Below are 68,954 nucleotides of genomic sequence, written 5' to 3'. Positions count from 1 at the left end.
ACCTTAGCCAGCCTCAGTGGCCCACTTTTGGTTTGGTTTGTTTTACTTTTTCCAGAAATCATGTCCTTTTATCTTTCGTGCCCTATGGGCAGTTTGAATGTAACTGATCTATCTGAGGCTGCAGCCTACTCTTAAATCTTCAAGAGGAAACCTTTCTTTCCTTTTATATTAATTTTTTTTTCTTGGTCTGGCTTTAAACACTTCAGCAAGACATGGCATTTAGATTTTGCATCAGATTCCTGGCCATCAGACCCCAGTCAATAGTCCCTCGTGTGACTTACGTCTACGCTTCGAAAGAGCGTGAAAGTACCCTTTGATTAAACTCATTGGGTCGCATTCCCCGTGGAAACTTGCTGCAGCCAGTCGAGTAGCGGCAGGGAAAACCTGGCCCACTCTGCCTGGAGTGAAGAATTCTGGCATCGGGTTTTGGAGGCTGAATAACGGCCTGGAGAAAGAGTCAGGGCTGTTGCAAGCACAAGTCTTGGAGAGTTGGATTCTGTAGTCAGCACTCTTCATGGCAACGCACAGGGGATTCAGGGAAGAGTATCTATCTACAGCACCAGAAAACTTGCCCCAGGATCTTTCACCAAAAGAAAGCCAGGATTATTCAAGGGTTTTCCTACAAATGCTGTTGCCTGGGGAAAAAAAGTCTTTTTTTTTTTTTTATCAGGACAAATTTTGAAATATCAGTAGCTCCTGCAAAACGCTACAGCTAAGTTTTGGTCAATTTTGATGAAAATGTAGCAGGATAAATGTGTCTTCCCTGACGTAGCTGTTCCTTATGGTTTCTTAGTCACCAAAAATGTGACTTAGAAAGGCTGCCGTGAAAGTGAGTATTAATCTATTATCCCCTTCCAAGGAGGAGTAAGCTTTCCATCAGAATTAAGTTCTCGGATCACCTTTGGTTCTTGATTTCACTTAGTTTGAAGAAAAACTCCAGGCAGAGGTAAATCTGGAAAAACTAAACAGTTCTAGCACGGACATGGATGGGTTTATGGCCTTCAAACGCGGGGTCTGTCTGCCCCAGGAACGCGAGGTCAGAGCGGGGGTGGGGATGGGTCCTGCTGGGGGACCCTGCGCGTGTGCCTGCCCTGCCCCTTGTCCCCAGGTCCACGGCGCGGCCACCGCCCGGGGGACAGGGCGCTCAGGTGGCGGAGGGGCAGATCTCTAAAACCACATCTGGCCAGCAGGTTGACGTTAAATACTTTGGATCGGTTTTGAACGCAATCAGATTTTTAGCCCATACCATCTGTTTCCAACTGAGAAACAATGGGTTGGCAAAGCACCAGCCCCTTATGGCAGGGATCAAGGGATAAATCCGAAAACCCGAACCAGATGCATTTGGTTGTAACAGGAAGCCGTTGCATCACTTTGGGCCTCCGATAAAATGTATTTTCAAAGGGCTGACTATGGCCTCAGGCAACGAGCCTCTCGGCACTAAACGCTAATCGCAGACCCTACAGAGAGCCCGCAGCTTGCTCACGCAGCCCGCTCCCGGCCGGCAGAAAGCGGAGGGTGCAACATCTGTGCAGGAACACCAGCCCCTCACGCGCAGTACCAGATTTTCAGTCGTCTTGTTGTTTTGGCTGCTTTTAGCAAAAGTCCGCACGAGACAGCTGCAAATGGCTTTTCCTGGGGCTTCTGCCCGAACCCCAGAAGCCTCCAGCTCTGCCGCTCCTTCGGTGTCCCGAGCCGCCCCGCTCCGAGGGCCACCCCGTGACTTTCTGACCACGGTGGTCCCAGGTCACCTGTAGGTCCCCGCGGGGGGGGTATGGGAAGCCACCAGGGGCTGGTCTGCCTTTCACCCTCATCTCCACCCTGCTGGAAGATCTCACCAGTGTCCTCTCACCTCCCCCTGCCCTTCGCCACAGGTTTAGGGTTGTGCTTGGTGTTTGCTCATCGATGCCTTCTCCCGTAAGCCAACGCGGCAATGCTTCTGCTTCCCTTTACACGGCTGAAACACTGATTAATTTAAGCCTTTCCCCTGCCTCATAGCTCACACCCATGTTTGCACGCAAAGATAATCCTGAGTATGCATGCAGAGGCCAGCCATCCCCGAATGGGTGAAAGGCGACCGGTACCTGCAGGAAAACGAGGAAGAAGAGAGGTGCTGTGTATGGTTATCACGGGAAGACTGGTGGGACAGCGGTGGAAAAGGAGGGCACGGCCGGCCCCAGCCCCTCCGTCCTGAGCCGGGGGGCTGCATTTGGCCACAGCGGAGTTTTTGGAGGCTGCCAAGGGCATGCGCCTGCCAGGCTTCGGTGCCCGGGTCTGAGCACGGCTGGCAGGGACCCGCTGCAGCGCTCAGCCGTCGGCTCTGCCTGCGCTCACCTTAACGAGCCTTTCAGGGCATGATACAACCTTTACGCAGGTAATCGCAGCAAAGCCAGCCCCATTGCACAGCACTGAAGATCGCTGGTGAGTTTATGGGTAGCATCAACAGGGTCCAGCTTGCACCATATTTCATCAGATGTTATTATTTCATGCAACTCACCCTCCAATTCTGGCTCAAGCATAATGGCGTGCAGTTGCTGCTCTTACACTTTTCATAAGAAACAACCCTGGGACCGCACAACCGTTCACAGCAGTTCCAGGGCTCCAGGTAACTTCCAGAAGGATTTCGGCTTTCTCATTTTTAACTGCAATTTTTATTGTCAGCTGAGCAAATGTCAGTAATAGTGATGAAAGGATTTTTTTTTTATGATTTACTGCATAAAACAGAATTTGCAACCTGCCAAGGCCTGCTCCAGAGACAGGTTCCTCATTTTGCACTAACTTTACAGGAGTGCTGTTACACCGTGTGCCTCCAAGGATGAACACGATCCCAGTGTTTCCTTTGTTCTGTTTGTTTTAATGCAGAAAGGAGTTCGTTTCCTTCAAGTGGCTTAGAATAAAATAGAAATTTTTATTATTATTTCATACAGCTCATAAATCTTTCCCTGGTAATGTCAGCAAGTGCACAAGCCACATCTGAAAGCGGTGGTGAAACGTCACTGAAATTACACCGCTCGCTGGTAGGAGCCGAGCTGGGAGCAGCTGGGAGCAGAGGAACAACGAAACGACCTGGTGCAGCGGCTGCCACCACCACAGTGCGTGTCCGATGGTTTGCAGCCGTGTGGGGCTTCAGATCCACCTCCCAATGCCACACGAGGCTACAGAAATGCTCCCAGCACCCGCTGCGGGGTGGGTGCTGCTGGGTGCCACTGGCCCTGCTCAGGACATCTGGGCGCTACTATTTTCCTATGAATTCAAAACAAATGGAAAAAGGAAGCCGGAGCCGTGATTGCTGCATCAAAGGCACGGTGGTCCAAGCGGTTCAAACGCTTGTGCATGCCCCAGCAGCCGCCCCTGGCCAGGCAGGGTGCTCATGGTGCCCTGGGTGCTCACGGTGCCCTGGGTGCTCACCATGCCCTGGGTGCTCACAGTGCCCTGGGTGCTCACCGTGCCCTGGGTGCTCACCGTGCCCTGGGTGCTCACAGCGCCTGGGTGCTCACAGCGCCTGGGTGCTCACCGTGCCCTGGGTGCTCACAGCGCCTGGGTGCTCACCGTGCCCTGGGTGCTCACCGTGCCCTGGGTGCTCACAGCGCCTGGGTGCTCACAGTACCCTGGGTGCTCACGGTACCCTGGGTGCTCATGGTGCCTTGGGTGCTCACCGTGCTCTGGGTGCTCACCGTGCCCTGGGTGCTCACAGTGCTCTGGGTGCTCCTGGCCCCCACCAGCCCCTGCAGCATCCCCCCCTGGGAGCCAGGTCGCCGAAGGGGTCTGCGTCCCTGCGCCAGCACTGCCGCCAGGTTGTTCAGCTGGGAAAAAGCCAGCGGAGAACTGGAAAGGAAGGGAACGAGCAGAAAACCCCTGTAAGAATAAAACGCTGACAGTAATCTACATATCCTGGCACTGCATTTAACTGCAGTTGGATGCAAAATTCCAGTTACTTTTGAAGTATCAAATATAAAGTGATGTGTGTGAGCCCAAATCACAGCTCTCTGTGAGAGATCCTGATTCTGGGAAAACAAATTTCAGACCGTTAAGAAAAAAATGCGGTTGAAACACTTCAATTAACTGCAGCTATCATGCTTTCTCAAATTTGTCTTGGAGTCTCCCTAGATTTTCCTCTTTAATCCCAAAATGAAATTCAATTTATTTCATATGTTCTTAGTGCCTGAACCAATTAATGTATTTTCTCGTCCTTAAAGACTTACTCCTTTATGATAGCAAGCCCTGTAACTAATTCGTAGTTATTTTGAACCCAAGAACTACACAAACTAAAGAGTCAAAAACATTTGCTTGTCTGGGAAAGCAAGGAGCTCCACAGACCATCACACAACATTTTTTGAGCTGCTGTCCAATTACTAATTACTTTTCTATTGCAAGGGCAGCCCTGAAGGAACAAAAATAGCAGAGAGCAAAAGATGATACAATCGCTTCTCTGCGAGGCTGTGCTTTGACAATGATAAGGCTGTACAAGCTCCCAGCTACAGCTCAGGCAAATAAACATGTCATCTGTCTGGGGAAACGGAGTAACGTGGCAGGAGTGGAAAAAAAAAGGAAAAAAAAAAAGGCCCGATAATGCTGCATTTCAGTGGGTTACAGAATGTCTCTAATGAGAGTTTTCCTTGCACAATATTAGAAATTTGGTCCTCCTGTTGCTTTCCTCTGATTTAGCAGGCGTGGTGAGGGAGCCTTGTGATCTCGGTGCCTCTGTAGAGGATGCCTCTGCCCTCCCAGCCAAGCGGAGCCGGCCGGACCAGCCGGCCTCAGATCACCAGCGCTCCCCAGGAGCTGCAAGCCTACACCTCATATTTTGTTACAAGAGCTTGAACTCCACTGCAGCGGGGCTCTGCGTATTTGTTTCCTAAATAGAGACCCGTGTTCAGCACCCTGCTCGAATCCGGGGCAGGGAAACCATTGAGCAGTCTTCTGCGGCGGATAAGCCACGGGTGCTGCTCTCCCCTGCCTGCGCCCGCTGACCGCGCGAGGGGACGCTGAGGTTCTTTAGCATCTCCTTAGAAATAAGACAGCCCAGGTGAGCACGGTACCCTCCGTGGAGCCCGGCTTATTCTGGAGGAGGCTCCCTTGCTGAGGAGCTGCCCTGACCCGTGCGCTGCTGTGCTGCTCTGCGCTTTGCCTTGCTTCGAGCAGCGACCCAGCCAGCCCCGGCCCCGGCCCCGGCCCCCGCCCCGGCGCGCGTTTCCCCGCAGAGGTGCCTCTGCAGGGTTTCCTGTGCTGACCCTTGCATCCACTTGTAAGGGCTTTTTTCCTTCCCTTCCCGCGTGGGAGAGGTATTTCCTTGTTTTTCATACAGCAGGGCGAGCATGGCTAGCTGATGTCTTCACCATCTGGGCTATTCCGTGTCAAAAATAGATGCAAGAAGGCAAGGGGACTCCAAGACCCATGGAGTTACCACAGGGATTACCACAATTCTTGCCGCTGCTTCACGACTATTGCCTCAAATATGGATTTTGTTATGTTTTTCCGCTGTCTACGTTCTCATTATAAATAGTCAGAGCAGCTTACACTGGAAAATGTGGTTTATCTTCTTTGTTGTCTCCCTGGAGGGGTCTCCTGTTCGTACTCTGGTGGCAGGGACGTGGAGGGGCGCCTGGAGCAGCACCCCCCCACCGGCACCGGCCGCAGCTCCCGCATCCCTACCCAAAAGCCGACCCTGCCCCCATGGTGGCCCTGCTCCCTTCCCCCAGGACGCCCGCCCCGATTCATCACCCACAAGGTACATCATGGCCGTGCAACACAGGGTTTGCTGCGGCGCGCGTGAAGGAGCATCCATGAGGGACGGGCACTGTGCGACCGTGGCCCCGGCTGCCCTGTCCCAGCCGGTGGCAATGCACATCCCAAACTAAACAGTCCTCAGCCATTTTATCACCAGAAATACCAGCAGCACAAGCTGGCAAAACCACTTCTTGTAATAAAATGACTCAGATGATTAATTCTTAAATGCAGCAAAATAAATTGCTTTATCTCTTAGGAGTCATTAATATGCAAGTTTTGTTTTGTTTGGGTTTATGCAATCGGGAAATATCCCTAACCCAGAAATATCCCACTTCATCTGATTTTTCAAAATTAATCTTCTTTTTATTTCTAATTAGCTCTTGGCACAGGATTTTTTTATAGTGGGGTTTCAGCCAAAAGGAGATTTATGGAGTCGGGCTGTGAATTCCTGACATGGCAAGAAGAAAGTTCCGGAGTAAGGAAATAAAGCCAGTTGTCCCAAGGCGTCCCAGGGAAATAAAGCCAGTTGTCCCAAGGCGTCCCAGGGAAATAAAGCCAGTTGTCCCATACCACCCCAGCCGTGCCATGCCCGGCGCGGTGTCGGCTCTGCCGAGCGGTAGAGCTGGGAGCATCGGCACGGAGGAACAGCCCCGCTGCCTGCAAACAGGCAACACAGGACCTTGGTAGCAGTTTCTTAGCCTGTCCCAGTGGGATAACGCCTCATTGCCTGGGGTGAATAACTGACACTGAAGAGGCTGGTCTCGCTGTCACACGTTGGTGAGGACCGGGGTTCTCCTTCCAGCCAGCCGCAGCGGCCGGGCAAGAACAACCAGCTGCTGAGCGGTCACCGGCTACGATGCTCAGTGAGTGGGACAGTGGAAGAAAGTGGGTGATCTCCTGACGAGGCTGGAAACGGTCTGATGTTGTATGTGCAGCTTACTCAGTAAACAGCAGAGTTCAGGATTTAGAACAGAAACCTTCATGTAAGCTGTGAAACTGGTTTGTTGTTATTCCAAGGGCAAAATATGTCTGGCTTGTACCGGAGGAAATAGCACCTCTAATTTGCTGCAGAGCTGCCACCAATTTACTTGGTCCCATCACCAGTAAATATTACTGCCAGATCGGCCGCAGGGCGGGCAGGGAGAGGAAAACCGACGTGGAAAAAACCCGGCTCGCTGCAGCCCGCAGGGCTGGGGCCGACCCTCCATCGCCGGGCGCTGCTGCGGGCCAGCCGAGCTGCCGGCCCTGCCACGAGCAGCAGCACTTACGTGGCACCCACGTCTCCATGCATGCTCTGTTACACGCCGCATCTGATGGCGATACGTGTCAGAGGGGGCTCAGAGGGTGGCTTGGGGGTAGGTTTTCATTTAAACATGCCCAGGTGCCCGGGCAGGATTCAGCACGCTCGCCAGGTGCCAGCAGCAGAGCCCCAGTGCATCCCAGTCTCGCGCTGTGAAGGAAGGTTTAAAGCTCCCTTCAAATGCAGACCCCATGGCTGCTCGGGATGCGATTCAGGCTGGCGGCCCTGCCGTCCCCAGGTCCCTGCTGGGAGGGGACGCTTGGCCCCGTGCCCCCCGTCCCCCCCGGCTCAGCGGCTCCTCGTTCTGTGGCGCAGGGGCTCGCTGGGGCGATAGCTGTTTGAATCGACTGCTTGGTGGGTGATGTCACCGGAATCGCAGAGAGGAAAAGGCCAAATAAGGCAGCATTTTAGTGAAAATATGTCCTAAAATGGGAGTTTGACTGATGATTAGCAAGCACAAAACACAGATATGATATTACCATGTTGAGAGCGCGGAGCCCTGCGCAGTCTCAGACACTGGAAAAAAAACCCTCCAGGACCCGGAAAGATGAGAGAAAAAACCAGCCTAATTCAGAGCAGTTTTCTCCACAAAAGCAGGCTGTGTCAGGAGGTCAGTATGTGAAGAATTTTGGTGCTAAGCTAGATGGACAGATCAATGCAGTGAGAATTTTCTTCCTGGGAAGATATTGTTTTTTGAAGAGTTTCTTCAGTATGCTTTTCGTTTTTCAACATAAAGCAATGAACCTGCTGTAGCAGATAGAAGAAATGTTATTTTAAAGGTGCTAGAAGCAAAAACACACGGAGGAAGATAAACTGAGTTGAAGAAGTGGGGAAGGGGGGCACACAGCTCCTTCCCCCCCAGCTGCCGGCAGCTCCTGGGGCTGGAGCAGGCACTGGTGGCCCTGGGGCCGCAGGGACCTGGGTGGGCCAGGGGAGCTGGCGGGAAGCTGGTAGGCTTCGGTGCAAGACTTCATTCCTCCTGGCATGGAGGAGGTGTTTGGGTTATCCCGGTGTGCTTGGGGCCCTGGAGCTGCGGAGAGGGGCTGGAGGGAGGGCGTCCGCGGGGGGACCCCAGCCAAACCCACCGGGAATCCACCCGCCTCCTGTCCTCTGCACTGCTGCGCTCCTCTCTCGCCAAGAACAGAAGAGCATGAGCTGAAAGCATGGCCTCTGCGACCAATTTATCGTATTTATTGGATGCAATTGCATTTAGGGGCTGTTGCGTCAAAAGATTGAACTTGTTTTTCAAACCCTGAAAGATTCGGGGGGCAGGGGGGCGGTGGGAAACTTTGGACTCGCCCGGCAGAGTTCGCTCCCTTCGTCGCAGATGGGTCCCCCCCAAGAGGTTACTCAGACACGTGCTGCAGCGACTGAAATAAGTCAGTTTAAGCAACCTGCAGTGGTGCTCGGGCTGCGTCCCTGGCGTTCGTTCCCCCGGGCAGCTGCGCAGGCACAGGGGTGGTGTGCTGGGGAGCAGGCCGGATGGATTCCTGGGCAGCAAGTCCATAAAGAGGGGATGGTCAAGCCCCCGAACATCCCTGGTTGTGGTGCTGGGGAACATGAGGGGAAGAGATGGCAGAAAATGGCCATGGTCAGGCGCTGTCCCCAAACAGCATCTCTGACAGGCCGGGGTGCCTCTGCTCTCACCCAGCAGGCCCCACAAAGCTTCTTTAAAACACAGGATAAGGATTTCAGCATCACGTTTCTTTCCTCGTTCCCATGCAGCATTAATAATAAACACAGTAGTGCAGTTATTAATAACAGTAATGACCACTTCTGCTAGTGAAGACATGGAGCACAGGCTGGCAGGCGGAGCGGGAGCGCAGAGCTCTGCTTCCCTTCGCCCCGGCAGAGGCAAGCCATCACCCGGGAATTTTACAGTTTCCTGTGAAAGAGGTCCTGCTCATTCATCAGGCATTGAAAAGCGTGCTCAAGCCAAGAATGTATTTATTTTTGATCTCAATATAGTTGAAGTGCTATTAAAAAGAAATGCCAGGAATGGCGGGGCTCCCACCCCAAGGCCGTCACGGGGGGGCGGCACCCGGCGTTGGGTGTCAGCCCCTCGTTCCCACGTGCGCCTTCCTGCAGGGATGCTCGCCCCGCCCGGGCTGGGGCACGGTTTAGCGCGGGGACAGAAGCCCCGCGCCTGGGGGTGACGGCCCCACTTGCCTCCCACGGCCCCACTGCTCCCGCTGCCCCCCCGTGCCCAGGTAAGACGTCGGTGGCCGCAGCCTTTCCCCGAGCCCAGGAACACGGGGGCATTTAGCAGAAAGCAGCGAGCGAAAGGCCCGAGAGCACTCCTGCGGCCCCGGCGGGACCGGGGCGGCGCGGGGCAGGGCGGGAGCGGGGACGCTGCAGAGGGAGGGTGCCCGACCGGCCGCCCCTCTGCCCGGCGGGAGCAGGGTGCTGTTTGTTAAGAGACCGCTGCTTGGCCCTTTCCAGCCTGGCAGCAGCAGCAGAGAGGATGAAGTTTATCTCGTGCTTCAAGAATGACTCGGTGAGAGCGACGTGGGGGTTGTATTTGTTTCTGACCAACCACTAGCAACTGCTCAGTCCAGAGGGAATCTGGCCTGAAGATTATTTAGGCTATTTGGATTGCTTCTAAAGCTTATCCAAACTGTCTGACCCCTCTCTGTTGGTGGCTCAGAAGAAAAACACCCTCCTTGCTTTCCTCCTTGCCGTGATGGTGGTGTGTGGTCTTCTCAAACGGCAAGGTACCCTCCAACAGCCCCGGGCCCAGCCCTCCGCAGAGGACGGGACCCTGCCCGGGGGTGGCTGCCGGTTGCATTTCACCACTAGCCCGGTCAGCGTGGGGCAGGCCGGCTCCCCCGGGGAGCCAGCCCGGCTGCTGCCGGTCCCGGCCCCAGCCCCTCTGCCCCGCAGCATCCCGGGGCTGAGCACCCCTGCAGCCCTTGTCTCCCTTCTCCCCTGCCAGCCCTAACTGCCTGACACACGGGAGCCATTTCCAGCTCTTTACGTGCTCTCTTTCGTTGTTGCTCTTCTCAGCTTTACCTTCTGTGCGCACCAAGCCGTACCCATTTCTATGCTGCTGTGCGGCAGGGTTGGTCTCCCCACGGGCTTTGCTGCCCAGCTGCAAGCTGGATGGGCTCCGGGGGTGCAGGAGCGTGATGGGAGGAGGGGGCTGCAGCTCAGCTCTCCCAGGTTGAACCCTTCAACCAAGACCAAACCAAGCCTTGGTGTGGCTGCAGACACGGCAACGAAGCTCCTGCGTGTGAGCGGCGTGAGATCTGCATGGCCGTGGCCGATGGTTCCGCGGGTCCTGCAGCTCTTTCCAGGGGACCCCAGCACCAACGCCCTGCGCTGCGCAGGCCAGCCGGTACGATGAGCCCAGGGTCAGCTCCTCAGGTCATCTGTCAGCCTTACGCAGGTTAGGGACTTGTCTAACCCGAGTAAAGCCAGACTAAAACTGCATTAGATGCATCTGCCGAAAAAAATCTGTCACTGCCAGGCAGGCAGCCTGCTTGATTTATGTGCCGCACTGGCCTGCACCGCTGCGCCTGGCTATAGAAAGTGCATATATATCTATATGTAAGTACACACACTCACACTCTTATATGTATATGCATATGCGTATATGGGAAGGAACAACTTTGCCTGTGCATCCTGCATTGCTGTCTAGGGAAACCTGCTCTTACCTCCTTTGTGCTCTGGAGTCTCAAAGCTCTGAAGTGAAGGGTTTGCCAAAAAAACAAGTGACAGCCTGACAATTTTTAAAGATGGAACAAACTTTTGTTAGGAACAGTCTGGGTGGTGTTCTGGGGCACACCTATATGGGCACGCGTAGGGTAAAGAACCAGCCCAGAATTAGCCATCAAAAAAACCCTTTAAAATATGTGTTTCAATAAGAAGGCCGTTAGTGCTGTGTTCCCTTTTGCTGCAGAGCGCTCGGCGGCAGCGGCCCCTCGGAGCCGTACCAACCCGAGAGAGCAGCTGCGGGGGTGCTGCGCCTGCCGCCCTTCCCTGCGGCTCCTTTCCGCGGGCCCAGAGGCGCTCAGCACCCTGCCCAAAGGGAGGCCTGGGGGCACGCCTGCATGGTGCTCCTGCTTGCAAAATCCTCCAGTAAAACCGGGTCGGTGATGGGCTGAAACCAGCTCTAACCTGACACCCCCAGCACAGCCACCCCGCGGGCCGCTCGGTGCCGGGGCCGATGCCGGAGAGCACCGCTCCGTGCCGGGGCCGACACGGGGAGCATCGCTCTGTGCCAGGACCCCAGCTGCTGGCTGTGCCTCGCCCCCCACAGCAAAATCAGGACAGCTCCTCTCTCCCTCGCTCCCTCTCATCTTCTCTGCTTACACGTTAACAGAAACGGCATGGTTGTTTTCATTTTAGAAATAGCATTAGAAAAGACTTCTTTTACAAAGAAATTTTCAACTCACTTGTTTAAAATCTGTTGGCTGCTAAATGTCTTTCCCCAGTTGTTTTTTCCTTACTCTCACCCCTCACAATCCCCGTTCAAGCTGACGTATGGGGCTTTATCTTTTAAAAATTTCCCAGCCCCTCGAGCTGTGTTTTGCTGCGCTAACCTGCAAAGGCAGCTGGCACTCCAACGACAGGCAAGAGCGCCAGGCTGCGGGCGAGCACATCCCCCTGGGTGCGGCAGTCCGTCGGGGGCTGCCGGTACCACCCGTGCAAAACCCCTCCGTTAGCCCCAAACAGCACGAGAACTATGTAGAAAATCAGGGGGGAGGAGAGGAGGGTTGTGTGGTTCGTTTTTAAATATGAGTGTTGGTGTCTTTCTGTTTGCTTGCACATTTCTGAACTTTCTAGGGTCGGTTTGCTTCATCTTGTCGAGCCCTACACTGCAAACACAAGTGTTTGCACTTAAATTAAATTAGCCTTAAACCCAAAGTGAGCTGAGGTGCTCCTGCGAGCTTTTCTGAGATAAACATTGCAAGATTGGTGATAAAAAAGAAAAAGCAAAGGAGGAGCCGTGGAGAACTGCCTCCCGCAGGCACTTGAGCCAATACCCCTTGTCTGGATGAGGCCCAGGAGCGGGTGCTGTCCCAGGGGCAGAGCTCACCCCCCCAGCCCGCAGGCACAGGGCTGACCCCACGTCCTCCCCCCAACCTCCTGCTTGCCCCAGCCCTGCAGCCGCCAAGGGCATCGCACGCAGCACGTACCACAAGAGCCTTTTCTTCTTAGACAATAATTTTCATATTGGTACAACCACCCCTCAGATGATGTTACTGGGTATTTTAAAATGAAATCCTTTAAAGTTAGATTTGCTAATTGGATGGATTTTGAAATATATCATTATAGATTATGTAGCAGCTCAGGAAAACTGACAAATAAAACAGGGAAAGAAAGGCACCAGTCATACACTGCGTAGCTGGGCTGAAAACGTCCCTGTCAATATGCATCACTAACGAGGCAGCCTTGCCCCAGGAAAGGAAAACATCCACGGGGGAAATTTTTACCCAAAGGCCGGGTCCTGCGCCCAGCGGGAGGCCTGGAGCTGGCCCCGACTCCGAGACACGAGTGGTTTGGGGGGGGTGTCATGGTTTTCTTCCCCTTCTCGCAGACGCGAGCACGCCGGGTGCGGTGGGAAAGGCCCTGGCGCAGCCCCGAGCCCGCGGGCGCAGGGGGTTGCTGCCGTAGCTGTGCTTTTCTCCCAGCACTGAGCCTCAGACGAGGGTGCAGCCGCAGCAGCACCTCTCGGGGTAGTCCAGCGCATACACCTTGTTTTCCAGCCCATAGACGTAGTAGAGGTAAGGCTTCCCTGAATACTGGTAGTGAACTTCCGTGATGGGGATTAGCTCAATTGTTTGACGCTGGGAAAGGAAAGGAAAAGCTCAAATTAAAAAAGCAGTTCGGAGCAGACGCTGTATCTCGCTTTAGACCAATGCATGTAGAGAGGAAAAAAGCCCCAATTTTTAGCCATAAGCCTCACAGGTCTGAGAGAGCTGCTGCTTTGTGCAGGAGAAAAGAAAATCTGATGGAGACCCACCAGCCCATCACTGCAGCCATCAAAAATTCCCCTAGCTGCAGCCAGCTCAGAGCTAGTTTTGGCCCTTGCATGCTAGACTGCTTTTACTGCATTTATAGCTATTTAAGCTAGCTCCTTAAATCCTTTAAGCCCTTGTTTCCAGTCCTCGCTGTGTTAGCATATGCCCCCGACTCATGCGTGGTTGCGGTCCCTGTCCTTGCCCTGAGCCGCGGGAGCCCGTACGCGCACCTGCAAACGCTGGCGTTGGTGGTGAATCGCCACCGTTGTGGACACCCCTCGCCTCTGTCCCTTGGAAGCGGTGATGGGCCGCTTCTGTGTTACTGCAGCAGAAACTGCTGCAGGTTTAACCCCCGCTGCTCTGCTCCTTCCCTGTCCGGAGGAAGCTGCTTTCAGCTCCGCTTGTCTGGCGTTCCTATTCCCGGCTGAGTTACAGGGGCTAGGCTGGTACCCCTGCTGCGGTGGCACCTTGTCCCCCCATGGAGGCCCTGCTTTGCGCCTTCCTTTTCTTTGCAGAACAAGTTTAGCAATTCCTGCCTTTCCCCAATGCCAGCTAAACCCAAGTTTTGGTGCATTTTTCACCTGGGATCAGCCAGGACTGCCGCCAGCTCAAACCCAGCGACACACACCAGCTCCCAGGGCTGCTCGGTGGGACGAGGGAGGGAGGGGAGCCGAGCGGTGCCCGGCAGCCGGTCAGGTCTCCTGAGCAGCCGGTGCAACCCCCGCGGAGCCGAGGGGCAGGCGCCCACCCCGGCTCTCCCCTCCTCTTGCAATTACCTGGGCAAAGTCTCAGTTTTAAATAAAGCTCAGTGAGCCCAGCAAAGTCTGCCGGGCTCCAGCCCCTCTAACCCCAGAGGGTATCTGTGCCCTGGTATTTACTTCCAACACACGGCCAACGTCGTAAGAAGGTAGAACAGCGTCAGCCGAGCAAAGAAGAAGAGATTCCCCCCCCAGCCTTCTCCAAAAGGTGCTGATTATCAAGCGGAAGAACTTCAGCCAACGACAAGCTGAGGGGATGAAAAATTCAATGGTGGGGAAAGCGCCGGCAGAAGGCAGCCCGGATCGGCACAAATACCACGTGGTGCCGGGGTTTGGCAGCGCGGGAGGTTTTCAGCACCTGCTTTCCCATACAGCTAGAGGATGCTTTGGCTGGTGTGCAGCAATCGAGTGAACAAACTGCCTTTGATGCTGAGAAGTGGAAATTATAGGCTGGAATTAAGTTGGAAGACAGAAATTTGCCAAAGAGCTGGTTTTGACAGACCACATGGAAAATCAAACCATCCCCCTTTAAGTTTATTTTGGTCTTTCAGTTTACTTGCATTTTTAATGTGAAACCTTCTGTTTCCTGTGGGTGAAAAGACAGTATGTTCTAGCTAAACTTTTGCATTTGCAATCCCATTTATAATAGCAGCAACAGAGATTACAACACTCTAGCGAGAATCAGATGGAGTGGAATCCTAATGTTTATTCAAAATTAGCTTCTGAGATAAAAATAGTGGCAATAAATAATGTTTGCCAGGGCTTTGAAAAGGTAAAAGGAACAATAAAAACCACAGTTGCCTACATCTTTCAATACATTTCTAAAAAATTATTTCCCTGGTATTTCACTTGATAATTAGGATTTCTTTGATAATTAGGATTCCTTTTTCATTTGCTAAAGATCACCTCTAAATAAAAAATGAAATCGGTTACCATTCTCAACATCTTATTGTGTCTAACCAAGCTCACTAATCCACCATCACTAGCGGACCCCCGGGCACAGGGGTGCTCAGCGGGGGGGGATGCGCAGGCGGCTCCGTGCCAGGCTCCCCCCTTACCTGCCGGAGGATGCGGGAGGACGTGGCAAAGGCCGCGCTGTGCTCTGCGATGGCTCGCTGCGAGGCCAGGGAGATCTCGGGTTCAGGGAAGTCAATGATGGGGTACACCTGCAAGAAATAAAGCCAACCGTGCAAAAGAGACACCCTATTTGTCTGGCACAAACACACTCGTTTCACCTGTTACTGGCACAGGCAAGGAAAGACGTGGGCATATAATGGAAATAAACAGGGTAAATGCTAAGCTCAAAGTCCCGAAGGCATGTCCATCCCGCCCCAGCAAAGCGTAGAAGTGTCCACCATAGGGACCATGTCTCTCTAGAGACACGGGGAGAAGCTGCTGTTCCCAGGCTGGCAGGTTTGGTTAAAAACTGGCACTGGGTGACTCTGTGCCCCAACGGTTTTCACTGTCACCTTCTTCCAGCAGCGCAGCACTGTTAAATTTGAAAGGTTTTTTAAAGCTTCTTTGCTTTCCCCCAGCATGTGGACAATTTACAGAAGAAATACTGGGCTTGTGGGCAAAGCAGAACTAGTTGTGAATGCAGGTACTTCTTGCACAGCCAGGAGTGACAGCCATTTACGTGAGAGGCCCACTGATTTGAGTGCTCGCAGGACTTCAGATCTAAAGCATTCGATGGAGAGAGACTCAGATGCTAAAGCATCATTCAAATCCCAAAGGGATTCTGCCACACCGGATGCAAAGTCTTCTCTGCAGTTGCATGACACTGAGTAATAGCTCTCTGGGGGAGAGCTGGTCCGTGCTTGGATGGTGCCTATCTCCCCGTCTTGGTACATGACTAAAGTTTCTGCAGGTTACTGCAAAACAACTAATAAATAATAAAAAGGCACAGTTAAATCCTCACTCATTTGCATTTGCATTTAAAAAAAATCAAGCTGAGGACTGAGCAGTACAGAAATGGCATTGGCTGTAGGAGAGCACTCTGCTTCAGCCATTTTCGGACTGTTTTGCCCTAGACTTTCGCAGATACGGAGGCAGATTCCCTCTGGGAGCCCTGTACCCCAGGAGCTGGAGGAGAAGAGGTGTCCAGCATTGACAAACACCTTGTTTAAAGGCCCTGCATCTGCAGGTCCCCACGGCAGCCCAGCGAGCCACCCCGGGCAGCAGCAGCACCTCTGCGCTGGATCCTGGCTCCAAAGCTGGCAGGATCAGCTCCTGTCTGCGGGATGAGCTCCCGGCAGCTCTGCAGGCAGGTGGGTTTGCTGCCTGATGGCGATGCCACACAGGCGCTCCGGCAAGGGCAAGAGCTGCCATCCCATGCCCTCTCCCTGCAAAGCTTGCAGCCGACACGGCTGATGCTGTGCAGGCAGTGGAAAATGTGCAAGGGGCAATATAAAAAGCCCCAGGGATGGATGTGCTGCTGGATGTCTCCTGCTATTGCTGGAGAGCTGTGGAGAACAACCCTGGGGTGGGATTTCTGCTAGTCTGGCAATGGCCACCAAAGTAACCTGGGGCGGTTGCTGCAGCACGGGTCGGTCGCATTTTGTCAGGCAGAAAACTTAACAACTCTCAGTTCCTCTGAGGAAGCTAAGGATGCTCTGCACTACGGTGAGGCAATGGCCCGAAGCCACCTCGTTGCTTTGGTCCTGGACCTGTCGGAATGCACAGGTCACCTGCAGGTAACCCCGCTCCTGCCAAAGCCTTTCTGTTCCAGCCTGAGAGCTCCCTGGCCCCGGTGCCCCCGCAGGGAGGGGCAAAGTCGCCATCTCCCAGTGGCTGCTGATGGAAAAAGACCCACTTTTGCTGGATTTTATAACCCCATTGCTCCCTACGTTTCTCCTGACTGTAGAAATGGGAAAAGCTGTGTCCCGCGAACAGGAACCGTGCAGCTCCGCTGCAGGAGAGGGCACTGGTTATCGCCGTGTCCAGAGCAGCCGCTGGCCACCGCAGCAGAAACACACGGCTGGAAGCCATTTCACATCCCCCCTCGTTCACAGCCGCTCAGGGAGGGATCCCCTCCGGCCCCACGAGTCGCACTCACCACCACATTTTCATCTTTAAATATATTCTCTCCACTGACTTTGCTGAGCAGCTCTCCTGGGAAGTTCAGATGATGCTCAGAAACAAACTCAAAGACATTGTTCTTCCTGCAAGAGAGAGGGGAAACAACCGAACAATGCGAGGCTGGTTGTAGGGCGCTGAGCTATCTCCAGGCTCTTTCCAAATGCCTGAGCAATGCTTGAATGCTCCCTGATTTCCAGGGACAATAGTCACGCCTGCCTAACCTTTGTGCACTCCCACAGTAGTTTCTTAATAACCTTGTATATGCAACAACCATGGATGACTCTTGCATAAATAATCCTGAAATCAGACCTTCACGGTGATCACCTTGCCTTACGGCTTTCAGAGCCTCCTACACCTATTAACAACTTGCGGCAGGAGAGGTCTTATCTTCCCTTTCCAAAGCCATGGGTTCTATTACAGTGAACCACTTTGCTCTGTTACTTGTAGGACACGGGCATGGTTAGTGGCTGATGGTGGCCTCCAGAGGAGCTGAAGGTCTCACCTGGCAGAGCTGTGCTTGTCTGGGGCCCCCGTGCCCCCCAGCAGTCCCACCAGTGTGACGGGCATGGCTGGGGCAATTTCCCATCTCTCAGGATGGATGGAGACGGTGTTTTGAAAAATGAAGGTCTTCACACAGGGTAATTGAAGGCATTTTGTACAAAACAGGAAAGCGCCTAGGAAGCACCCAGCAGGGCAGGTAATGGCTTTCAGCTAAACTTCACAAGCTGAGAACTTTTTCAGCCCCATCTGTTATCTCTGGCACTAGAGCTCCCAAATGGGAAAAGCCAGAGCAACACCACAGCCAGCAGCCTTGGGCCATCACTAGAACCCCAGAAAAAGGAGCTCGGCCACTGCCCCACATTGCTCCTCGCTGCCGGGGGCTTTGGGTCTGGGCTGTGCAAGCTCGTACCCGGCAGAGGCTCGCCACTCCGCCTCCATTTCTGACTTTTCGTGTGACCTTGGACAATCCTTTGCCTCTGTGAACCCCCTTCAGCTCCCCCCACGCCCCATGGACAAGACTGCCTTCATTAAGGACTAAAGCTGCCCCTCTAAGCCCCCGTTTCTGCTGACCAAAGGCAATAAATACTGTCTGAGCTCCCCCTTAGGGAGCACAGCTGAGCTCCCAAGCCTGGCAGTAAAATAAGGAATAAAAGCAACAGCTCTGGACTTCTGCCCATGCTGCTTACCAGGTTATCACCAGCTGCTGGAAATGTTGGAGCTTTTTCTCTCCCTGACAGGTTGCACAGGTCTTGCTGCCCCGGCCGGAACAGGTATTGCACCTTTGGATGCAACAGTAAGGATTTTAAAGAGGACTTCAAGCGCTGCCCACTTTCAGAGGCCTGCGGACCTGCAGGTGATTTATGTCCGCCGGACCGTGTGGCTCAGCGGGGTCAGCAGCCCGGGAGTCAAGGACAGCACATGCACCGCACATGCATCTTCCCCGGCCTGTGACTCAAGGGAGGTAGCATATTTGCTGGGAAAAACAAATGACTAATGCCAGCTTCAAATCTATTTGTCAATGTGGAATTAGTCAACGAATGTATTTGTACTTCTAATTAAGGATAATCACAATTTCCCCACACAATGGTAGGAAGGCGAGTGTCACTTTGAAGACGCCGCTGCTCGTGCTTCTAACAGATGCAGGAGGCATATGCCTATGCATGGAGCATTTGGATTGCATCAATGCAACACAGATTAGCAGCAGTTAACAACTGATTCATTAAGGCTCTTCAAGCCATCATTAGCCCCAGAGGATTCATGCTTTAAAATGACTGCCATGATTATGCACGATACCATCTCTGTTATTTTAAACTTAATGGAGCCACATAAACAAAACAGTTTTAGAACAGTGCCGCCTTTTTTTGTCACTTAAAGATCATTTTTAGGCCTGTTAAGTTTCATGTTTGGAAAAACCAGAGAGTGGTAATAATTCTCCAGGCTGCGCTGGCCGTGAAACCTGCCAAACCCCAACCAGGCGCTGCGGGAACCGGCCCCAAGAGCAGCTCTGACGTTTGCTGCCGCCAAACCGGGCCGGCTCCTTCCAGCCCCATCCCACCACCCGCTCCCCGTGCCCTGAGCCCAGCTGAGCCCACCGAGACCTGGGACGGGAGGTACAGCATGGAGCTGGGGAGACTCGAAGCCTCTTTTCTGCCTCAACTCCTGACGGTCTGAGAAACTCCGCTTTCATTGGAAAACCCAAAGTGTTCTCCAATTTCCCAGAGATGCTGGGAAATGCAACAGTCTTGTAACAGAAAGGTAAAAAATCTGGAAGAAAGGAGAGCCAAAAAATTGCTATTTTCCAAATGCTTAAGTGCTTATCTCATGAGTTTGGGATACCAGCCTTGTTTCTGAATGCTGTGGGCCACACAGAGTGAATAATATGTGTTAAAATGAAAGTTCCTTTAAAAATCAGAGGCGGAAAAGGCTATTTCCTGGAGAATAAAGCTACTGCTGTACTGCTTTATCTGTTAGGTGATCTTCACGGTAGAAAATAAAAAAGCACACAGGCGTGTAGAGCATGTCCCGGCTCTGCACTGTAACCTCTGCCAGCAGCAGGCAAGTGGAGCCGTTTTGGCTCAAACGTGCTGGATCAAGGACTTTTTTTCCCCTACCAGCCTTCCAGCATTTTCCTCCTACCGGCAGATCCTCAGCTGATAACCGCCACCAAGCCAGCGGGACTGGGATGACTGGTTTCCACTAACCATACCGTTGCCTGAGCCCAAGGGAAGCAATACGGTCCGAGCAGAGCCACACTAACTGATGCGCAGAGGAGCCCATCGTACCTTTTGCGACCTGTACCTGAACAAAGCTGGCATCTCTTCTGCTGCTTTAGCCTCCGTCGGGATCCCTTGCACGTTACACACCTCGTCTACAAATACACCGAAAAGTTAGAATAAGTGGTGACTGCCAGAATAAAAACATGTCAGGTTTCTAAATCAAAAGCTTTTATGTATGTTATCAGAATAATTGCTAACTCAGGCTTGCAGAGAAAGGTATATGCCAAGTACATACATGGCAAATGAAAAGAATGTACAAAATAGCTCATAAATTGTGTCTCTGGGTTAATTAGGTGCTCCAGTCAAGCTCACCAGCGATGCAAACTGGACACACAATCTAGGTTGGAATGTCTTTTTTCTTACACACGTGTTTTTCCACTGCTATTCATTAACGTAGTTAGTAGTAGACTTTTGTTTAAGTATTTGTGTTTAATCAGATTAACTTTAATTAAGTGGCAATCTTAGTGCGATAACAATACATCTTTGGGAATATCTGTGCAAAAGAACAAATAAAGACAGGAGGCCAGCTTTGCAGCTGCACTCACACCCCCGGGTTAAGCCTCCTCTTCCCTGCGGAAACCCCGAATACAGAACTGAGTGTATCTGAAAGGCAGCAACCAGCGTGCTGTATTTCACGCCTAAGATCTGACCTCATTTCAACAGTGCAGAAGCAAATTCTCCTTTCCCTCTCACCATTATAACACGTAGGCTATCGACTGAGGAGGGGGTAAGACATTTTTGCTACCTGGGCAGGATTTTGACAACCCCATTCAGCATCTCTGCAGAGACCCCGGGAACATCAGCTGGACACTGGACTGAACACGAGTGGGTTTGGGATATAGGGTGGCAAAGGGGGAATAAAACAGAACTTCCCCTCAGACTTCCAACCCTCAGAGTAAGTAGAGTCACAAGATAGCACGTGATGTAGTTTCACAAATGAAGCCCAAACTCAAAGGAACAGGAAGGGCAGGCTGCCTGGTGGAAGGTTTCCCAGCTCCTTACCCGACCTGCCCCGTGGCACACCCCGCACTTGGACCGGCCGTGACCATGGCATCTGTGACAGTCCTGAAATCAGAAGATTATTCATGCACAGAGCTGCCCGGGGATTTCAGATATCTCATATTATGCACATGCACTCTTCCTGCATCAAAATTCAGTGATAAAATCCTGGTTCTAATGGGACAGAATCCAACACCATAAAATTGTGCTGTACAACCATTGAAGGAGTCATAAATAATAATTATTTAACAAAGCAAATGTCTACGTAGTGCTAGCAAAAGAAAGTAATTTTTTTCTTTATTCATCATATCACTTAAAAAGTAAAATAAATTGACCTGCTATAGAGCTTGTCAAAAGCTAAATGGGAACTGTCATGCAAACAAATGTTCTGCAAATGTTGAAAAAAAAATTAACAAAAGAGGGAAGATTATCCAGTGCTGTTTCTTGAAAAGGCTGCAGCAAGATTTGTCCTCAAACATCTAGAGGAAGAAAACACCAGGAAGAAGGGATCTCTGACTATTTTCCCTGGTGTTTAATGAGGAAAAACCCAAGAAAAGGAGAACCGTCCCGAAGAGCTGAGGGTGCCAGGGAAGGGACCCCCGGCTGGGGGCAGCTCCCCAAGCCCCGACGAGCCCATTGGCAGGGGAAGGGGCTCCCGCGAGCAGCCGACAGCGAGCAAGGACTTACCCTGACCAGTGCCGAACGGGGCACCCGGCAGCGCCGCGTCTGGCCCTGGAAGAGCGGGGGGGCCCCGACCTCCAGGTCCCAGGGGTCCAGGGGGGCATCCCCGGAGGGTCTGGCCACTCCGGGCTCTGGCAGGAGGGGACGGCGTCTTATCCACCTTGCTGGAGGTGGTGCTCGGATGCTGTCCGGCTCCTGGTGCTGCTGGGGACCGGGCAACATCGCTCCCCATCCCCATGTGGGGGTGGCACCGGGGACGGACCCTACATGGTCCATGCCATGGGCACCCCGAGGTGCTGAGAATCCTCCTGCCACCACGGCACAGCCTTTGTCTCCCCCCAGCCCTCCCAGCAGACTCCCTGGGCCAGTGCGGGCACCTGGGATCAGCTGTCACCCAAAAACCAGGGGCAGGGGACCCCCACAGTCCTCAGCAGGCTGGTAAAGAGCTCCACTGCATGCAGGTGCCCATCCCAAATCAAGCTTTGAGGATACATGGCACTTGATAGGAAATTACTGTTGTGGAGGCAGGGAAATAATGGCCTCTGCTCCCACGCTGCAAAACGTCCCCCAATGCGAGGAAAGCAAACTAAGCCTGCAGGGGAAAGCATTTTGCCCCAGCTTCACGGGCCCTGCAGAGTGCCACAAAGGATCAGATAAACCTGATGCACATTCAGCCGGGCTCAAGTCATCTCCAGGAGCCACGCGAGCCCTGGTCGGTGGGCACTGCCGCAGACCCCAGCCAGTGTGTGGGGCACGTCCCACGAGAGCCATTCCAGAGGGATACGGGGCTATCACTTACTGGTGAAGGGCTCGAACGCCCACTCGCTTAACCTCGACTCACTGAACGTCTCCAGTCGATACTAGAAGAGAAGAATCAGGCACTCACCACAAAGACAACTTGCACAAAGCAGACATTTAAATTTGAACTGTGACTTGCTAACAACGGGTCTCGGCAGCATTCCCAGACCCTTCCATCTCTGAGTACAACTTGCATAAGAAAAACAGGTTGGCATTTTCACATCAAAAGTGAGTTTTGCCATTACTTGGAGAATCCTGTGGCTTATTTTCTAGGGACGGCCCAGATAATATTTGTGCATAATCTGAATAATCTCAGAAGTGGAACAAACGCCAGTGTAAAGGAGTATCTGCCCCACAGTGCCTATCAAAGGGCACTCCCAGCACCCTGCACCTCAATGCTCACTCATTATTCCCTCCGAGAAGCCCCAGAAGAGGGAGCAGGGGTGGGCACAGCAGCCCTCCCCTGGGCGGCTGCCCAGGCAGCCCCGGCACCAAACCCTGGCACAGAACCCACCATTTCGGTTTGCTGGGCATCGATTCCCCAAACCAGGACTGACTTAAGATCCAGAGACTAACCGCAGCAAGCACTAAATCCACAATAACTATTTTCAGCGAGAGGAACTACAATAGGGAACCAAGCCCACCTGTTTTCTGTGGAATTAAACATTACCAGAATAAATTCACAGCTGGGGGGATGCGCGGCATTACAGGTCACTCTGTGCTTGCCTGAGCCCAAAATACCAAGCTGCAGAGCAGGTTCCTGCGGTTTAGCTAAGGAAAGGACTCTTTTGCCAAAGCTAGGCTGTAAGAGAAGGCTTCCAGGGGCTTTGCCAAGGTGCTGCTTTATTGTAGAGGAGGATGGACCTTTCAGCTATAAAAGCCTGTAGTCAGCTCTTAGGTAGACTTTCCTTGGAAAGCACTCGTATGTCTGCATTTAAAGTAGGATGAAAGCCATTTAATTTAATGAATGGATGGTTCTTCGTGGCCCAGTGTCACTATGTAATTGGAAATTATCCCAGCCGCTCAGCAGAGGTGCCCAAGACGCCAGGTCTGGAGGTACTCACTCGGTACGTCCCCAGCGGCCGCAGCCGCCGGATAGCCAGCTCTCCTGCAGCTCTGCTCCCGTAGCAGCATCGGGAGGCCACGAAGCGCAGGAGGGCTCTCCTGGCCACCGCCTCTGTCATCGGGGGCACACTGGGAGGCAACGGGAACAAAACAGGTTTATACTCTTAACTTCTAAAGGATTAGCTGGAAACATTCAGTGTATTTAACATACTGCAAAAAAGTGAACTAGAGCCCATTTGGGAGCACCCACCTCTTTTACACAGTTGCTGCCAGCATCCTTCTTATTACAAAAGAAAAAGAGATTTGCATTCTAAAAAATATCTTCATGCAATATGCATAAGGTCAGTATTAAAGAGTGGTCTAAAATAAATACGTGTGTGCGCAAACCCTTGCCTTCAGCAGGCTGGGTACAGGAGAGCTGGTTCGAAACATCGCTGTGTCTTTGCAAGCTGCAAATTGACAGCTTCCCTGTCAGCTCACAGGATTAGAAATGGCATTCTTTAGTTTTCCAGACCCAGGCCCCCTGTTACTCTGAGCTGTTTTCTATTTTCAGTTAATAGAAACAACAGCAGAAAGACTAACTTGTGCATGAAGCGCATCCCATGCCCCCCTTGGCACCCTGCAGCAGCTCTGCCCACGCGTGGCGGGGGTGGCAAGTCCCTGGAGGTGTCGCGGGCAGTGCGGGGCACTCCTCCTTCCCCTGCAACAGGGCTAGAGAAAAATGATGAGAATAGGAAAAAATGAGCCTAAAAGTTCTTAGGGGGGGTCATCAAAAATCCTCAACAGTCTCTTTGTAAGTAAGAGGGAAAAACCTACGGCGACTGCCTGAGCCCAAGACGGGTCCATCTGTCCTCACTGTGACATCTGACTGTCCATTACATATTTTTTCATCTCTCTGATTTAACGCTTTTGGAAAGCATATTAAAACACCATGAAGTAAATGGTAACAGAGGATATAATGTCAGCATTTGCTCTGTGGGACTATTCAGCAATGAATCCTTTCCTCAGAGCCCATGACAGCTCCAGCCTCGGTGGCCGAGCGAGCTGGCGAGCGTTTTGTTATGACCCCAGACAACATTCATTAAGAACCCTCCCTGTCCATACGGCGACAGCTGAGATTAAGAAAACCCTCTTCAATAAAGAGCGAGAGCTGATCTCACAGCTCGTACAGCCATCTCGCCTGGCAGGGACGCTAGCGGGGGGAAGGAGGGGCGTTTGGCCGGGCAGCAGCCAGCGCTCCCCCGCTCCATCACTGGCACGGCCGCTGCTGGCTGGGGCTCGGCTGTTGGCCCCGAGCTCACCGCCTCCCAAAGGAAACCTGACACACATCTCTTAACGAGTATCCCCGCGCCTTCACATTCCCTTTTTCTTTTTTTTTTTTTTTAACCAGATGCTTGTTTCTCTAGGTGTTCACCAGACATTGATCAAATTCAAAGCTCCCATGTTTATTTATTCACTTTCCTGTCCTTTCAAGACTGTGTTTATGAGATGTTTAGGTAGATCACTCTGTCCTGCAGTCATCTTTTCCCCTCTCATTGAGACCGAGAAATGCAATGCCACCAGATATCCAGTCTGAACCTTTGTGTAGATGAAGAAAACGAGCAGGAGCAGACTCCCACCATCCTGTACTACCTTGGATCAAATGTTGCCTTTCGAACTGTGCTTCTTTTTTCTTTTTCTCCACGTGCAAAGGAAAAAGGGTGTGTGTCTGTGTCTGTGTTTGTTTTTAGTTTGTTTAGGTTTTTAAATTCATGACGAAAATCAGGAGAGAAGAAAAGACAATAAGAAATAAAAACATAAAAGACAAAATAACCAACCCCTGGAAGAAGGGCTAGCATAAAACCTCTGCGACACTTACATTCTAAAGAAAACCTCAAGAGTTTGGGCCCCACCTCCGAGGAGCTGCTCCGGTCACAGCCGGACAGAGGATATGGTATCAGCCTTGCCGCTGGGCACGCTGGGCTGTGGGGAATGCAGCCCCGCACCTGTAAATTCATTTTTTGCCCCTGCCCCGAGGCTCTCCCACATGCACGTCAGCGCTGCTGCTTCCCTGCACTGCTGGGTCGTAAGACACCCGTCCACCTTCGCCCCACCTTCGCTGCCCAGCGCAGAGGGACGGGACGCAGGGTGCCCCGCGTGGGGACGGCAGCTGTTGGCACCAACCTGAGGGCTGGCCACCACGGCAGGAGGCGGCACAAGGACGATGCCAGCGCTGTCAGTGCCACGGGGTCCATGTCTGCCCCCGGGACCAGCCCTGGGCACGCCGCAGGTTGCCAATGCCTGAGGTGGGGGCAGCCCTTCTGCCGTCTCCGGGGCCGTGGGACCCCAGCCAGCAAGGGCTCACCTCCCGCCCCGGGGCTGCACTGAGCTGCTTTCAAGAGAAGTGCATAAAACACGCTCTCCCCAAAGCTGCTTACCTGTGCTGCACGAAGGGGGGCCTGCTCCTCTGCTCCCCAGGCTTGCCTGGTGGGTCCAAAGGTGGTGGCAGAGGCTTTGCTCCTACAGGAAAGGGCAACTGAGGAATTCAAGCCCAATTTAAACCCACAGCGGATTTGGCTCACAACTGCAGGAAGGTTCAGCAGCTAAAGCCGCTCCCAGATCAGCAGTTTGCTTCACACCAAATGCCCCCCACATCCCAGCCAGAAGTTGCTGCTGGTCCAGCTCATCCCAGTGGTGTTCCAGCAAAGCACTGGGGTGGCTCCCAGGTGAGTCGGGCAGCCATGCCCATGCCTGTGCCCACAGCACTGACCCCGCTGCTGTGCTCAGGGCAGTACAGCGGTCCCAGCTCCCCACTCAGCAGAGTTCCTGATGACTTTCCAAGTAGGGAGAAGCACAGCCAGATGTCAAAGCCAATTGCTCTCCAAAACGGTTGGACACAATTGACGGTTGGACACGATGATCTTAGAGGTCTTTTCCAACCTCTATGATTCTATGAAAACATATCTGTCTGCAAAAGAAGCAGGCCAGGAACAGCGGCTCAGGAGGTAAAAAGGAGTCTGCGAGCGGGACAGGCACATGCCCATTGCAGTAGCTGTAGCGTACAAGAGGGAGGGTTTCATGGGACTGCCCACCTTGCATGGCACCTCCTTGGGTTAGGCAGCTGCTGTTGTTTCCTCACTGTCAGAAGAATAAAGTTACAGGAGTGCAAACTGTCAGTGCCATGCACGTACCTCTGCCCCGGACGATCCACTCGCAGTCACCCAGCCGTCCCGGGGGTGCAGAAGGCGTCAGGGGACATCCCGGCTCTGGGTCCAGGTCCAGGTCACCTATAGCACAGGGAAACATCAGTGAGTGAGGAAGGTTGGTGGGTGCAAATAGAGACCAAACAGATGTCACAGGCCAATATGCAGTCAGGGGATTTGCTGTCCTTTCCCACTGTCTTGCTTTCCAGGAGCTCAGTCCCTGTGCTGAAGTGGAACAACACTGACACCCTGTGTGGGTGACAAAGCCCTGCAGGTCCCCAGCTCCCTCCGTGACCCAGGAGAGCGGGGGCCCGCGGCGTTGCAAGCCCTGGAGACGAGGAGCCCGGCTGGGGAAGCCGGCACCTCGGCCCCGCAGCCTGCGGCACCCGCACCCCTCGGCGGAGCGCAGGGGAGCGCGGCCGGCGCTGGGACGGACACCCGCACCAGGCTGGGTTAAGCACACAGGCGGGAGAAAGGCGCCAGGAACTTTCCAAAGACCCAGAGACATTGCCTGAAGCAGGTGAGACGTTGTGGCTGAAGAGCTCGGAGTTGCACACACTTACATCTCTAGTGGGACGTGAACAGAGGTGAAGGTCAGCGCCTCTCAGCTTTGAAATGTCAGTCCTTGGCTTGACCAGCAATGACTCTGCTCTTTCAGCGACTGCCTTTTCTAAAAGTTTCCAACTTACTTTAATTCTGCTTGTGGGACATCGGTGGTTTGTTTCCTTATGTACCTCTCTAAAAATAACCACTGGTAGCAACTGTCCTCCTGATGCCTAACACAGAAACAATTCTTTTTATTAAGCCTTTTATCCTGTGACCTTTCATATTGCAGCAGCTGATTACGAAAATTCAGTCTGTGCAAGAAAAGAGCACACAAAGGAGCCAGGAAATGCCAGTCCGGCAACAACACACAGTCTGACCGGCACAGAGAGAGGCTGAGGGTAGTCATCCATCAACTTGATTTACTAGACTTTCCTTCTGAGAACATGCTCCTTTCTCCCAGGAAGCTAAATTAATCTCTCCGTTATTTCTTCCTATGAAAAGAAGAAACTACATCCTTCATGTGAAATGTCACATCCCTCGTGCAGGAGAAGACAAGGCTGTCCTTGAGCTGAAGGAGCACAGGTTTCCAAGTAATGGTGAGCGATAAGCACTATGGAGAACTTTCTTCTGAAAAATAAATCCGTAAGATGCCTTCAGTGGGATTATCTTGGTCATGTCTAGATCAAACAGAAACATCTTCCTCAAGCGGTAAGTAAAGCATCCCAAACAATTTTGGTCAATTAGTTCACAGGCTGTGCCAGTCCACCAGGGTTTCATAGGAATGATAAAACTCCAGCTTTGCTTCCATGCCGCGCTGGAGAGGTGCCGTTCCTTCCCCTCTGTTTTAGTGTTGCATTCTTGGTTATTGGTTTTGGTGGTTTGATATGTCTGTGTGCAATTGTGCACTCATAAGGAAAAGGAAACACAACCGTGATTGAAAATGTTGTGAATTTCCTCAGTCAGAAAGTGCAGCTTTTACAAACCTTTAACAACTGAGGGGACTTTGCACGCCTTTCATGAGGGCTCCCCTTTCTTCCGTTCCCCAAGACTCCCACAGCCCTGCTTGGGTGGGCGAGTGCCGTGCTCGGCACGCGCGGGAGAAGGGCGGAGGGAGGATGAGTGCCTTCCCTTAGCATGCTGCAGAGAAATATTCCAGAAGCATGAACTCCCAGGTTCTTATTTTAACTGTTATATCACAACAAATCCTTTATTTTCATTCCAAAATATAATGGATTTCTGTACACGTTACCAAGAGAACCTGAATGCCTATTTTTAACATGCAAATGTTAAACAAAAACCTGTTTACAACAAAAGATGGAGATAAGAGTATAAGTACCAAATTCCAGTCCAATGGAAATGGTTTAAATGACCAGGTTAAAAATATCCCAAATTTTGAGTAAATAAATCAACTGCACGGTTGTTGCTACGGTGATCTTGCTGGAAATCACAATAGTCTATAAATATGAACACATAGCTCCATTTTAAAACAACAATAAGTCTGAGATAGACTTTGACCAAAGCCAGGAAATTCAGAGCTTAGGCTGTTACTCATCCGATATTTCAGGTTCTGTTCTGTATCATCAGGATCCAGCTCTAGACACACCAAAATAGCGGGCAAAATTCCCACGGCATGCAGCGGTGGAAGAGCGAGCTCCCGCCTCGGACTCGAAGCTCCGTTTGTCAGACCTGTGCGTGACCGATATCACAGCGTCCCCTAAAACCCGGCGTGCTGCAAGGCCCTGAGCACCAAGCACACCGCCTGCACGGCTCCTGCAGCACAGCCCAGCTCCTCACCGGGTTCATCCGAGCTGGCATCAAAACGCGATTTCACCTTTGGTTGAACATCAGCTCATAAAAGGTTTGCCCTTTTTGTAAGCTAATGGGGCAGAGCTGGATGGTTGTTAAAATATGACCAGCTTCTTGTGCACTGCTGTGTTCCTACCCTTCCTGCACGGGGACACCAACAGCTTTGAGCATCTTCCTCAGAAGGACTCCCTGTCCTCTAACGACGCCGGGACACTGCCACCTCTCCTGCTCAGCAGGGCAGGAGAGCCGGGCTGCTGCCGCCTCTGTGCCTGATCAGCTGCAACATGGGTGTGAGGCCACGAGCCGAGTCAAGACCTACACGGGTGGAAACCTCCCTTTGCTTTCCTGAGGTGCCCGAGATCCACATGGCACATCTGCACTTTACATTTACATTCCTCAGGTGTCTAAAATTAGGCTTTTATGCATGTGCTTAAAACAGTCAGAGGTGACAGTCGTATGCACTCACACCCTGTTTCTCGGCTGGAAGACCCCTCGCCTCTCACCCGAGGGTGCGGCGGGCTAAGTGCGCACAGGCAATGCCGAGGCTCAGTACCACCTGGAGCGCGACTGCTGGCTAGCTTTAAAGAACAGCTGGAGGAGGGGAAGTTGGTATGGAGGCACCTCTGTGTGGGACCTCCTCTGTGTGGGACGCAGGGTTGGGCTCCTCCTGCCAGAGCAGTAACCGTATTTCATCGTTTGGGGAAATTCCTCAGAGAGAAGGACAAGTCCCGGGCGGGTATAAGCCAAGACCAAATGCTGCTTTCCCCACACACCCCCCAGGCAGCCCCTGGGGACAGCAAATACTGCAGCTGGCAAGCAATGACCAAGCAAGAGCCCATCGATGTCAGCGGGAAGACCCCCATTTTCAGTGTATTTAGGATTGGAACCTTAGCCAAAAGTTCGGGAGAGTCTCAATCTTTGGCAAACCCTAGCAGTTAACCTGCAGTTCTTGCCCCCATCCGTCACTTCCCCTACTGCTTCACTCTCTGGCTGGTCGAGCTGGATGTCAGCACTCCGTGCGGCACCTCTGGGTCAACAAACTTTTTTTTTTTCCACTTGATTAAGTAGGAACTTCCTGTCGCATCATTATTTCTTCTTAAGCTAATCAAAGCTTTCCTCTTCCATAAATTAAGGAACCTCAGAACTCAATTACTTTTCAATAGCATCAGTGGCAGCAATATTTCACTGGGGCCCCGCATAATTAGAGTTTCTTCAGGCACCATATTAACATCTAATGAAAAAGATGTAGTCAAGGGCATAAGATCAAAGCTCCATCATGACAGATATTTTGATTAAGCAGCATTTTGTTAAAAGATAACAAACCCCAGTTTAATCTCTAACCCATGTCAGGCAGTTTATAGTGGACTCCAAGACAAAACTAGGAAGCATCCCAGGAGCAGAGATTCAGGGACTAAGTTCACATCTCTAAGGATTAAGTCCCTGTTCCACTGAAATCAGTGGACTTTGCATTGTGCCTAAAGGTATAGCAACACCTTTAGGTCACCGACATGGCACAACCAACGTGCTGACCCATTCCGCTCCTCCCACAAACACCGACTGGCCGAGTGCATACGTTGACATTTGGTGGAAGAGAGGTTCAGTTCTGGAAACAGTTATTTTTAACATATTACTTGAAAACACAGTTTATGACTATCTTAATAAGAAGTACAACTGCATAAAAATAGTAGAGAAACTAGTCAGCATGGCATGCAATGTATTCCTTCTAGTTTTACTTACTGTCTGCTTTCATTTCTTGTTCCATTTTCAAAGACTAGGAGCAGAGATGATCCCATCCCAGCAATCTCCTCTGGAATACCCTGTTTTCTGCAAATTCTGCGCTCACAGCAACGAAACCCAGCCCCCATGAGCCACTCCCCTCTGCCAAACAATGCAGATGTTGGGAATTCATGAATCAATGTCAAAGCTGGATGAAGCAGAAGCTTGCCAGGAATGAAAGTGCCAGACAGCCCATGCACACCGTGCTGGCTTCCCAAAGGGAAGCTCCACTGGAGAGGACCATGGTCAGAGATCACGGAGACTGCACGTGGGACCGAATTACAGCTAGAGGGGTGTAAAGAGACCACAAGATCCCTCAGACCCCTTCACAGTATGGTTGAAATCCTGGAGCGTGAGGCACACTATGTATTCAAGGCTCAAGGCACCGATCCCTCTGTAGAGAGGCACTGCACACAGCCAGTGCCTCTGGGGCACCACATGAATATTCCATATATTCAAAGTTCTTGGTGTTAGCTTATTTCCAGTGTAGAGTATATAGTTTCCAGTTTCCAGTATATAATATAATTATTAAATACCTGCTAACTATTAAACTACTAATTATTAAATAACTGCAGATACTAGAGAAGACATTAGCAATGCTTCATTCAGTGCCTTTCTTTTGCCATGCTGGGTGCGCGCACCCATGCAAACCCTGTACGTTACCGAAGCCGAGTCCCCAGGGAACACGGTAGCTGTGCAATGAGCTAATGCCTGCATGGCAGCCAAGTTTTACCCCCAGCTTTCCCACCTTCTTCTTGGGTATCTCACATTTGTGCTTTCTCCACTTGCTCTCTCCAAGCCGTCGTCAGCCCACGAGCACAGAGAGGGAGCAGCGTGATGCTGTTGAGCTGGTGACTGTGGCCTCAGAAACCAGTTAACAAGAGGCTTTGGCCAGTTAGTTGATGGTCATCAATTACGACAAGAGCCTGTTTTTAAGAGCTGTCCCTACTCACCAGACCCCAGAGCCTCCCATAGCTGTTCTTGTAGTCAAAAAGCTGCTATCCACTTGAATAATCAGAAGAGAAGGTTTGCTGCACCAATATACTGGGATGCCAGACAAGTACCTCTGAGAATGTAGGTGATTTCCTTAGAGTTTGCTGCATTTGTCATCAAAAGGACCAACTTCTGACCCAGCATCGTGGTCTGCAAGAGCCTGAACTTTCAGTCCAAACTATTTCTGTGCATGGGCTCTAAAAGGGGGAGAAGAATTTGCTTCTCTGCAGAGATTTGCCCACCCCCACTGCTGTCCGAATAACTCAGTTAATGCTGCGGGACTGTGTCTGTCTCACTGCAGCACACCGGGGTCCTGTGAGCTGGGGAGGGTGCCTTTTTAGTCCCGTATTTAGCTCAAAACATAAACACAAACGAAAGCACTAAGCACCGTGGGGCACTGGTGGAAAGCACCGAGTAAACGGTGGAGACCTCTGTTTTGGCAAGGGCAGAGCTAACAAGGCCAAGCCCAGCACTGCCTCGGCCACCACTTTCTGGGGGCAGCTGTGGCTGCCACGGCCTCAGCGGATGCAGCTGTCGATCCGTCACAGCAGCAGCTGGAGGAGCTGCCGTTCCTTTGGGTCCTTCCAAATCAAATTGTGCCGCTATGATAATAGCAGTCCTTTTTTTTTTTTCATTAGGGCTTAAGTCAATGTCTTAAGCATCCTAAATACATTCAAGGCTCCAGCTACACCATGCTACCTGCAAGCCTAGATCCTTGTTGCAACCACTGGGGCTTCGGAGCCTGCCCGGGGAGCGAGCAGGGTCCCGAAGAGCAGTGCGGCAGCGTGCCCGCTCGCTGCGGCTCCCCCAGCCCCGCGCTGGCAGGGGCAGCAGAAGGGGCAGGGCCTGGCCGTGGTTCTTAACACCAGATTATCCTTTCCCCATCCATGTCCCTACCTGTCTCAGTAAATGCCTAATTGGATTTCATGTTAGCTGCCTGTGTCTGGAGGGGCTCTGCTCTTTGCCGCCGTGGCTGTGCGGTACCACAGGCAGCGTTAATCACGTTAGCAGGGTGCAGCCGAGGGCTGCTGCAGCCCAGCGATGGAGCCAGCGGCTGGCAGGCAGGGCAGTTTCTTAAAAATACAAAGAAGAGTGATAGGGGCAGGCGGGGAAGAGCTGCCCTCCAGAGCAGCTTTGGAGACCCACACAAACCCCCCTCCTCCACGGCACCAGGGCTTCCAGGGGAGGTAACCAGGGGAGTCACCCACCTCGGTCCTCCGAAGGGCAGCTGGGCTGTGACATGAACCTCAAGCCGCGAGTGTTGAAGCCTTTTCTAGTGACAGCCAGACGAGATTTGGTTTTTCATTCGCTGTGGCATGATGCAAGCTTGGACAGAGGAAACGGGCAGCTTTGTCTGGGGATGTAGTTAATATAGCTAAGACTATCAACACTGCAAATGCAAGCCTGTTTTAATTATGTTCAGACAATCTATGCAACAACAGCCTCCAACACAGTTAATACTTAACAGCGTGAACCACACCAGAGAACGGAAATTTCTCATTCAGCTTACCGGGGGAGGCGAGTCAAGACGCGGGTGTTCCCATTGCCCAGGTCCGTCCCCGTCCCAGCCATTACCATAGCAGAGCCCCTCCACACAGCTCTCACAGGGGACACAGGACGAACAGCAGGACAGGTAGAAAAACTAATTCTCTTTAGCAAGGAAGCATGCAGAGGTAACGATGGTGCAGACATTGCTGTCATCTTCCTTGAGCTGACCGGCATCACCGAGCTCCGCTTCCTTCCAAGAGCTCGACATCCCAGCACGAACTTGCAACACGCAGCCCCATCATGCAGCATATACCATTGCGTATTGGCTATATCACAGCTACAAACATACATGGTACAGTCCCTGTCCAGTGAAACGCCTGGAGGACATTTGACAAGCATCCTTATAATGGCTGCACTGACTGTCTAGCTATAAAGCGTAATTTAGGGATACACTAGGTGCTTACTGCTAGGCTTCGTGCTTTGCTGGAGAGACACTTTTGGAAGGCGCTTCTTTTCTGTTTTTGTATATTGTATCAGAGACTCTGAAGTTTGTCAGCAGTTGAAGACTACACAGAATAATTCTAAAGAGCTCAAAACCATAACTGCTTAGGAGTGTTCACACCCTTAAATGCATGTGAATAGTACAACACAAAGGAAAACAAAGCTGTACTAAACGGCCTGTTGGATCATGATAACATTGTTCCTGAATTGTCCCCTTTCACTGGAAAGAACAATCTACAAAAAAAAAAAAAAAAACACCAGCAAAGGAAAATCTTGATTCTGTGGAATAGTATAATGGGTTATGCTTAACAGCATTAAACAATGGGACTTGGGGATTATCATATGCAATTAGAAACGTGACATGGCTGTAGCTATCTATGAACAAGTGTCGTCTCTCCCAGCACTTATAACCGAGGATCAGAGCAGAGGGTACGTGCCAGTGCTGTTTCTGAAAGGCAGGCGAGCATCACTTACAGAAGGTTACAGTAAACTTTAAATGAGTTGTTAAAGCTCAGCCAGAACAAACGCAGGGAGCCTTCCCAGCCCCCACGTGTCAGAAATCCCTTTTATTCCATTTCCAAAAGGGCTGACTTTGACCTGAGCCGCCCTGCTCCCTGCCCTCCAGCAGGTAACCCCAGCTATCTCGCCCTCCCGCGCCATTAAGGGCCCGACAAGGGCACAGGGAGCCACAGGCAGGAGTGACAGCGGTGCCCAGCCCCCCCGTTTGCAGCAGACCCCCCGCCACGCAGCCGGTACACCTCCCACCCGGGGGGCTGCGGTCCAAATGCATTGCAATGCCCAGGGTTGCAAAGGGGGCACGGGGAATACACGGGGGGGATTGTGCCGGTTATTTACCGCCGGGCTGGGGGGGCCGGGGCTGGCGCGGGGCGGGTGGGATCCCAGCCTGGCTGGGCTGGGCTGCGCTGCGTGGACCGTGGCCACCCACCACTCCTCAGCACTGTGGGGCGGCTTGGGTTTGTGTCTCAGGTGAGAGTAGAACTGGTGCTTCATGAGCCAGAGACTGATTTAATTCAGAGTTTTGAGCAAACAGGCGACAAAAAGCTCATGGGTGGGTGGGAAGGCGCCTTCGGCCCCGAGGGCAGCCCAGGGAGGGTCTTCTCAAGCAGCCTCAGCACCTGGCAGCAGTGGTTGGGTCTGTCTGGCAGTTTGCACCCAGGCCCTACAAAGAGAAAAACCATACCACACTCTGGTTTCAGAAATCCTTCTTTCTCATCCCAAAGCAAGAGCAGACTTGGGGGTTTTACTGCATCAGCCCTGAAGGGACGAAGACTCTGCTCGTCCTCCGCAAGATGCACATCATCGTGTGCTGTCCCCAGGATGCCCAGCTCCCCCAAACCTTCCTCAACCCCGACTTGCTTTTGGGGCGGTTTCTCACAAGATGGAACAGGCAGGTCCCAGGACACATTTGCAAGTGAGTGCATTTGGAGATTATAGGGCACGATCCTCTGCTTCCTCATATCCATGAAATTACAGGGTGAAGCCATCAGTCCCATCAGTTTAGCATACGTATCCCCTCACTTGGGATTTTCAGAAACAATTAGTGAACTAAATACAGTATTTCAGTGCAAAACCTTAAGGGAGAAATAGAAGGTTTTACATTTTTATCCATCTTCCAGTGCCAACTCCAAGTGCTTTGCACTAAGCCATTTCTTTCTTCTCCACAGAATTAATACAAGGAGAGAAGAATGGCCTAAAGAAATGCTCCTCAATTTGCTGTTACACCGATAAAAGCAGAGCCTTTATGCTGTACTGGCAGATGACAGTTACTGTATGTACTACAGGAAAATTGGGAAAAGAATATGTGGTTAATCTAAAGAGAATGAATAATTACTGATCTGCTACGCTGCTCAACAATAAAGTTGAAGATCTGCATAGAAATGAATTTCCCGTAATTCTTTTGCTGCTTCTATTAAACAACTAAGATAGAAAAATCAGCTTAAGTTTCACCAAAAGCAAATTTTTCCAACCACAAACTTGCTCAAGGTCACCCCCCAAAAACCTTTGCTGAATCTCAGTGATTTGTAAATCATTCCCCTTTCTGTTTTAAACCTAGGTGCCTTTTTAACAGAAAAAATTAAGATTTGCAATGAAAAATCTGACTGCTGCTCTCATCTTTTAGTTTTAGTTAGAAACAGCTCTTCAGGGGTGACTGAAGTTCTCTTCCTCCAGCCCCTTCCTTCCCCCGCCGCTCCAGGAGTTTATCATTCAGCAGGAAAGTTTACCCGGCTCCAGCTCTCGGCAGGACCGACCCACGCTCACAGGATGGCACAGCAGCATTTCCCCGGGTAATCCTCTGCATAGACTTGCTTCTCATTACCAAAGACGTAGAAGGAATATGCCTTCCCTTTCCATTCATATTCAATCCTAGTGAGGGGAATTAGCTCAACAGCATGTTTCTGCAAAAAAGAAAAAAAAAAGAAACAGGGGTTTTTTTTAACTACCTCTGATTGCAATCCAAGGCACATTGGTGTATGAGATTAATTTTGAGGTCTTATTTAATGGTGATACTGGACGTGTTGGGGCCACATAGGTGTTGGGGAAGGATGGGAAGAGCAGCTGCAACAGGGTGAGCAAAACGTCAACTGGTTTTCCGAGAGCAGAGGTTTTGGTGCAGGCTCACGTTTTGAGCTGGGAGGGTTTTAACCCCAAAGTAAAGTCCTCCTGGATTAGAGGGAACTGACCCATGGCCAATGCTCCTCTGCTGCGTTGTGTGACCATTGGACACGTCTGTTTTACAGAGGGATTTGGGGAGAAGAGGTCCCCCCCCGCCACCCGGTATTTGATCCCCCTTGCAGCCCCTCCGCATGAGCTCAGTCCCCGGATGCGTCCCTACCTGTCTCAGTATCCGCGTCTCTTCCGACACTTGCATTTGATGCAAGGCAAGGCAGGACTCTGCGCCCCGCACGAGGGGCTGGGGGAAGTTCTGCAGAGTCACCTGGCAGGTGAGAGGCAGAGGATGCACTTACAGCACCCGAGAGAGACTTTCTAAACTAGTTAAGGGGAAATTCTCATGAAGCTGCAATAGGCATGCCTTAATTCCTGCCCATCGCCAAAGACACATGTTGACAGTCTGTGGCCTCCTTGTCATATGCTTTACAGATTTTTTGGTTTGTTTTAAAAACAATCTTTGCCCTAGAGACAATTATTTCACTCCTTTTAATTGCGGCGGTTCATCTGCAGGACTGTGCACAGCCGTATCTCAGAGCATGAGCACCCCAGGAGGCAAAGCAGGAGAGCGGCACCCGAGGAGGGTCCTGGCCATGGGCTCGACCCTCTCCTGCTCCCACCATCACCAATGGCTCGTCAACACCATCTCCTCCAGCTCAAGCTGCAGAGTCACATATTTCTAAGTCCCTATGTGTTGAGATTCATAATTTTGGTTCGCAGCTCAGGTTTGTCCCTCTTAATGACCATCCTGCATACTTGTATGTACTTCTAACATCTAGGTGGGCTCTAAGCCATCGCCCACAAGGATCTGGTGAGACCTATGAACAGCTCCGTGTTATACAGCCAGTGGAAAACTGCTGTTATGTTTTTCCACTGACAAACAGTGAAACCCTCCTGTATAAATTATATCATTTATATCTACTCGATTTCTGCATCTGAAGATTACTTCATGGTTAGATGGAAGTTCATAACCACGTCAGTGTGTTCTGTAGTTTCCAGACAGTGACGGAGCTGCTGTGTTAATGCAGATTACCAAGTGGTGTTCATCACTGAAGAGCTGCTTCCCCGTGACCTCCTGGAAGCGGGACAGAGGAAACCCCTGGTTCTTGTCGACGACGTATTCAGCAACACTGTTCTTCCTGGGGGAAAGAGCAGGGCGAGCTCTCAGCACCCTCTTGCTCACAAGCTGCGGGGCTGCAGCGGGGGCACACCGCGGACAGCCGCTTCACCTCCCCTTCACCCTCGGTTACCCAGAATCTGGCTGCACTTTGATATTTCTTTGGTGTTTAACCCCTCCTTCCCCAGGAAGCCTGCTGCCAGGCTCAGGGACGAGGACATCTTCCCACGTGCAGGGGAGGTGGGGGCCGCTGGCCGCTGCCCAGCCGGGCACCCCCAGCTCCGGCGGGGGGACGGGGCAGCCCTCCCTCCGCTCGTGGTGTGTGCGGGGACCTGCGCGACTTGCTCTGAGGAACGAAAAGCAGCTGCGAGACTTGAGCAGTGAAGCACGGCCAAACAGCACCTGAGTGCGCGTCAGGACAGACGGACATGCCTTCTGAGGGCAGCGCTGAAGGGACCTAATTTAGCATCCTGTGTCATTTTTATTAAACATGAGTGCTCAGGACCTGAGCACTTTTTCTCTGTCTAATTCTACCAGCTTTGCACCTTCCCCCTCTGAATGTTTTGAAGGCAGGTACTGTGAACACTCATTTCACATTGCTCCTAGCCTGGCTTACAATGCACTTTGTTTTCCTCTAAATTATAAGCGCTTCACCTTTTTCTTTGAACATCTACACTACCGGCAGCAGCACGAGTAGCCTGCTTGGTCCCCAGAGCGTGGCGTCACCTGGTGCGAGGCAGCACCGCACCCCAGGAGCCAGCACCGCACCCCAGGAGCCAGCACCGCACCCCAGGAGCCAGCACCGCACCCGCCTGCTCTAGCTGGAGGTGTGACACTGAGCCTGCCCGCTAATGCCACCGCACTAGGTCCAGTCCCCGCGTGACAGCACGCCCAACCACCCAGCTCGGCTTCGTGCGGCTCCCGCTTACCAGGTTATGGTCAGCTCCGAGTGGCAGAGCAAGAGGCCCTTCGTGCCGCAGCGGGCACAAGGCACCCGGCCCTCCCCATGGCAGGAGAAGCACCTGTGCGAGGAAAAACACGGGAATTCCGGTGCTTGGTGCGAGTGGTCTTAAAGCACGGCAGTGTCGCAGGGAAAGCGTCTGCAGCCCTGCATCCCACTGCAGCTCACCAGTGCCAAGGGGCTATGGGTGAGAGGAGAGCTGAGCAAACCAGAGAGCTGGCAGCTAAGTGCTCGGTTAATAATTCTAAAGGGGGAAAAAAATTCCTACGTCTTGCCTACTGAATGTCTCTGCAGAGGAAAGAACAGATTTACAGATTTCTTTTGACTGGGGAGGAAACCAGGCATTAAAATGGCATAACCCAGTAATAACAATCCACACGGGGTGGGTGTAAAGCCAGCTCTCACGAAGGACCCTGCGTGTCACCAAGCCGCCAAGCCCTGGGGCTTTATCCGTAGCTGTAAAGCACATCGCAAGCTCTGCACGCGTGCTGTAATTTTCTGTTAGAAACAGGCCTTTTGACCCACCGTGCGCTGCTGTGTACTCTTCACTTAGCTGGGTTTGCAGATAGCGTCTATTTGTTCACCTCCACGGTCACAGAAATAACAAGATCCTAGTAACAAAGCTGCCACTTGGACCGGTATTTGAGTTTTTCTTACCTCCTCCGTCCTGTACCTCCACAATGGGGGCAATTACTATAAATATCATTATTAGTGCATCTGCCACTTCCTCCACAGAAAATACAGGTACTCTATACGCAGAAGGAAAACAAAGAATACATAATATTAATAAACATTTCTCTCATTGATAATTGCTGAGATTGATTTTCTGAACACCACCTGTTTAGAGAGGCCCAGAGAGCGGTGGCTGCCTGCGTGGTCGCACACAGATAAGCGGAAGCCAGCAGGGACTATAACTTATCCCCGTGCAGGGAGCACACTCCATCTGTTTAGGGGTTCAGGAGCTTCCCCTGCCAGCCCTCTGCCCCCACGTGAATTTCATGCCTCAATTTCACCTTCACAATAAGCCTCCTATATCCAGGCGAGCATTTAATTGCTGGAAGTGGAGAGCTGCGTGCAGCTTGCCCGGGGCAACACGGCTCCAAATGCCACCGATGCTGCTCTGCAGGACATTCACTAACTCCCTTAGCAGGAAGAGGCCATTCATAACCCGGTACCCGCGGCAGGCAGCTTCCCCGTGCTGGGTGCTCCCTGCTGTCCCCCATTTGCTCGTGCCGCAGCCCCCCGCACAGCTGGGCCCACCTCTGCCTGCGGGGCTGCCTGGTTTGCTGCTCGGACACTGGGGTCCAGCAGTCCAAGAGCTTCTCCTCTGTGAGCTGGAGCTCTGCAGGGCTCCTGGGACCTGCTGAGCACCCTGCTAGCCCTCGTCACCAGCAAGGGCAATTTCTCTTGTGTAATTTGACCGAGGGAATCACATCTCGCCTGCACGTGCTGCCCGCAGGCTGCATGTGGGTGAGCTCGGGCAGCCCATCCTGTCACAAGGGTGACTGATCACCCATCATATCACAGCGCCTGTTCGGGCACACTTTGCTTAAAACCAACTAGCCCGATAAGCATTTCAGCGTTACTGATCCCAGGGATCGATTATTCAGGCAGCTCTCCCAGGAAGAGGGAACCGTGCCCCCAGCCAGGACGAGGTGCTGTGACCACCTCCCCTGCCCGTTTGCCCCAGAGACGAGCCATCCCTGACCACCAGACATCACCTCCTCGCTCGCACTGACACCTAACCCTCCTGGAAAACAGCTTCTCATCCAGACCCAGCTTGAAAACTGGAGATGACCTTTCTGGATGCTTATTTGTGCTAGAAAACTAAAACCTGAGCTGACTACAGATGGACAGTTAACTGAAATAATATTTACAGATATAGGAGAAGCACTTTCAGTGGGAAACTGGTTCATGTTAGTCCTTATCAACACCTCAGCATCACGCTCACCTGACGGACCTTCAGGCACGTCCTGACACTCTCTACTCCAGCCATCAGCACTAAAACCTCACTATTGACGTTGCTGCTTTATCTTTCCATCTCGGTGAAACCCATACGAAGGGACACCGGCACGGCAATCAGCCTCTGTCCAAAACGCTTGGGAAAGCCTACCTGCATTTCTGACTTTATTGAGATGCCTTTATTTGATGTTTCCTAATGCTCTTTGTTTCCTTGAGTAGCCATGTGGAATGGTTTTACTACGTGACCAGGTTTTCAATTTAGGGTGTTAGTGGTTTTGACCCAACTCAGTATAAATTGGGTCTTGTTCTTCTCAAAGAAGATGGGGCCCGGTCTAACTCCAGCTGACAAAATTTTCCAGAGATTTTTAGGTTTTGAAACAGCCGCATAATCTTCAGTTCTTAAACTGCTGTACAGCGATTTATGTCTCTTCCCTCACACTTTTCTCTTTGTTCTGAGAAACCTGTCAGAGATGCACAGTAGCTTTCTCCTCTCAGAAAGCAGAGGAAACTTGTTTCATCATCCCATATTAAACCCCCAATTTTGTATATCCCCTCCGCCTGGGAGAACGATTGCAAAGGCAACGTCCAAGAGACCTGGAGGAGAGATCCTGCCTTGTTTTCACACAACAAAGTTCTTTGCTCATCTCGCAGCTCCAAAAAGGAAAGGGGATGATGAGGGAGGTTAGCTGGTGTCATACACTTCAAAGTATTTTTAAGATACATTTTTAAGTGCTTTGTTCTCTCTCACAGTGGAGACGATATCTGGAGCAATCCTGCGAGGATCCCCGGCCAGCGTACCGTGCCAAGTCCTCCGCATCCGCCGCATGGGGCACGACCGGCTCCGGAGCAGCTGGGACAGCCCTGGAAGCCAAGCAGATGGAGCAGGACAGTCACTCGCCGGGTGCGGAGCACCGGGAGACGTGCAGGACACCCCTTGCCACTGCTCACCGGCAAACACCTTTAAACCCGGCTCATTGTAACCTCGCTCTGCAGATCACCTTGGATCAAGAAGAGCAGGAGGCTCAAAGCACCCGGTAGAGAGGGCTAAGGGCTGCCCCACGCGTGCTCAGACCCGGCACAGGCACTGCAAGGAGCAGACTGCACCCGGCTGGAAGAGTCTCCTCTGTGCAGGCGTCTGCTGGAATACCTGCCCAAGGGTGCTCCAGCCCGAGGTAAACCAGCACTGAATGGGAACAGGAGGAGCTGGCCAGGCGTTCTCTCCAGACTAGCTGTGCTCACCCAAACCCCAGCTAGAATAGGTTTTTCTGCCTGATTTTTTTTTACTCTGCCAGGAGTAAAAATAGTTGGACTTTGTTCTTTTGGGTGGGTACAAATAATTTTTAATGGCAACTTGCCCATTCAAAATGCACACTCCAGACTATTTGAAGCAGTAAAAGCAGTTCTTTGCCAAACCCAAGTGCTAATCCTTTATCTGAAGCTATTAAAATACTATCATTAGTTCAAGCAGAAAAACAATGCTTCCTGCCAGAACCAGAGTTATCTTTTCTTATCATTAAGTCATGAAGGGAAGAAGCAATAAATATAACGGTACACCAAAAAATGGTTGTTCTAATGAGTAAAAATAACTCTGTCAAAATAGGTACATGTAGCAGATACTTATCCAGAAATACAGAACTGAATATAATAGTCCAGTGGGTTTAAAATGAATGCGTGCTCTGGCATTTGCAGCTGGAATACCAGGATGCTGCTGGACTCTGGTCCCACAACAGGGTCAGGGGGCCATGGGCTGCAGCGGGTGCAGGGTCAGGCCTCGAAGGCTTGGAGCTCCTCACTGCTGGACCGAGTGTAGCCCAGACCCCAGGCGCAGCCCCTCGCAGGGCGGTTTTACAGGCAGATCAGGGACGCCACACCGGTGTCTTCAGCCGCCGCAGCCCTGCGGCGCTGCCGGCACGCGCGGCAGAGCACCCTGTGCCATGACGAACGCTGCAGAAGAGCCGTCGTGGGGAGCTCACCTGGACACTGTAGGTGTGAGGCACTGGTAGATGCATCTTGCAGTCAGCAAACAGGGGAGGGGGGTCCACAGCCACGTCCCAGGGCTCCGGGGGCACCGCCGTCTCTGGAGAGTCCACAAACCCGCCTGGGGTGGGGGAACAAGGCGAGAAGAGAAACAGGGTGGTAGGGACATGGGGAACCTGCCTGGATGCGCCTTGGCACCCAGGGCCGCTTCTGCTGGTGATGGGGACAGCCACTGCCACCTCCATCACCCGCAAAAGGAGAGCCCAAACCGTGCCAGCTGCCCGGGGCTCCCCTCGCCTGTGTTTTGGCTGTAGCTCTCTCCCACGAAGCTGAGCCCCGTCCCGCAGGTACCACCAGTTGCAGAGACTGGACACATGCAGGGGACTGAACACTGGCAAATTCAGCAGACCCGGCAGGAGAAAGCACCCGTCACCCTCGGAGCCCGGGCATGGGTGCAGGGATGGGATTGCTCGCTGGCTCGTGCAATCCCCATGCACGACATCTTTGACTTTTTCTTTGGAGAAAGCCTTGCCGAGTGGCCCAAAGTGGGGGAGAGGGGCAGTTTTGCCCTGTCCTGCATGGCCCCACAAAGTCAGCTGCCTGCTGTCTGAGGACGCTGACCCACTTACCCCTGTAGGGCTCACTGGCTGGAAGAGTGCTCCTGCTCTCGGTGAACGTTTGCAGCCGGTACTGGCAAAACCAAATGAGAATTAACGGTGACAGAGAGCCTGCTGGAAGGGGACAGAGCTGAGCCCCGCTCCCCACCGACACCAGCATGCACCAAGCTTCGCGGGACTGAACCAGTTCCTGTGTTGCAACCACCGACCTCCTGCTGCAAGAGCAGCAGCTGGGAAAGAACAAAAGACAAAACTGGCTCTTGCTTTGCTGAGAGGCTGCCTCCGCACAGGCCAGCGCACGGCCGTCCCCGTCCCACCGAGGGGTGGCAGCGAGTGTCCTGTGTCCCCAGCCCCACAGGCTCCTGGCACGTGGGTTCACTCCCGTGATAAACGCCAGAGTCCCGTGCCACTAACCGCAGCCTGTGCTCCGGTGCTGAGCTCTGCAGAGTCCTTACACTCACTGAAGGAACAGTGAGTTCTTTTTTACATTGGAAACATAACACAAGCTGAAAGTTCAAGAATTTTTCATTATATATTACACAGCTCAAAAACATATCTGAAGTAATTTCTTAGTGCGGTGGGCTGGGGTATAAATCTATCGCACAGTTGTGTGTACTAACATCACCTCCTTACTCGATACGTGTTCAACGCAGTCAGGCTCCGGACCACCATGTGTTTTGATGGGGCAGTCCTATAGCAGCATTTGCTGGCTGCAAACTGTATGAAGGCATCTTTGGCTTCATCCTCAGAAATATATAAGATGCTGGGGGAAAAAAAAACAAACAAACAAACAATAAAAACAGGTAGTTTGAAAATGCATAGTTGATGTGATCTCCTGAAAGTTTTTTAATCACAAGGGAAAAAAATATTAAAAGACCAGTCAAAATTCATTAGCAATTTCCGTGCTTTATTTAAGGTTGTCCATGCAGAGGGGTTTTTTTTCCATAGGCTAAATCATCATGATTTTCCCTAAGAGCAAAGCCCCCAGTCTCAGCAAAGAGCTGGTTTAAAGGTCTGTCACTAAGGAACCAAAACTCAGTGCACTTGGGCGCCCATTTGCTCGTCATCACCCATCACAGCCCTTTGCATAAGCGGGGCTAATCTCACCGCTCGGTTTCTACGAGAAAGCAAGCCACGTCAGAGGACGTCGCCGAGCTCCTCCCGCGCAGGGGCACTGCCACGGTGCCGGCGCTGGGACGGCCACGGCTCCCTCGTTTCACTTTCCACAGGAGGCAGAAAACGCCTTGTCACATCTCTGGACACATTTCAACAACAGACGGAAAAGACGTTTTACCTCTCTTCTGTTTGAGACGCTGCGGGTTTTGGAGGGGACAGGGTGGGTTCACGCCCTGGAAGGAAACAGGAAGGCAAGATGGCTGTTGGCCTTTGCTGACTTGCAGCGCTACCGTTTGGTGTCGTGACGATGAGCCGAGTTCCCTCTTCTCGAGAGGGTGATTTGCATCCTTTGCTCTTCCCTCGCCTCCCCCGCCTTCACTCTCGCTCCCCATGGCCCTCGGCCCTCACAAGCTGTGTCGTCCCCGTGCGACGCTGCACCCACGGCAGGTACCTGCAGGGCTGCCGCCTGCGCCGGGCCCTGCGGCCAGCGCTCCTGGGGGTGCGGAGGGCTCCACGCGGGATGGGGACGGGGAGCCGCAGCGACGCCTGTGTGAAAGAGGGGTTCAACAGAGGTGACATCTAGAAACACCCCCAAAGCGCAGTCACCAATTGCCACTGGTTTGCGAGGAAGAGGGGTCCCCAGGAGCACCGGGAGCAGCGCCTGCGGTATCTGACAGGGCGTTTAAGGCTCCCGATGATGAGATCTTTTCCAGCGCTTCTGCACAGAGGGGCTGCGGCGCTTCAGGCTCGCGGGCAGGATCAGACAAAGGGGAAGGCGGGCGGCTGGAAAGCAGCACAGCCGCAGCAGAGAACAAAGGCAAGTCCCAGGCTGCCTGCCTTCCCAGCTTTTTCATCTCATCCGCTGCTTTGAAATATTGGATAGATGAGAAGAAGAAATGGATCTGAAAATGATCTTCCAGGGGAATTTGTTCAGGCAGATTTGTCCATCTCAGTGTTTTTTTATCAAAATCAGTTGCCAAACTAAATTATTTTGGTGGTGAGAAATCTCCTCACTGATCTCAAACTCACTCAGAAAACAGTCTGCTGTGAATCAGCCCACTCCTTCTTATCATCTGGAATAAAGTCACCGCTGTATCTCGTGACCTGCTTTGCCTCCCTGCTCACCCTGCGCCACAGCATCCTTTGCTCCAGCGTGACAGGGCAGAGCCCAGTGCCAACAGCACGTGCCCACGCTGGTGGGAAACACCAGCATTAAAAATCCTTGCTTTTAGAGGAAACTTGCAATTTACACAACGTCTGTAGCACCCTCCCAGCAAACTCTGTTTCACTCTGCTGCAGATCACGTTGTCAGACTTTTCCCAGTTCCCAGTGTTGCCTGGACACTGGCCTGGCCCGCAGCCTCCCTGAGCCGTGCTGAGCTGCTGCAGCTCAGGCCGGGCAGTGCCGGCAGCCCCGTGCCAGGGTACGGCTGCTGCCGGGACCGCGGGGGCACGGGCAGCTATGCACAGTCAGCCCCCCCTTCCCGGCCAGCCCCGGCACCCGGCGCTTGAGCAACCAGACCGCAGAAGAGAGGGTGCGCTGACGTTTGCTCCTGTTGCCAAATCAGGATTTCACAATGTCGCCTTCCAGTACGCCGCGGCAGCAGCAGCACCAGCCAACCAGCACGCCATAGCCCTTACCGGCAGACCGGCACGCCACAGCCCTTACCGGCAGACCGGCACGCCACAGCCCTTACCGGCAGACCGGCACGCTATATGGCCCTTACCGGCAGACCGGCACGCCATAGCCCTTACCGGCAGACCGGCACGCTATATGGCCCTTACCGGCAGACCGGCACGCCATAGCCCTTACCGGCAGACCGGCACGCTATATGGCCCTTATCGGCAGACCGGCACGCTATATGGCCCTTATCGGCAGACCGGCACGCTATATGGCCCTCACCGGCAGACCGGCACGCTATATGGCCCTCACCGGCAGACCGGCACGCCGTAGCCCATCCATAGCTCGAGGTGACGACAGGCGCAGCAGGACTGACCGGGGTGGCTGCTCTGCAGAACGAGGCTTCGGCACCAGTCCCATCACCTGCGGAGCTGCTGGTGCTGCCCATACCTGGCTTGTCGGGGGGAGGAGGAGGAGGGGGGTCTGGGCTCCCACAGCTCACCGGATCCTCGTTCCTGCTCAGAAAAATGCATACATAACCCATCACAAATCAAATCTGTTCTGGAGGCAGGCAGGCTGGGCGGGGAGGCTTTAGATCCATCTCTGTTCTCTCCTTCAGAGCGGCAGCACCAGCGAGGGGATAACGAATCTCAGCAAAGGCAATGGGAGAAAGCGATCTGTTTTGTGACAGAGGGGAAACGGAGGAAAGCAAATGCACCTCCGTGAGCAGTGGAACTAATGAGGTTTGGTTCCCTTCAGATTTGTGTCTTGGTGATGAAGCCTTACAAAATCATTCTCAAATTTTCTGTTCTCTGTATAGATGTGTAATCCACCTCTTTTTCCTGCTTACAGACTCTTACCACACAATATTTTCAGGCACCAGTAGGTGCAGGAAGGTTCAGCCATTATTGGGAGCAAACCCACAAATGCTCAACTCTGTCCCCAGCTGCCCATTCTTTTTAATTTGGGAAAACGTCCTTATTACTCTGTTTTCTACTACTCCATTAAGCCTACCTGAGTTACAGTGACATGATCAAGCATTACTGGAGGGGACATGCAAACCCAGTGACTACACAAAACCTCCTCCTCTGCACGTGCTGGGTGCCGGATCCCCAGCAGCGAAGGGAGCGAGGCTGGGAAGCAGGCGGGACCCCCATGCAGGGGGGCAAGAGCCAAATTCTCCTCTCCTACGCCAAAGTCCAGGCGGCTGCCCAGGAATCAGCAAGAAGAGATGATCTGCTGCTGCTGAACTGACCACGTGAGTGGTAAAATGTTTACTCAGATTGCTAAAAATGCCGTGCAGGAATTCTCCAGCATTTTGGGTGCTTCGTGCTCCCAGCCAGGCCAACAGCATTGCGGAAGGATTTCTGCCCAAGCAAGGAAAACACAAGCGTGCAAAGACCAAGACATAACTGGGGATGAAGTTTAGATTTACGTTTCATTCTGGTTAGCTAGCAAAAAACTTTTGCAAAACAAATCAAAGAGACTGTTTATGAGACAAAAAGCATTAATCTGGATTAGGATCAAGTCAATACAGGCTTCCATTGAGATCCACCGATTTACATCACTTCACAAACTAACCACCCGAGTCTCAAAGTCTGAGATGCTTTTAGAACTAATACAATGGGGCATTAAATAAACAATAAATCAACTCTACATGTGCAAATGTACTAACTTTGCCTACAGAGGAAATTCAAAACTGTATGAACTATGTTCTACATTTTTTTTTTTATGAAATTGGGTGCCATATAACAGACACACTCACAAGCCCTTCTTCAAAAACTCATTGTTTTGTGGGTTCACAATCAAAAACTGGGGCAACGCTTTCATTCAAGTGAAAATATAACCATCCCCAAAAGTGGCTGTTTTGCAGACACCACCTTCAGCAACCATATTTGAAGTTATGGCCGTCACTTTACAGAGATACTTTTTTCTCACACCTCAAAGAAAATAAATCTGTCATATTTAATTCAAAACAGATTTTATTTTCCCAAGCAATAAAATCCATGAAAATAGGAGGTCTTGGTGAAAACACCTTGTAAGCGACTCATAAGCAAACAGCATGGAATGAAAGCATCTTTAAATGCCACTTGAAGAAGAGCAACATTATTAATGTTCCCAGTTAACATCCACTCCAGTCGTCTTTTCAAAAAGGAAGGGAGCAGTATTTTCTCCATTTTTAGCCCCAATATGAAATGTTAACAAATGTTGCCCGAGTTCTTTGTTGAAATAAACCTCCTGGTTCCCTCTAACACAGCCTCCCTCCCTGGCTGCGCTCCGGCTTGAAGCCACACCGTTCTTTCCCTGGTATTTATGCTGCGCACTTTTCCCAGAAGATGAACTCTTACATCTTAAAGTCTCACCTGATCAACTCATCTTTCTCCATCGCTGTTCAAGGACACGGCTGGCATTGGATTGAGAAATGAATGTCTCGTGTCGGTGCTCGGGGCTGGAAACGCCACGCCAGCGGAGGAAGTTGCATTAGCGAGTGCCTCCGGGCCCCGACGGGGCTCTGCTGTGCTGCTATGGTTTTGGGTCCGTAAAACGTACACTTACACCCTGCTTGTGGAGGGTGAGGGAACCAAAGGGCACATTTCCCACTCTCCAAACAGGGTGTCTCCAAGATATTGGGGCCTCTAAAAGGACCATCCTCACCAAGGTCAGATGTAAGCTCTCCTCTGCTTCAACAGAGCAGCTCAGACTCCAGCACTCGTGTCCACTGGGCCAGCGTGCAAACACACCTGCAGAAGGTGCAATTTAAAGACTGAAATTATTGCAGTTCAGAGAATCGCTTGCTTCTCTTTTACCACCTGCCCACCTACACATCCAGCCCTATTTCTGATGAAGGCAATGCAGCACATTCCCCCGGTGCTGCTGTCAGCCTTTCTTCCTCTCTCCGTCCCCTTCTAGTGAGCCCAAAGCATCTGGCCAGCTGCTTCCCACTGCCCAAGCAGGCAGAAGCTGGGATGCTCCACTGCCTGCTCTCAAGAAAACCTGTCCATGCCAGGCGTGAGGAAGCCCCGGCAAAGTCTGGCTGTTTCCTTTAGGAGGCAAATCCACCAGATCCAACTTCCCCGAGAAAACCAGAGCCGGGGCAAAGGCAGAGGCTGCTCCCGGGGCAGAGGGAGGGGACGCTCCCGGGCAGCCCCTCACTAGATGGTGCTGTCGGTCCGGGAACGGCCGCCGCCGCCCCGCGCTCGCTGCTGGAAGAGAGGCTCACCCTCGTTTTCCTTCGCCGATATCTTTGTTATGATAAACCAAATACACTGTTTTTTCTCTCCGTAGCCCTCCGGAGCAATTTGTTTCCCTACAGTGCAATCTCGATGCCATGAAGTAATCACGGAAAAAGTAACTAAGAGCATGAATCAAAGAATGACATTGAAATGCTCCTTGTTTTAAAAGTCTTGCAGTGCTTGTCCGTAAGTGCATTTGAGCTGTCTCCCCCGGAGCTATTCCCTGCGGAGGTTTAGGTAACACTCACGGCCTTGCTCAGGGATGCAGGGACAGAGAAGTGACAGACAGAGGATGCGAAGCCCTCCTGACCTCTGGAGTCAGTCGGGACCTTGAGTCCTTATGTCTATTTTGAAAAACATGATGGAAGATTTGAAAGTTTAGTTTCTTTGTGAACCAAAACAACCTCTAGATTCCAGAAAAAATGTCAGTCAAATATTCAGGCTTTTCACTTTGTGTTACTTGTTATGTAAAGTACAAAATTTTGTACTTTGAAATGGAAAAATCATTTCCAAATCAAAGTTTGAAATATTTTGATAATATCAAAACCCCCATGTCCAGCTCCTAAATCTCCCTTACTCTATTGATCCAAAACAAAATTCTAGTTAAATAATTCCAGTTTGATAAAATATTTAAGGCTGGCATAGCTATTACCAACATCTATTTTTTATTCAAAGCTCCTAGAAGCACCTCTATTCTTTAGTCACCTTTATGAAATATTCGTTTCACCTACTTTAAAGAGTCTATACAAAAGCTTTTTAAAAATAAAGACTATTTCATAAGAGTTCTACACAGGAGAAAGTTTAAACTCTCAGTTCTTACTCTGCATACACTCAAAGAGATTTTCTAGAGCTCCTGCACCAATCACCATAGCATTTAAACCGTCCAAAATAAAGTCAGGAGTGTTTACATCTGGTTCCGCCCCCCCCTCCATTTTCTGTTTTCTAAACCAAATAGAAAATGCCCACTCATTAGCTTTAGGATGGATATAACACTGCGGTCGGCATCAGTTCATTTGTAATATGTCATAGTTCATTAATGACATTTTTTAAGAAAGAAGAGCTGTAGCTGTGTCCTCGTAGCAGTCACAAGGAAGGTGAAATATGCTCCAAACACTGGATGCTCTGCAGCAGCAACAAAGCAAGTACAGTCACATTGGAAAGCTGGGCTTAAGGATCACCGAAATCGATGGATGTGTCCCACCGAGTTCGGTGGGATTCACAACCAGCACTCTAGGCTTACTTCATCCTCTCCCACCTATTTCTTTAGCTTTATTATAAAGTTTTTTCTTTTTTAAAAAAAGGTTTGAACACTACCTTCATCTAAGCCAGAGCCGAGGTTACCGACGACTGTCAGCAAGTCAGGCACCGCAGCCGCACTGCTCTCTGCGACCATTTGCAGAGCAGTAGCGAGAAACCTGCCTGTAATCTATTTTGAAAGATCAAGGCAAGAACTAATGCGTGGTGCCATTTTGTTATCAAGACTCGCGGGGTACAAAGCTACAAAAGGAAAGTTGTAGTCATCTTTACTGGAGGGCAGCCACAGCCTCAACGGAGCTGCTTTTGATCCACTGTGACTATCTTAAACCCAGAGCTTTCATTTCCACTGATCCAACGCTACTGGGGCCAGCTGGGTCCTGGGACAAGGCCAGGACCATTTTGGCTCATGGAGTCACATTTTTTTTGCAGGCGTATTGCTATGGAAAGACAGTTTTAGGACCTGTGTCCCCATCTTCCTTCACTCAAACGCTGAAGAAATGAAGCTAAGGCTCACTCCCATACAGAAGAGTATCCTGTCACAGCAGTGGTTGTGGGAAAAGTTAACACCTTACTTCAGGGTCAGATTTGCTTTTCCACTAGTGATGAAGCCAGGTCAGAGACCCAGCAAATCCCCCAGAAGCAGGCAGTGGTTTGCGACCTGTGCTCATGCCCCAGCTCTGAGATCCCGTATCGGGGTGAGGCACCTGCGGGGTTCCCTGTTCTCCCCGGGCTGCACCGCACCCGACCATGGCTCAGCCCAGAGCACCGTGCTGCTGGGGTGGTGCTGGGGAGCAGCCCGTGGTGCTCTGGGGAGGGATCCTCAGTCATGGATGGAGCCACCACACATCAAGGGATCTTTCTGTCACCTGCCGTATTTTCACCTCCATGCACATGACAGACGTTTCCCTTCCCACAGGTACTCCTCCTTTGTAGGAGGAATTTGCTCAGTGATTTGTCTCAGACCACAAGAATAACAAATCCAGCTCAGGTGACAGACCTGCAGGCACCTGCGGCAGACCTCTAAAGCAATGTGTACAAGGCTTTATGTGTCCTCCCCACCCCTCTGAGGAAAGTATTTTTCCTCATTTTGTACACAAACCATGACTGTGACATACGCCGTTTCCCTGGGAAATGAGGGAGGCTGAGCCGGGCAGCGCCCCCCCCGCAGGCTGCGATAGCCAGCCCGGAGGTCGTGGTGTTTGGCCGGGGTTGACACCCACTTCCCAGCGAGGTGCACCCGCTCAACCGCGCCCGGCGTCCCCTCCGCGTGCCGGCACAGGCGCGGAGCGGCTGGGCTGCACCAGCACACACGACGGCCAGCACGGGAGCTGCGACTGCAAACCAGGAGCTGCCTGGCCAGCTCCCCCTGCTCACTCATTCTCTCCTTTAGCTCATTGCTGGTTTTCTTTGCTTTGCAGACTAAAGGTTTAAGGTCTGTTTGCTCTTGACAAGTGGCAATCTCCCCCTTCACATCAATAGTCACAATGCAGCTGTTGCTCAAAACCCTTTTCTCTGCTGCCTGCGAGGCTGTTTGAAGCTCTCCAGCAGGGAAGGAGAAGGAAGGCGATGTGGGCACCAGGCAGGGTCTCTCCCCGCATGCTACAGGCTGTGCACCCCCCCAGAGCTGCCCCGCGCTCGCCTGCCCCAGCACACCAGAGCTGGGTGCAAGCCAAGAGCCATGCTGCGCAACGGCGTTCAGGGAAGCTCGACCCATCACAGGGTTTGGGAAATTCATCACTGGATAAACCTGCAGAAAACAAAGATGTTTTGGATGCTCAAGGGTATCAGCTGCTCGTGCCAGGAGAAGATTTGGGCAGGCCTGTCAGGGAAGGAGGGCTGGGGATCGATGGTGCTGAGCACGCCCGAGGTCTTCCCTGGAAGGTGGTGGTGATGCAGCCCAGCTCTGAAAGGTGCAAAGCATCATCACTTCTCCCACCTCTGGTCAAGATGTGATAGCTCAGCAGCTCTGAAACCATGCCAACAATGTAGATTGACAAAAAAAGCAGCATTTGGCCCTGAGTCCCTCCAATATTTGTTTTTACTATAAAAGGAGAATTGGACTGTAGATGACACATGGGTTAGCTGATTTAGTTACACAAGTAACTGGGAAAGCAGAGTGTTATGTTTTCAAATGCCCTTTTCTGCTTTTGACAGTTCAAATTCTTTTAAAACTTCACCTCAGGCTACACGAGTTGTTCTGTCTCCAGACCTGTAGCTATGCTATTTTAAGCACTAATAAGCACAGTCTCACTATCAGGCACTGCTTATCTCAAAGCATCTCCATCCAACAACCACCTTGAAGAGCTTGTCGGTAACCCAGCTCTTTGGTCTTCTGCATATTCAAAAATATTATTCTTCCTAAAGGAACAAAGCCATACTTGTGGCCACCCAGGCTTGGAAAGGGGTCCAACTGAGGATTTCCTTCATCGTTCTCCTGCTGCGAGCACACCGCCAACCCCAGCAGCCCAGGTTAGCCTCTTCCTCCTCCTCCTCCCCTGGATTTCCCAGGGTAAACACTTTGCCATCTTAAGTTTCTGCTTCCTAATGACAACCTGGAGGCAGGCAGTGCTGGAGAGCAAACTGCGAGCTAGCGCAGCAGATTCCAGCTCTGCTTCCAGCAGGTGTTAGGCTCAAAGCCTCAGAGGGTTACTGTGATTATTTTCATTTTACAGCCATTTTACAAAGACTACCAAGTGATAAAGGATACAGCCTCAAAAGCAATAACAGTAAAAGAAGGATGGCTGAGAGTTTAATCCAGAGCAGTGCAGAGCAATCTAGGAGCCTTGCCTGAGCTCCAGCTACTTTATTAACTGGAAATCGGAGCCAAACGGCAAAATGTTTAATGTGGATTCCCAAACCAGAAACCTGAAGCTGCCCAGAGCTGCAGGGGTTGTTTGAGACCATCTCTAACGGCAGGGTGAGTAACAAATATCTATTTCTGAAACAAACCATGGGGACTTTTCAGAAGGAGTCTCGCCCTCAGCAGCCGCACAGCCCTGTCCCCAGCACAGAGCTCTCCTCAAGCAACAGCAAACCTTGGAAATGTGAATCTGTCACCATGTGGCTGAGCAGCCCAGCTCTGTGACTGCACTTTTAAAAACCTCACCCAGTCCCGTAAAGGACACCAACATCTCCTACTCCTCCTCTGCCTGCTGGGGTATTTGACAGTGTATTTACCGTGAAAAGGAAGGGTTTTCTGCCCATGTAAGACTCACCTGAGATTTAACATTTGTTGTTAGCCTTGCCTTTGTACTCGCAGGTCAACGCAGCTCAGCAGCCGCCCTCATCCTTCGCAGGTGGAGCAGACGTTGCTCCCTTGTCCAAAACTGCATCTGCTGCCAACGAAAAATAACTTCAGCGTACAATGAGAAAGCCTCAGAAGTGCAGTTTCAGATGCATGTTGTGTATCTGCATTTCACCTCACTTAGCATGGCGAGAAGGCTCCAATTCAGCTGTACGGAGTGTGCCATACACCTCCATCGCCATTCAGCCACAAGCTAAACCTGTAACAGGGAGGACTGTCACCACCCTCCATCCTCACCGCCAGCCACGGTCCTCCTAACACCCAACTCTTCCCCAGTGCATTTAAGCCCATTATGTTCTGCCCTGCTCACAGATGTGCAAACAGACGAAGTGATCCCTTTCTCCATGCATCAGTCCTCAAAGCATTCCCACAATATCATCCGAAAAAATGGATCTGAAAACGTCAAAATGGGATTTTTGATTGCTCTGCCTAGGTGGGGGAAGGACATTTGCAACCAAGAACATGGCAAAACAGATATGAGCACACAAAATGTTCACATGTGTATTTATATTTGTCTGGGAAAAAACTGTTGGAAAATGTTGCCCTTCTGCTTGTAACCACTGTGTCCTGAGGATGAATAATTTTGGCTTTTTCCAAGAAAGGGCTCCAAATCAACAATAACAGCAGGGCTTCGGGCTACTTCTTATCACCAAGGGACAGGGTTGGTTGATCTTGCCATTTACTCCTGCTGACACTTCTTCAAGAAGGGCAGGTCAGCCGTGGATGTGACTCTGCACACCCCTGGACTTCTCAGCTCTGCACCTCCACTGCCAAGATCCAGCAGTTGAATCCCAGCTCACTGAGTTGACCTTTGCGGGAACAGGGACCCACCTGCCCCTCTCCGCAAGGAGACGTGGCATCATCCCCCCGTGGCAGAGGTGGACCGAAGCACGGGAGCCCTGGCTCAGAAGTTCAAGCTGCCTTTGCAGGCTCTCCACCAGCTGCATCGCAGCACTTCGGAGGCTCTGGCATGCTTCGCTCGTTTTCTTCAGGGATGTGCAACTTTCCCCTTTCCCTTCTCCATATCTAAGGAGTAGGGCTTAAATGATGGAAGATGTCAGTCTTCAAAGTGATAAAGCTTTCTCATCAAATTCTTTTTCTTATTATAAAAACAAGGGAAAGAATAACATTTATTTAATCACATGGCTATTAAAGTATCTATTTTTCTGGACTCTGGCGCTGCTTTCCCAAAAGACAGCATTTTCTTCATGAAATACCAGCAAGTCTTGGGCATGACTTTAGAGAGCACCAGAAATAGTGGAAGGAGAAAAGCAGTATCGCTTTCTTCCACATATGGATACCAGTTCCAATGAGGGATTTACACACACAAATATAATTCCTTTGGATTCTGACATAGCTGGGATCCTTGTTAGACCCCCTTCTATTTTTTCTTCCATCTATACTGTTGTCGATTCATTTTCTTGTACTCTCTATTTTTGGCCATCTTTTGCCTCAGTTTCAGAGTGGCTCAATCACAGTTTCTCCTTCAGCCCCCACAAGCACCCCCAGTCGCTCCTTCCTCACCCGCAGACAGAGCCTCCATCCCGGATCTGCAGCCCGAGAACAAGGTAGCCACGTCTCCACCTCCCTGCCAGCCAGACACATCCAGGTGCCGCTGCTCCGCTTGGACATCCCCATGAAGCAATGGCTCTTCCACTTTGGGCTTGGACCTGCCAAGTGCTCCTGTCCTGCTCACACCCACCCTGAGCACTACAGTAAAGGCAATTATGTCGTCCTTTGCGTTCACTGCTGCCAGCCTTCTCCTTGAGCCCTTTGTCACCTCAAAGGTGGTCAGTCATAGCTCAGGCAGGGTCTTGGTGGCAATTTCCACCCGGCCCGCTGTGCTCAGTCGGGCCGTGCCACCGTGGTGGGCTGGCTGCAGTGCCAGCAGACACTTGTACAGTTTTCGAATATGTAGCTTCGTGCCACTTTCCATGATGTCCTTCAGATTTGAAGTCAATCTGCAAAGCCACTTTGTGATGCCTGGAAAGCTGCTCAGGTGCAGGTCTGGATCCGACAGCCCAGGAGTCTCTTGCCCATTGATACATCCCCATTGCCCAGCTGCCACCACAGCTCAAGGGATGAAGGGTCATCTTAATTACCAAGGTGTGCACCCGGGGCTGCATCACTCTGTGACCAGCACAGACTTGCTCTTGCACTGCTGAAGGCAACGGCGAAGCTCCCATTTGTCCCAGAAGGGCAGAGCTCTTTCAGGAAAGCTTAAATTTGTGCACAAAGACTGTCCAACTACATCTAAGCAACTGCCATGCTGTGGTTTGAACAAGGGCACACTGTCACAACCATTCATGATTTATATATACAATATACAGGGGAAGTCTATGGATATTAATTCATTTTGTTCTGCTGTCATAAATAGCCCTAGTCAGCCAACACCCATAAAAATACAAACAGTCCAGTGTTAACTCTTGGAAAACTCCGGCATAAAACTGGAACAGGCTCACAGATCACCAGCATGGGCCAAACCCCCGCTGGGGTTACTGGGGTTACTGCGAGCGGCTTTAACCATAGTAGATATACCAGCACCTCACAGGATTTGGCTCTTGCATACTTAAAGACAAAGAAAAACCTGTTAGTTTTTCCAGCCTTCACCATCTTGTCTTGCAGCTAAAATGTTTCTTACAATAGAGCACAGCTTGCTGTATAGAGCAGCTACCCATCTCGGAGACCTAGGACAGTGTCCCAGGCTCTAAAGCAAAATTAAAACTTCGACACAGGAAAATAAGCCATAGACGCTTCAGTAGCTACAAAGCCATCAGGTACCCAACCACGTCCAGCAGCCACACGTGAGACCGCGAGGGTCCCTGTACCAGGCCTGGGTCCACCAAACGCTCTGTGCCCCCATCCCACCGAGGCGGGAGGTACGCAGGAGAGGGCTCCCCCGAGAGCCTGCCCAGCCGAGCGTCTTACATAAAATCCCGCGGGACAAGGGGAGAACGCCCCGCTCTGCGCTGTCAGCATAGCGGGGGGACGGGGCTCCAGCTGCAGCCCCCCTCCAGACTGCCTGTAGGCCACGCGGGGCACACGCCTCTGCTCGAGGATGTGGGCAGACCAAGCTGTCTGTAAGATAAAGGCAATGGAACAAAATAAAGAGTATTTCTCCCTGTTATCCTGAGCACAGTAATCAATAATTTTATGCACTGAAGAAACGTTTATCTTAAATGGAATTTCCCTTCTCCATTTAAAGATCTGATATGCGCCTTCCACTTTTCAGCTCTTCTTAGACACTGGTGGAACCACCTGGTTCCTATAACATGTTACAAATGGTCTTGGGTGCCCTGTTTACATTAAAACAACACAAATTAGGTACTAGGTACTGGCTATACTCCAGTGGACATGAGAGCATCCGCATTCCTACAGAGTTACAATGCTTCCTCCAAAGATTGAATTTATGTCCACATCCAAGCTAAATAAATCATGTACCATGGTCCCTAAAACAACTCACTTATCATGCCTAGTGTGAATAATGAAATGTCATAATATTTGTCCAAGACACGTGGTTTATTTTGCTTTCAATAACTAAGGTCTTGCAGCAAAAAAAAAAAAAATGGAGGTAATGTTTCCTCTCAGTGTTATTCGGTATCTCCCGGTGGAAACGGACCTTGTATTGATGGGGCTGGGGGGCAGGAAGGTACCTGGGACTTCCCCGGAGCACAATCCAGCTTGGCCCTGTCAGGCACCATCTTCACCACACGCTGCCACGGGAATACTGGAAAGGGTCAATTCCTCAATTAGCATTTTTTTTGGCACAAAAGCCTCTCGGAGCACCTGCCCGGCACAGCTCCCACGCTAGACCATTGCCATGGTGCAGGGAGGAGCAAAGCCATCAGCACAGCCAAGGGCAGCTGCTCCCACGGGGAGAGCCGGGGGTCCCGACACAGCCGGAGCAGTAACCGCCTCTGCCAGACCCCCCTCTGCCCCCCTGCTGTGCACAGGAGCTCCCCGCCTGCTCCCCCCATGTACCTGCCTCCGCTCTGCACCCACCTCAGCGCAGGGAGGATTTGGGGCAAATCAGCCGCTATTGTTTCAATCGTGAGACCGTGGGCAGGCTGCAAGGACATACGCCACATTTAGACTGGTGGATGAAACAGCAAATTCAGAAGAAAATACCTGTAATGCTGTCATTTGTCAAGGGCAAAAGTTAGAACAAAACTGACTTGAAGTTCTAGCAATAACCAAGTTTTCATTTCTGCTCTGAAACCCATCTTCCCAAGCCATAAATCAGACTGAAAATCATGAACCATATTGAAGCTCTGAAACCTCTGGCTCTCGGTGGGATAAGGTCTATGCCTGGATCTCTTGCCACAGAGTCCTTACCTTCGCTGCTCAGGTTTAAAATGTGAGTGGCAACAGCAGCTTAAACCACCTAAGAACAACTCTGCTAGATCTGGACCCGGAGCCTGCAGCAGTCAATAACGGGCAAGGAGCAGCCGGACGGGCTCAGCGCTGGGCAAGCCACCCGCTGCCTTTCGTGGCAGTATTTGTCCCGGTGGCTGCAGCCTGTGCTCAGGGCCCCTGGAGAGCTGCGCACCAGCTCGAGACGTCCACGTGAGGTGTCTGTATGGAAGAAAACCCAACGTGTATTACCCTGCTAAAGCCCAGGAGGGAACAGCAAAGCGATTTGGACCAGAGCACAATCAAACAGCAATCTGTTCCTGACAGTCTGATCTTCCATGGAACAGAAAGTCTTTTCATACTTAACAAAGACTTTAAGGGTTGAGAGATCACTCTGGCTTTACAGAACTGGGCCACGGTTTTTATATATACTTTATTGGAGCAGACAGTATTTTTCCAGTTCCACATTGCTATGTGCCATGCTGTAGATAAACATTCACCCAGAGGAGAGGGAGATGGCAAACTCTCTTTTCATGGTACTATATTTGCCAGCCTCTTTCAGCACTGTTTTTTAGCAGCTGTCAGCATACTAAGCTGCGATATTAGGTGCTCGAAGCCTGTCATCTTTTCTTCTGGCTTAAAGTAACCCCACCGCTTACCCTACCGGCAGGGTCTCCCTGAGCCCTGCCAGCCAGCCCACCAGTGCCACAGGAACACCACTTGGTCATTGACCTTAGTTCTAAAAATTGCTATTTTGGGGGGGAAATTGTCAGCAGTTCCATTGGAGCCTGAGTCTGCCCAGTATTTAGCTTTTAGACAGCCACGGCCCGGCAGAGGAGTACCACAATAGGTCAGAACAGAACAGGGAAGAGCAGCTGAAACCTTTCACGTGCAAATCTCCCAGTGCTAGAAATAGGCATCTACATTCTGCACTGGGTTATTAAGAGACTAACCCCCCTTCCAGGGCTTGAAAGGATTTTATCTGAAGGCATTAGGAGCCTCCTGGACATGCCACAGCCAAGCAATATCGATCAACACTGCAAAAATCCCTCTGCACATCTTTGCCGTGACATCATCCAAAGAGCAGCATCTTTTTTATTTATGAGTGGTAACAGGCATTGCTGTCTGCACTTCAGCTTTGGCTCCCTCGCACAAACACTTCATGTACTGTTTTATTCAAAGCCCAACTTAGCCTAGTTCCTTTCAAAGAAGGATTGGGCTTCTGAGCCCCGGTCTTTAAACCATGTTACCTCTCTGCTGCACTGGAGTGTATAACGAGAGAGCACTGTAAAACCTCCCGGGTGCGAAAGAGGAAAAAACAGCAGCCATTCCTTGTGGGGAAGCAAAAGGCTTTCCAGATGCAACCCCCTAGATGACCAGGTCGGACATCTAGCAATCCCACCCATGCGCCCTGCTCGTGTCATTGTGCCAGGGTTAATTTTCCCCTGATCTCCCTTGGACCTCAAAGAGAGTAAAATGCTTGCTCTCCTTCCTCTCAAATCTGTTCTGTTGTCAAAAAAATGCCAGTCTGGAGGAGGAAAGTGGAGTCCTGAAATCATCAGTAAGACCTTCTTTTAACAGCAACAGGTTTGCTGCATCCAGGGGCAGGCTACAAGGAGACATGCTCCTGTTCTGTTCTCCCAGCCTCCTCCATCAAGCCCAAGACAGCCAGCGTGGCCCTTCTGCTACAGCCTGGCATGTGCTGATGAAGGAGCAGAACCAAAACCGTATTTACGGTCTGTCCTTACAGCACAACAGGGGCTCCTCTGCACTGCAGCAGCTCAGGGCTGCAGAATAAGAAAGGACCTCAGAGCCACCCAGGGTAGGACCCGGCCACCGCAGCCAGCCTCCACCGTCACATCAAGGCTGACGAGCCAAGCGGTATCAACCCCAACTCTCCTATGTCCACACCAGCTGAACGCTCTTCCTGCTTCAACTGATGGAGCTGGAAACCCAAATTTGACTTGGCCTTGCCATCCCTGAGCACTGCTCTACACCTGCAGCCAGCCAGCTCCTGCCGAAACGGCTGCCCCGGGCTGTCACAGAAGGATTTGTTTATTTTTACAACTGCAGCTCTGTTCGAGCTCTGCATAATTTTGGCAATAGGTGCTGCACAGCAAAGCTAAACAATACAAGGAATCCAGACAGCAAAATTAGGCATTGCTAAAAATACAGAGATAAAGTAGTAGGGCATCACACGCAGTCATCCGCTCCCAGCCTCACCTCTGCTACTGCAGCCCCCTGGGAGCAGCAGCAGCCCCATCCCGCCGGCCTGGCTCCGTGGGATTGCTGGGCAGCAGAAAAACGGAGAGGGGTGCCGGCCCCTGTGCCCCCCCAGGACAGGCTTCCTGGGAGAGGCCGTGGTCAGGAGAGCAGAACAACGTAATTGGGGTAACTCCCGCCCTGCCATCCCTGTGCCTCCCGGGGCTCCCTGTGCTCCTGCTCTGCCCGGGGAGGGCAGCTCCTGCGGGAGAGCCGTGTTCTGCTTGCCCGGCTGGCTCCCGAACCCACCCGCGTCCCAGCAGAATCGCAAACTGCAAATCCCTGTGCTTAGCATTGCCGCAGGGATGTTTCTTCCCAAGAAGGGCGTTTGGTGCTCGGGCTGAGCCCACCTGAGCTCTGAGCGCAGGCGAGGACAGCAGCTAGCCCCACTCTTAATGCGCTGGCCAAGGAGCCCTCCCCAGAGCCCAAGCCCGGGACCAGGCGCTGCAGGACACGGCTGCAGCGTTGTTAAAGCAGCTGAAGGCGAGCAGGGGCCCGAGGGGCAGTGCCTGGGGGTCTGCCCTCCGCACAGACAGGCCTCGCGCCTCTTGGGGCATACGCAAACACATTCACTTTCTTCTTTCCTTAACCCTGTGTTGCAAAGCCCCTCTTTGGGTCAGCTTTAACTGTCTGGCTACCCATTGCATTCGCTGTAGCTTGATGCAAAACACTCCTCTGAGCCATGACTGCAATCTTCTGGATGCTGGCAGTGCCTTCCTCATTACCTGGCTCCTGACCTTGCAGCATGGAGCAGTGTTTCTCTTTGCTGAAAGGGAAAGCATTATTCTACCGCTGCATGTTTTTTGATTAAAGAAAAAACTAATAACACCAGGATAAATAATAGCCAAAGGCAAGTTTGGACCGTAGTTCTAATCAGCAACACACCAACCAGTTAAATCTGATTATCAGACTACCCAATTGGTTATGTCACAAGCGATAAATCAAGAAAAGACTCTCGCTTGATAAGGAAAAGCCAAGTGAGGCTATTTTAAAATGAAAATCCAAAGGAATTTAGAGTGCTGGTGTGAGAGAAAAGAGCTGAGATTAAGAGGAGATATAAACACAAGCTCCAAAACTGTCCTCCTGTGCCTTCAGTGGAGGAGGAACAACATCCCATGAGTGACTTGACACGGGTGTTTCTCAGAGCAGGCTTGGCACCGTCAGCTGCAGCGCTGCGAAGAGCCCGGCTCGGCGGGGCTGGCGAGACCCTCCGGCTGCAGCCCCCCCCGGCCAGCGCTGCCGTGACACCGGCGACCGACCCACCAGGCGGGGCTCGCAGCGCTGCAGCCCCCCTGCAGCTGGGGAAGGGAAGGGAAGCAGCGCCGTGTCGGGGCACCGCATCCCGAGACAGGCAGGGTGCAGCCGGGCAGCGCTCGGGCGGTGGGCATCCCCCACAGCAGCACAGGAGCAGCCCTGCCCCGGGGCTGCAGGCAGCCTGCGACAGCATGCAAAGTCACTGCAGAGCGACTGCTCCCCTGAAACGTCCCAGCTACTCCAGCACCTAACGCACATTTCCCCCCCTCCTCTAATCTGATGCAGGACACAGTCATTTGTTCAACATTTAAAATGTAGCTTTGCCCGTGGCCCTAAGAATGCGATTAAGAGGGAATTAGGAAATGGCTAGCAGTTACAAGCATCAATTAGTGCCTGACGAGCTGCATAACAAGAAATGCAGTTGCAGATGTTTCGTGTGATGCCCAGTGCACTGTATTGTTAAACACAGCATTAGAAGCAGAAACTCTTCAGTACCTGGGATGTCCTAACGCGATACCATCTCCTCGGGTCTCCCACCGACCTGCTACATCCCTGGTGGAGGGCAGCACCGTCTCCCTCAGCCATCGGGGACTGCTGCATCACGCCACCAACAGCCCAGACCTGATGGCTCTGGCTGCAGCTGGTGCGCCCTGAGCATCTGGGCATCCCGGAGATGGGGACAAATATGTCCAAAGCAAAAAGAAGCTCATAGCTCAAAGACAAAAGGAAGAATTGTTGATTGTAGACCATAGGGTGAAATGCAGCTTTACCTGTGTTGTGTCACAGCTGAGCTCTCCCTCCCTACTCCACTACAAATAAAGGAAAGGATTTCCACCAGGACAGCAGCTTCTGCTCTGAGTGACCCTGAACCAGGCCCCTCCTGCTCACAGCTGCAGAAGCGGCAGCACCTCCCTGCCCTAAGCACTCGCTCTCCGGCCCGGCGGAGCATCCACACCCCACTGCATCCCGATGGAAGAAGGGCTCCAGCTCCTATCCCAGCATTTACAACGGAGACAAGAATGCAAAAAGATTAGGTGGTTGTGTATCCAGAGGGGCATGAATTTGATATTCGTAGACTTTCTCTTTTAAAGGGCAAAACACTTTGAATTGAAACAAATTAAGACGACTTGAATGATAAATGAATGTTTTTCTGTACTTCCTCCGTGAAATTTAATTTCAATTGATACTAAACATGACAGAGCTTCTACTCAAACCTTTCTTTGCCAGCCACCTATTTCAGCTGCCTCTGAAATGGTAATGCCATTAAATCCCTACCCTCTGTATCTTCTGTACTCGCTAGCACTTGAGGACTGAAGAGCGAGGACTAGCCGAAACACAAGAGCCCCTGTGCCACCTGCAGAGAGGCAAGGCACTGGTCTCCAGACCAGTCCTACGGGGCCAGGCTTTTCACCCAAGGGCTCTGACACGAGTAGCTCCAGCAAGACTGGATTCCTCTTTCACGCTAACAGAGAGGGGATCCAGGCAGGAAAAGAGCAAGGTGCTGTTTGTGACCAAGGAGAGTTCTGGCTTGCAGTCCCTGTGAGAGAGGGGAGAGACCAGGCACAGAGAGAGGGAATTTGAGGCAGATGGAGAAGACCCAACCCATTCACTTGGAGGCACACGTAAGTCCCTCAAGTGTTCTCAGGTTGACCACAAAAGTGTGCATTGAACTGTTTTCTTACCTGGGGCTTTTGCTCCTCCTGTGCATTTCGATCCAACTTGTTTACTTCAATAATAAATGATTTCTGTGCATGAAACTCAAGGAGAGGATCAGGTGTTTGCAGATCCGCTGGCCAGGTTTGCGGATTTGTACCCAAAACAAGAGAAACTCATCCCTAGGACTACCAAGCCTGCACACATTCTTCTGCCACCAGAGGAGACCCAGCCTCTAGCGCCCGACTTGCAGCGTCCCGGTGGTAATACGCGAGAGAAACCAAAGGCAGGATCACACAACACTAGCACTTGCAGGCTCCCATTTTCAGGGAGAAGCAACAGTAGGCAATGGATCATTAAAACTGAGCTTTAACGTGCAACAGATAGTCAGAAGATCTAAAAGATGCTCGTGGGAAGGAGACATGAAGGGTAGTTTTGTTTTGCTTTTTTAAAAAAGATGAAAGGAGAGCTCTGCTCCAAGCACTGAAGGCAGAGCTGATCCCTTACTCTCACTCCCATCTGGCAGCACCTTCCATTTGCTTGAAATACTCGTTCATTTGCTTTCCTTGTTACACACGCTCAGCTGAGCTGAAGGATTAAAAGCCCGTGAGGTCAGGACTTATGCACTGAGTCATTCCTCCTGATTTAACCTGAGACTTCATTTACCAGCATCACTTTGTACCTGGCTCTCGTACCTCCCACAGCACACCGCATGCTCTTGGAGGACTTGATAGCAAAAGCTCCCAATTTCTTCTCCTTTTTTACTATTCCTTCACTGCAATTCTGGCCTATTTATTTTCATAGGAGCTTTAATTTCTGCAGATTTTATTTCTGCTTTATTCTTCTCTGCTCGAGAGAAATATTTTACTTGCTGGGACAAAGCAGCAGGTTATTTAACTGACCTCTAGAAGGCTTCCAACTTCATAGCACCAGTCCTTCTAGCCCACAGCCAGCCCAGGTTTTGATAATCTATTTACCAAAAGCAATACTCCCCTTGAGATCACATATAAGGCTGGCTGGGGGGCCAATGGTAACTATTTCTTTCTGCAGAGGGAAACTTGTCGCAAGGTTTCCTAACAAATGCACTCAAAATGAAAGGTTTGACTTTCAGCTGGGCTTCGACTCCCGCAGGTGCCCACAGACACCTGGCTCTAACACCCGGGATATGCTGAGGAGCGGCGAAGGGAGCAGCACCCCACTCCAAGCATCCACGGCAAAGCAAGCATTGGAGAAGGTCTGTCCAGCAGAGAGCAAGAAGTGACCTGAGCACTGAGCAGGCATCTCCTGCGCTTCCACTGTTGAGCCCTGCCCTGCTCCTGCCAGGTTGCCTCTCCTGTGTATGTAACTCTTTCCATTTTCCTGGGAGAAAAAAAGCCTTCAAAGACTTGATATACAGGGGGCATACAAAAAAAACTCCAAGCTAAACAGAAGCAGTGGAGTCTCCTTCACGTCCTAAACGATGCCTGACAATTTGGGAAGGCTTCAGGATGAGGAGGACCAAGCTGCATGCCCAAGCCCTGCTTCTCTGGTAAGCTCCAGACCCAGCAGCAGCCGAGTTGCACCTCCTCCTGTCAGTGCTGGGCACAAAGCTTTGAGCGGAGCTGTTCATAAAATGGAAAAGAAAGCCTGACAGCAGCAAAGAGCTGAACAAAAGAGACTTCTCAGTGCAGTGGCCACCAGCAATATTGTATTTACAGGGTAGGAGCCATCCTCTGGTAATGGGCACACCCCAGATTCCTGCACTGGAGTAGGGAGCTGGGTTTTAAAACACCCAAGTGTGCCCCATGTGTGCAGGAACACTTGATCTGCCCAGTCTTTTGCAGGAGCCTGAATCCCCTTCCTCCACATTCAGAGCTGGACAGACGTACGGGCAAGGGCTGGCTGAGGGCCGCTGCGCTTGTGGGACAAGAGGGTCAGCTGAAGCTTAGGAGTTGCCTGGAGCCTGGGCAGGCTGGTGCAAGACACCTCCGCAGGCAGAAGCCCCTGATTTGGAAGGAGGAATGCATTTGCTGTACAAAAGCTGGACTTTATATTGAAAGACACAACAACCTTATTGCTCTGCAGCTGAAGTGTGAGTTGGGCTCTGGCAAGAAATTAAAGGCTATCTGAGTCCCTTGCATGGCCAGGTTGGGAGAGGGTCTCCACAAGACAAGCCATGGCCAGCAAATTCTTTCAATGCATCTCTCATCTATAGCCATCCCCAGGGGAGCATTAATATTTGCTAAAACTGCTATTGTTTTACCATCTACACTTAGCAATTAAACTTCTGGTTGTCATTAGTTACTAACAAACTAATATTACTGTCAGTCCACTGTAACCTCTGCACACCAGAAGCTTTTAGATGGTGTCCCATTCACAGCCCTAAGGTACTCGGAAATAGATATATTTATAGCATCTACAGTGCAACAGAATATTCCTCCTCTCTCTCATTGCTACTTGAGACGCTTACTAAGTGCACGTTAACCACTACGTGGGTTCACATTTTCCTACTCCCCCGCCTGGGACACCAAAGCCCCGTGCCTGGGTGCCGACAGCAAGGACCAGCCCAGCCCAACCTAAAGACAGCAAGTGACTCACGCTGTTAGAAATCCCGAAGGAGCGGTGGGGCAGGGCCCAGCGAAGCAGGGGCGAGCGCGTGCTGCGCCCCACGGCCGCGCTGCCGTCCCTCCGCACAGCCCTGGGGCTCGGGGCAGCCGGCGGAGCCCCCCCGCACCACAGGGAGGGCAGGCCACCAAACCCCCGCCTTCCCAGTGTAAAGCCTTCCGCACGGGACGGGCCGAGGAAAAAGCAGAGCTGCAGCAGAGCAAATACCTTGTGTCGCACTCCTCCGTCACGGCGGGAGCAGCTGTGCCTCCTAAATTCGGCGCTGGTCGCCAGCCAAGAGCATTGCTCTTCCATCAGACGGTGGTTACGCACGCACGCCACCTCCGCTCACAGCCCCGCTCGCACCAGCAATGCATTCCTTCAGCTCAGAGTAAGGGGAAAAGCGCTTATTTTGCAAAAACACCCTTCACAATCTATTTTGAAGTGCTCAGCCACCGCAGCAGTGGTGCTACAAAACTTTGTCAGAGAGGAATTCAGCCGTGACAGAGCCGGTCTGGCCTTAAAGCTGGTGCCCAAAGTTTTGGAGCATGGAGGATTTTTTACTTGCAACCGTGCTGGGTTTGGGCTCCTCCAGCTGCTGCTGAGGAGGAGCCGGTGCTGGCACCGCGGGTGGAGGGCCGGGTCACCGACCGAGCACAGGTCCGAAAGCCCCACCGAAGGGCAGAGACAGCGGGCAGCCTGTCTCGAGCCGGGCTCCGGGTGCTCCCTCACCCGAACGGCTCTGGGCACGTTGCTGCTCAGCTAACCCTGTGGGAAGGCAAAGCAACGGGGCCAGACCGAGCCACCCCACCGGCGAGAGATGCAGGGACATGGAACTGGTGCTGCTGAAGGGTTTTCCAGCATCCTTTCTCCCGGAGGAATGCAGCCACGACAGGGTCGCTGATGGGTGCTCCTCTCCAGAAGCAGCTTGCCCAGATTTAAGCCCACAACCCCACACTCATAAACCTTTACAGAATTTGTCCCTTCTCCATAGGTGCCTCCTTTACTTTTCAAAACCCCATGGGTTTGCGTGGTTACTTTCCACCCCAGTTCTGCCCTTTCTCTCCCTACAAGAGTCAGGGAGGTCTCTGACAAGCTGCAGTCATCAGTTTTAGCCATGGATTTGCCACACCCAGAGCATCACCACATCTGCTTCCACTAGAACCGAAATCCCAAGAAAAACAGTTTCCAGACTGAGGTACCACCCTGACTACAGCAAAAATACTGAAAAACCACCGCGGGCAGCAGAAGGAGTTAGAGGAGTCTGGCAGCCTTCGACCTGTGGTTACGCTCAGCCAGGCCCTCACCATCACTCTGGAAAAAAGAATCCGCTTGAGAGACCTGCTATGCCTCAGCCAAATGAAAGAACACAAATCCATTTTGCACTGTATTATATCAACTCAAAGGGCTGGAACAAAACCATTGCAGTGCTGAAAGCTCCAGGCACCAAGCCACGTGGATTTGATAAAGACGGCACTGCACAGGCACTGATGTTTTTGGAAGGCAGCAGCCTTTTGCAGTTAAAATACCTCCCCCTCCCCGTGCCAGCCGAGTGCATTAGCTCTGAAGTGGCCGCTTCCATGCCCAGAGTTGTGCAGACACCTCCGGGGCAGCGATCCCTCCTCCTTAAGGAGCCAGGCATCCTTCCCTCTCTACCCGTTCTCTCTTGCGCTGCGTCAGCACAAAAGCTGTGCAGACGCGCTGCCGGCACTGCCTGCTCCTGCCCGCGTGAAGGAAGGGAAAAGCACCCCCGGGCTCGGGCCATCGGCAAGGCTCATTCGGGTGCTCCCGCCTGCTCCTCTCCCGCAAGGCGATGCAGGTGTCGCTGCCAGAGGCAGTTTCATCTCGACCACGAAACCCAAAGCACTTTCCAGCTAGAGGTACCACACGTCTTCGCCATTTCACACGTGAAACAAAGCAGAGAAAAGGGGCTCGAGAACAGCTCAGATGCGCTCGTGAACACTTGACATTAACGGGGGTTAATAGGCAGTTGCCCCCTCGAGAGGTTTTGCCTCCAAAGGCTGCCCTGCGCGGGACCGACACACAGGGCTCAGCGGGGGTGAGTCGGCACCACCAGTCACCACCAGCGGCTGTGTCACCCTCCCAGCACAGCCCGTGGTCATCAAGGGCAGCCCCAGCACCGCTGTAAGGCAGCCTTTGCCGAAGGGACACACGATGGGGGAACAGAGGTCGGTTATCCCAATACTGCTTCAAATGAAAGTGTTTACAAACAGCTGACCTGACAGAAGCTTTGGGTGGGTGGTTTGGTTGGTTGGTTTTTTGTTTTCGTGGTTTTTTTTTTTCTCTTCACAAAACCATTAGTTTTAAACAAATCTTCAGTTCATGAAAACCAAAACACTGAAGAGATTGATGAGGCTTATCAAAATACAGCACAAGTTAAATAAATCTTCATTAATATGCTGGATGTCACTGTGCCAGCGTTCATGGAGGACATATTCCAACCGCTATAGATCTGTGGGCTGGTCTGTGCATTTCCTCAACTTTCTCTGTGTGAAAAAGCTAGAATCAAAGGAATCCAAGCTGATACCATGAGCCGCCTTTTGGGCTCCCGCAGGGACACCGAGGCTCGCTGGCCATCCCAGGACAATGTGGCTTCTCTAGGCGATATTTATAGATGCGATTCCTGTCTCCCCTGAGCCGCTGCGTTTACAGATTCGTAAACAACTATTTCCCTCGTAAACAACTATTTCTTTCAGGCTCTCGAGGACTTTTGCTCCAATCTGGGCATTGTTCCTCCCATGCTGCCTCCCCACGCGAGGAGAGAATCCCACCCGCACAGCTGGGCTGGGAGCAGCTCACCTACCCCCTGTGCCACCCTCGCCCCAGCTCGAGGGCCACCAGCCCCCCGCAGGTGTGCCCCCCCCGGAGGGGACACCGCGGGGGCTGTCCCCAGCAAAGCTCCTTTAAGGGACACTTCAGGGCGGCCGCGGGAGGCACGACATTAATTTTAGCCTGGAGCACTGCCAGGGGCGCAGGGCTGCAGGGCAGCTGCTGCGGGCGGCGGGGGGGCCAGCGCCTCCACACCCTGCCCTCCCCCGGCCCTCCCCCAGCAGAGCCCCGATTCCCGGCTCTGTGACCGCCCGGAGCCAAGCTGGCGGCAGAGCAGCCATGGCAGAGGAACAGACCGAGCTGGAGGAGAGGATCATCATCAAGGACCAGCACACCAAGGAGATCGACCTGGTGAACAGAGACCCGAAGTGTATAAACGAGGACGTCGTAAAGGTAGGACTTTCTCAGCACTGGTTTTTAGAAACATCACTGCCTCCTTCATGCAATCAGTATATTGCTATTGTCATTCTATATTTGGCCTGACCTCAGCCAGGGCTGTAAGTCACTGGTATACGCCTCAAGCAGCAGCATTATCTTGGGCTGCAGGGAGGTAACCTGCTGCAAGCCCCAGCCCTGCTGCCGGGGCGTCCAGACTGCAGCCGGGTGGCTGTGTGCCGTGCATGGCTCCAATTAACGCAATATTTCCCATTCCTTGAATGCACCCTCCAACTTCACGGGCTGTAGCTTGAAAATTTATGGAGAGACCCTC

The 68,954-nt window shown here is 51.9% G+C and overlaps 3 protein-coding genes across 4 annotated transcripts in view; 1 reads left to right on the top strand and 2 right to left on the bottom strand.

Annotated features, from left to right (window-relative positions):
* Nucleotides 1-12,669: 12,669 nt before the first annotated feature.
* LOC142085973 (protein SSUH2 homolog) lies at nt 12,670-23,275 on the bottom strand. Its single transcript, XM_075158440.1, has 9 exons — nt 23,146-23,275; nt 22,083-22,143; nt 21,290-21,414; nt 20,606-20,668; nt 19,610-19,695; nt 18,014-18,106; nt 16,804-16,909; nt 14,807-14,914; nt 12,670-12,816 (listed from the first exon to the last, which is right to left on the bottom strand). The coding sequence occupies exons 1-9, from the start codon at nt 23,263-23,265 to the stop codon at nt 12,670-12,672; spliced, it is 909 nt and encodes a 302-aa protein (XP_075014541.1). The 5' UTR covers nt 23,266-23,275.
* Nucleotides 23,276-34,444: 11,169 nt separating this feature from the next.
* On the bottom strand, nt 34,445-47,969 carry LOC142086069 (protein SSUH2 homolog). 2 transcript variants are annotated; one of them, XM_075158576.1, is made up of 13 exons: nt 47,860-47,969; nt 45,809-46,011; nt 44,055-44,109; nt 43,394-43,523; nt 42,773-42,833; nt 42,140-42,264; nt 40,965-41,027; nt 38,862-38,953; nt 38,173-38,265; nt 37,160-37,265; nt 36,293-36,394; nt 35,682-35,855; nt 34,445-34,618 (listed from the first exon to the last, which is right to left on the bottom strand). In XM_075158576.1, exons 1-12 carry the CDS (start codon nt 47,880-47,882, stop codon nt 35,715-35,717), a joined length of 1,194 nt encoding a protein of 397 aa, XP_075014677.1. In that variant the 5' UTR covers nt 47,883-47,969; the 3' UTR covers nt 34,445-34,618; nt 35,682-35,714. The 2 variants fall into 2 exon arrangements, with proteins under 2 accessions (XP_075014677.1, XP_075014678.1); XM_075158577.1 differs by lacking the exons at nt 34,445-34,618; nt 35,682-35,855 and having other exon boundaries at nt 36,315-36,394; nt 37,073-37,265.
* A 20,552-nt stretch (nt 47,970-68,521) lies between these two features.
* CAV3 (caveolin 3) overlaps nt 68,522-68,954 on the top strand; it is a 5,143-nt gene continuing 4,710 nt past the window's right edge. The window contains exon 1 of the mRNA XM_075158439.1: nt 68,522-68,638. Within this exon, the coding sequence (XP_075014540.1) occupies nt 68,525-68,638 (114 nt within the window). The 5' untranslated portion in view covers nt 68,522-68,524. The remainder of the gene's footprint in view (nt 68,639-68,954) is intronic.

This window comes from Calonectris borealis, chromosome 10 (genome assembly GCF_964195595.1).
Source record: "Calonectris borealis chromosome 10, bCalBor7.hap1.2, whole genome shotgun sequence".
In the NCBI taxonomy this organism is placed as follows: domain Eukaryota; kingdom Metazoa; phylum Chordata; class Aves; order Procellariiformes; family Procellariidae; genus Calonectris; species Calonectris borealis.
This window is presented reverse-complemented; position numbering and strand designations above follow the sequence as displayed.

Coding starts and splice junctions, on each gene's coding strand:
- LOC142085973 (XM_075158440.1), bottom strand. CDS start 23,265: ATGACAGAGGCGGTGGCCAGGAGAGCCCTCCTGCGCTTCGTGGCCTCC. Junction 18,107..19,609: donor TCAGGTACAGGTCGCAAAAG/GTACGATGGGCT, acceptor TTGCATCCAAAG/GTGCAATACCTGTTCCGGCC. Junction 16,910..18,013: donor CAGCAGCTGGTGATAACCTG/GTAAGCAGCATG, acceptor TCTCTCTTGCAG/GAAGAACAATGTCTTTGAGT.
- LOC142086069 (XM_075158576.1), bottom strand. CDS start 47,882: ATGGAGAAAGATGAGTTGATCAG. Junction 46,012..47,859: donor GAGAAAGATGAGTTGATCAG/GTGAGACTTTAA, acceptor TTTTCTGAGCAG/GAACGAGGATCCGGTGAGCT. Junction 44,110..45,808: donor TACGGCGTGCCGGTCTGCCG/GTGAGGGCCATA, acceptor GTTTCCTTCCAG/GGCGTGAACCCACCCTGTCC.